This window comes from Hippoglossus stenolepis, chromosome 8 (assembly GCF_022539355.2).
Source record: "Hippoglossus stenolepis isolate QCI-W04-F060 chromosome 8, HSTE1.2, whole genome shotgun sequence".
In the NCBI taxonomy this organism is placed as follows: domain Eukaryota; kingdom Metazoa; phylum Chordata; class Actinopteri; order Pleuronectiformes; family Pleuronectidae; genus Hippoglossus; species Hippoglossus stenolepis.
In genome coordinates, this window is record NC_061490.1 from 27,141,406 (window position 1) to 27,212,453 (window position 71,048).

The 71,048-nt window shown below is 42.3% G+C and overlaps 5 protein-coding genes across 30 annotated transcripts in view; 2 read left to right on the top strand and 3 right to left on the bottom strand.

Moving 5' to 3' along the window:
* Positions 1-2,342: 2,342 nt before the first annotated feature.
* syt11b (synaptotagmin XIb) lies at positions 2,343-8,199 on the top strand. Its single transcript, XM_035163757.2, has 4 exons — positions 2,343-2,705; positions 4,109-5,046; positions 6,494-6,614; positions 7,680-8,199. Exons 1-4 carry the CDS (start codon positions 2,672-2,674, stop codon positions 7,988-7,990), a joined length of 1,404 nt encoding a protein of 467 aa, XP_035019648.1. The 5' UTR covers positions 2,343-2,671; the 3' UTR covers positions 7,991-8,199.
* An 8,411-nt stretch (positions 8,200-16,610) lies between these two features.
* Positions 16,611-22,086, top strand: plin6 (perilipin 6). Its single transcript, XM_035163817.2, has 7 exons — positions 16,611-16,729; positions 17,077-17,275; positions 17,586-17,668; positions 18,300-18,537; positions 18,884-19,065; positions 20,002-20,268; positions 20,630-22,086. The coding sequence occupies exons 1-7, from the start codon at positions 16,637-16,639 to the stop codon at positions 21,023-21,025; spliced, it is 1,458 nt and encodes a 485-aa protein (XP_035019708.2). The 5' UTR covers positions 16,611-16,636; the 3' UTR covers positions 21,026-22,086.
* A 452-nt stretch (positions 22,087-22,538) lies between these two features.
* trim33l (tripartite motif containing 33, like) lies at positions 22,539-41,765 on the bottom strand. 3 transcript variants are annotated; one of them, XM_047340918.1, is made up of 14 exons: positions 41,633-41,765; positions 36,902-38,208; positions 36,035-36,167; positions 35,806-35,932; positions 34,999-35,115; positions 34,811-34,925; positions 34,540-34,686; positions 33,508-33,619; positions 29,048-30,735; positions 28,735-28,925; positions 27,700-27,811; positions 27,518-27,574; positions 23,780-23,911; positions 22,539-23,362 (listed from the first exon to the last, which is right to left on the bottom strand). In XM_047340918.1, the coding sequence occupies exons 1-14, from the start codon at positions 41,652-41,654 to the stop codon at positions 23,132-23,134; spliced, it is 4,491 nt and encodes a 1,496-aa protein (XP_047196874.1). In that variant the 5' UTR covers positions 41,655-41,765; the 3' UTR covers positions 22,539-23,131. The 3 variants fall into 3 exon arrangements, with proteins under 3 accessions (XP_047196874.1, XP_047196875.1, XP_047196876.1); XM_047340919.1 differs by lacking the exon at positions 34,540-34,686; XM_047340920.1 differs by lacking the exons at positions 22,539-23,362; positions 23,780-23,911 and adding an exon at positions 24,444-24,575.
* A 9,698-nt stretch (positions 41,766-51,463) lies between these two features.
* Positions 51,464-63,638, bottom strand: LOC118114181 (semaphorin-4A). Of its 2 annotated transcripts, none has more exons than XM_035164472.2 (14): positions 63,422-63,638; positions 59,898-60,058; positions 59,717-59,779; positions 58,833-58,931; positions 58,655-58,745; positions 56,219-56,341; positions 55,302-55,429; positions 54,622-54,803; positions 54,150-54,288; positions 53,187-53,376; positions 52,986-53,101; positions 52,747-52,910; positions 52,505-52,575; positions 51,464-52,377 (listed from the first exon to the last, which is right to left on the bottom strand). In XM_035164472.2, the coding sequence occupies exons 1-14, from the start codon at positions 63,513-63,515 to the stop codon at positions 51,725-51,727; spliced, it is 2,274 nt and encodes a 757-aa protein (XP_035020363.2). In that variant the 5' UTR covers positions 63,516-63,638; the 3' UTR covers positions 51,464-51,724. The 2 variants fall into 2 exon arrangements, with proteins under 2 accessions (XP_035020363.2, XP_035020362.2); XM_035164471.2 differs by having other exon boundaries at positions 51,464-52,380.
* Positions 63,639-64,699: 1,061 nt separating this feature from the next.
* Positions 64,700-71,048, bottom strand: part of adam15 (ADAM metallopeptidase domain 15) — a 21,068-nt gene continuing 14,719 nt past the window's right edge. For 3 of the 23 annotated variants that reach the window (XM_035164125.1, XM_035164122.1, XM_035164121.1), the window contains 4 exons: positions 70,035-70,103; positions 68,471-68,536; positions 67,304-67,464; positions 66,922-67,138 (listed from right to left, as the gene is read on the bottom strand). In XM_035164125.1, coding sequence (XP_035020016.1) covers positions 67,072-67,138; positions 67,304-67,464; positions 68,471-68,536; positions 70,035-70,103 — 363 coding nt within the window. In that variant the 3' untranslated portion in view covers positions 66,922-67,071. Of the gene's footprint in view, positions 65,482-66,204; positions 67,139-67,303; positions 67,465-68,468; positions 68,537-70,034; positions 70,104-71,048 lie in introns of those variants that run through there. The other 20 variants (XM_035164130.1, XM_035164128.1, XM_035164127.1 and 17 more) reach the window with 11 other exon arrangements.

Genomic DNA, 71,048 nt, shown 5'->3' on the forward strand with positions numbered 1-71,048 from the left:
TGGAATCCATTCCCTTGTTTAAAAAGGGTTTTTTATTGTGAAATACATGTAAGAGCAGAAGATGCACGGCTTCATACTGTGTAGTACTGGTATTTATTTTAGTTTTATTTTAATTTAATTTATTTGTGGCCATATTCAAATCAAAGCCTATATGTAAAACATTGTGCTGCAGTATGTCGTGTTCTTTTATCCCGAGATATGAGAAGAGCCGGTCTCGGTTTGGTTCAACAAGTATTTATTCAGAAGCAATGAAAAGGTACAGCATAGCTATGTGCACATAGCTATGGGCACTCAATACACAGCCTCGGCTTTCTAGTAGCACGGGGTAGTCAAGAGTCGCCCGAACGGACGGCGGGTACAGTACTTATAATAGTAGGTATAACTTCATTGGTCAATAACGAGGGGGAGTCACCATGGTTTAGACCTTGGCTATCCCTTGCTGGTGCGCAGGCGTGGTCCCCAGCGTCTTGGCACTGGAATCTGCGAATGATGAGGAGCTCCCAGGTTTGCCCCTCCTCTGACAGTAGCTGGGAAAATCTTCACATTCTGACAGTGTTTGGTTTTGTGTTTTAATAACAAGCCTTGACATTGGACGGCTGTATGTTCTGTGTGCGTAAGCATGCGCATTTTCCAGACAAAACAACGCCTTTCCTATCTGTCCTTCAGACCCTAGTGGCAGCTGCTTGAATTCTTTCTAAGGGTAGGTCACAGTTTCTTATGAAAACAGTGCATTCATGTATGTGTGATGTTTGTATAAAGCTAATGGAGTTTAGGCTGTAATATAGTAAGTTAGGTATGAGAACAAGTTAAAGTACAGTGTATTGTCTGCCACAGATGTACAGTCTCCACAACAGGCCTTATCAGACAGGTGCGAGACTGAACTGCGATGTGACGCACACACACACACAACAACCAACTTCAAGATTAAAACCAGCCAGCAACGGCTACTAACAGTCACTATGTGAAGGCCACACATTCTCCCACATATTCAGCCCAAACTGCCCCTGCCTAACATACTGCATTTGTTTAGAGTTCAGTTTCATTGCCATCTTCACAGACACACACACAAAGAAAAACATAGATTTTTGTCTTAACAAGTAGCAGCTCCTCTGCAGAACATGTTGTGGAACTGATAAGCTACATATTTTGCATTGTAAATATGAATTGATATTAATTTGAATATTGTGCATTGAAAGTTGCACAACTGCCTCTCTTTGTGTTTATTTATTTATTGTACATTCAGCCTTTAACACAAATTGCAAAAAATAATAAATATGACCCTCCTAAGTGGTTTTTTTGGAAGATATCAGGGTGGTAGATCTCGGCTTACGTTTGGAATTAAAAAGTGATCTTGGGCTCGAAAAGGTTGGTGATCACTGCTCTAGAACCACAAGAGAACCTGTGTTTTGGGAGTGCAGTGATCTATTTGGACAATACAGTGTTTTTAGCTCTTTGATATATGAAGGGTTTGATTGTTAAGGACTTTCTATGTGAGGAGCAGGATCTTGATATTCAGAGTTTTACAGGGAGCCAGTGCAGAGAAGCTAAGAGCAGTAATATGATCTCTCCTAGTTCCTGTCAGCACTCGTGCTGCAGCATCTTGGACCAACTGGAGGCTTTTCACAGACTTACTGGGACGTCCTGATAATAAAGAGTCACACTGATCCAGTCTAGAGGGAACAAATGGACGAGTTTCTCAGCTTCCTTCTGAGACAGGATGTTCCTAATGTTCATAATACTGTGCAGGTGGAAGAAAGCTGTCCTAGAGACTTGTTTTATATGTGGGTCACATGTCCTGGTCCTAACTCAGGTTCCTCACAGTGGAGCTGGGGGCCAAACTAACACCAAGGTTGCACACTAGCACATGGGTTGCCTAAAGGGAGCATAAGGTGAGGAGGAGCCAGAGCTTTCAGATGTCAAGCTCCTCTCCTGTGGAATCATCTCAGTTTCAGTTCTGGAGGTAGACACCCGCTCTACGTTTAAGATTCAAACCTTCCTTTGTGATAAAGTTATAGTTTATAGAGCTGGTCCAGGTTTGTCTTAGATCTTAGTTCTGCTGCTGTAGGTGTAGAATGTCGGGGTCACGTGACACATGGAGCTTCTCTTTCCTCTTTTCCCTCTTTATCACATTAATATCTCATCAACACATGTTACTGACGTGACTTCTTCACCGGAGTCCTGGTGCTTTATCGTTTGTAGATCCAGGCTGTGGCATGATCGTTGCTGGGGAAGTCCAGACCAGTTTATTATATTTAGATAATCATGAGTTTATTATATTTTAATGATGATCAGTTTATCATCTGTTTTTCTGGTCTGTGTTAAACATGATGAATCTGTTTCAGGTCGGAGTGACACATCTCTGTCAGGAAACGATCTTGGTCCAGTCTCATCGCGAGCTGCTCCGCGCAGACTCCCTGCATCATCATCATCATCTTCCTCATCCTCATCATCTTCATCATCCTCCTCACCATCACCAGCACAGCACCGAGCGGCTCCTCTGCGGCTCCTCTGCGGACCTTCGAGCGGACCTATGCGGACTGGAGCTTCGGCAGCAGCGGCCTGTCCTCGGTGATTTCCCCGCTGGATGTGAAGCTCAGAGCCGGGAGACAGCATCTGTCCGTCGGTGTCCCTCCGTCTCCTTCTCCCGCATCCCGCTGCCCTCAGCCTCAAAATGGCGGACATGATGGAGCTGGGACCCGCCTACGGTGAGAAGCAGGCCCGCTGTGCGGACACACAACCCGGGTTAACTACCAGCTGTAGCTCGGTGTATTCCGGTGAATCAGACTGAAATGTCCCGGGTCAGTTAGTGTGGTGGTTTTATTTATTGGTATTTTTACTGATTAGTGATCGGCTGCTTTTGTTGTTATTGATCTGTCTCCCGCCTTTAATAGAATCACTTTAATCAGTTTATTATTTTATTGTTTTATTAATTTCCCACCTCAGATAAAAAATCTGACATTTGATCAATACAGAGGAAAATGGCGGACAGATCATCTGCGTCACTTCCGCTCGTCTGTGATGAGACTAATCGATTATTGTTTATTGGTCAATAATCGAACTGATGAAAACAACAGAACGCGGTAAACTGCGCGTTCTCGTGCTCGCACCCTCTGTCTCGGGCCTTCACGTGCGTGCGCATACCCGTCGGGGTGGGTACCAGGTGACGTCATGTCTGTAGATTTGACAGTTTATTATTTTGTCAGTTCTTATTTTTAATTCGGTTCATCTTATTTTGAAAACCGAATCCAGGTAATGTAACGGAGTATTTTTACTCACATACTCATCTACTTTTACTTGAGTCAAACTTGTCACAACCCTTCAAAGATTCAGAGAAAAGGTGCAAACAACTTTAGCTTGTGCATCACACATCAGTTCAATACATCAGATGTGTGTGCTTGTTGGTGTGTGTGTCTGTGTGCTTGTTGGTGTGTGTGTCTGTGTGTTTGTTGGTGTGTGTGTCTGTGTGCTTGTTGGTTTGTTGGTGTGTGTGTGTGTGTGTGTGTGCTTGTTGGTGTGTGTGTCTGTGTGCTTGTTGGTTTGTTGGTGTGTGTGTCTGTGTGTTTGTTGGTGTGTGTGTCTGTGTGCTTGTTGGTGTGTGTGTCTGTGTGCTTGTTGGTGTGTGTGTGTGTTGCTAGGTAGCGAGCTCAGCTGCTCTCAGCTCTTTCCAAAACATGACCTCATCTGAGTGCAAAATAGGAAGCAGGACTTTTATTTTGAAACAAACTTCATCAGCTCATCAATGATGATGAAACAACAACTTTTTATTTTATTTTATTTTTCACAAATTCTATGTTTAAATATGCAAATGAGAGATTGGTTGGGTGGGGTTAAGTGAGCAAACAAAGGTCCTCACAAGTGTAGAAGAATGTGTTTTTGTTGTAGACAGAGAGCAGTGTGATGTCATCACTGTTTAGTCACACAATGTCATGATGTCATCACTTGTTATAGCATGATGACATCATCAGTGACTCAGCTTGATGTCATTCTTTAATCCTCAGTCCAAACTTCATGTTAGTGATGACTATTAACCAGTGTTGCATTGTGGGAACTGTAGTCTCCCGTGTCAGTTTACGTGTTAGTTTGATCATGGAACTCTTCTCTGTCTCAGCCATGTCTCCGGTGCTGGCGGGCTTCCTGGGAGCTGGTGTTCTAGTGGTGGTCGTAGTGGTTCTGGTTCTTCTCTGGTCGTTCTGTCAGCGCCGTTACCTGCGTGTCACCGGGCGCTACAAGCTGCGTGGAGACCGTTACTGCGATGCTGAGGACCCACCCTACAAGTTCATTCACATGCTGAAGGGCATCAGCATTTACCCAGAATCCCTCAGCAGCAGCAAGAGGATCGTTCGCAGCATCCGCCAGGCTGACCGGTCCGACCGCGATGGAGTGCGAGGCCCCACTGCTGCTTCCACGGCAGGGAGGGGCATGGTGCTGGTGGACGCTGAGAACAACATCCTGGATGTGCCGGGGCAGCTCCAGATGAGTCACCTGGTTCCCCCGGCCAGACAGGGTCCTGGCCATGGACAGGACCAGCTGGAGCGGGCGCTGCCAGTCCGCGCCGACTACTGCTGCCTGGACAGTAGCTCAGCCAGCAGCTCAGCCAGCAGCAAGACGGCGTCCCCCTTCACCCCCGCCTCCTCTGAGCCAGAGCCGGAGCCAAGCCTCGGCTCCATCAGCCTCACCGTCGACTACAACTTCCCCAAGAAGGCCCTGGTGGTGACCATCGTGGGGGCCCGGGGCCTCCCCGCCATGGACGAGCAGGCGGGCAGCTCGGACCCCTATGTGAAGATGACCATCCTGCCGGAGAAGAAGCACCGTGTCAAGACCCGCGTGCTGAGGAAAACCCTGGACCCGCTTTTCGATGAGACCTTCACCTTCTACGGCGTGGCGTACAGCTCGCTGCCCGAGCTCAACCTGCACTTTCTGGTCCTCAGTTTCGACCGGTTCGCCCGTGACGATGTCATCGGGGAGGCGGTGGTGCCGCTGAAGGGCGTGGACCCGAGCACAGGCCGAGTCCACCTGAGCCAGCAGATCAGCAAGAGGAACATGCAGGTGAGGGACGATGTCAGTTAGTCTGTTTTATTGCCCTAACCCTAACCCTTTCTAGAACTTTTCTTTTCTGCCTCCGTATTAGGTTCAAAGTTATTATATATTAATGATTCACATGATTAGTTCATATTTCATGGAGAAAAGAATCCTCAGTCTTCACAGGAACAAACATTATGTATTTTAATGTTAGATTGTTATTGTATATTATGAATAATCTTATTTTAATTATTATCGAACCGATCAGCTGATTGTTAAGTGTTTGTATCAAATCACAGTGTCGCTCTTCGTCTGTGTCCTCCTGCTGCTGATGTTGCAGTCACCATGGCAACAGGCTGATGACCTCCGATGACAGTCTCTCTGTTGTTTCGTCATTTAGTTAACGTTGGATTTTTGGATTAATGTCAACATGTTAGTGACAGAGACATTCTGTTGTCCGGCTGAGGTCTCACTCTGAAGGGTTTGAAATATAAAGAAAAGTCATGATGACTTTATAACGGCTGTATTTCCTCGAGCTATATACTCAACTAAATGCCAGGACACTAGCGAGCCACCGCTGCAAAGTTACTACCACTGCTGCTTCGGGATTGGCACACTGACGCACATTATAGGCATTACCTAGCTGCATGTCACTTTAACAATGAACACAGACACTAATCAGCAGTTATTAGGATCTGAACAGGACTTGAAGTTTACTTTGTGTTTGTTTGATTCGTTCTAGAGTTTATGAGCCACATATTGGGAAAAACGTCCAACATTTTGCATGCACGTATTTTCATAATTTTATGTCGCACCCGCAAGGTGTGACATCCTCTGTCCTTAACCCTCAACAAGCGTAAGATAAAACTACTAATAAAACCATATTGTCCAACAGTGGCAAAAAGAACGTAGACACCTCAGAGAGTCACATGTTAGGATCCCTCTCCTAGGACGAACAGAAGTGCAATAGATGCCACGTGATATTAGGATATTATAGGTTTGTCACTTTAGTAACTGCAAACAATAGCATTGGTATTACACAATAGCATTAGCAAGATCTAAACAATGTTATTACAATGACGTCCCCGGCAAAAAATGTTGTTTCGTCTGTTTACATTGAGGACTACTGATGATGTAACGGCTTCTTAAAGGGCTGTGCCAATTCGTAGGGGAAGATTTCAACCACTACCCTTAGTAGCTTCGTTTCAAGGGGCAAGATGTCCCGCAGTGTCGGCTTGTGTACGATCCACTCGTCTTTGTCCATCGTCGTTGTCCGAGCTAACTGTCAGCTGCGAACTGTTATTACACTCGCTCAGAGTAAGTCATGAACTAAGTATGAGATGTCAACACCCAGCAGAGTGAGATTCAGTAAGAGAAAACAGAGGGAGCCGTTGGGGTCATGTGACGCTACCCTCAGTGACGACGTCTTGTTCGTATCCACTGGAGACTCAGTGTGTCTCTCTGTGTGTTTCAGTGTGAGAGTCGTGGTGAGCTGCTGGCGTCTCTGTCCTACCAACCTGTGTCTCATCGTCTCAGCGTCGTCGTCCTTAAGGCGCGGCACCTCCCCAAGATGGACATCACCGGGCTGTCAGCGAGTGAGTACGATCGGCTGGAATACCTTGAGAGGACTTTTTACTTTCTGTCGATAAACACGATCAGTGACTGTGCTGCACGGTTAATCTCAATCTTTATGTGACCCTGTGCAAATATATAACCACAAAAAGCTGTGGTTTGTTTAATGAGAAATGAGGAGGTGGTTTTTCACTCTGTCTTCAGCTCATCCTGTAAACATGTGTCCGCTCTATACTCAGCATTCACTTCAACAGACGTTCTGTAGAAATATAAACATTTTCAGTGTCTCTGAGCTCAAACATGTTTTTACTTGTCCTGAGTTTATTTCCTCTGTGGCAGCTGAACTTGTGACAGCAGCGTTCAGAGACACAAACACTTTCAAGGCTGATTCACTCTTAAAAAACTCACTATAGACAGACTTAAAAATACTCACTAGCCTAGCAACATAAATATACAACATATAACCTACAATGCAACACTGTAAAATATGGTAATTACACTGGTACTCTCACCAGTCTGTCTTATATTCAAGACATTATGTTATTTACTTTTGTTCAAGTTCAGGAATATATTTTTTAAATGATCAGTAAACTGGATTTTCTTCGATAACCAAGAACTCACACTCAAAATATAGTCCACAATAATGACTATATGACTTTCTGATGGAGATAACGCTGCATCCACAGGGACACGAGTCAGAGACCCTCCCCCCCTGTTTGAGGCGGAGGAGCATCTGTTCCACATCCACGATGTTGAACAACTTTTCCACCAAGTGATCAGGCTCATAAACAGACTGTGCCCCTCCCACTTCCATCTGCAAGCCCCCCCATACACACACACACACCCTGATTCCTCCCATCCCCCGACAAATCATTATAATGTCTGGACTAAAATGCACTTTACATTAAAAGCTCTTTGAAGGGAAAACAGATGAATGTGTATAAGAATGTCAATAAACTCCTTCTTCTAACATTGGTTTTAATACTCTTTTAAACATTATTTATTGCTGTCTTTTTCTATATTTTTGAAGCACTGTTCACTGTAGATAAAGACGTGTGTTGACCACCTCCCTCCTCTTCTCTCCTCAGACCCCTACGTGAAGGTGAACGTTTTCTACGGACGTAAGCGAATCGCCAAGAAGAAGACCCACGTGAAGAAGGGCACGCTGAACCCGGTCTTCAACGAGTCCTTCATCTACGACATTCCGCCCGAGCTGCTGCCAGAGATCTCCATCGAATTCCTGGTGGTCGATTTCGACCGAACCACCAAGAACGAGGTGCTTGGCCGCCTGCTGCTCGGCCTCCACAGCCCCTCCCCCTCTGGCCCGGCCCACTGGAGGGAGGTGTGTGAAAACCCCCGACGTCAAATCTCCAAATGGCACAACCTCAGCCAGTACTGAGGGGCGGAGCTTCACAGTCCAGCTGACAGTGGCCGCCAGCTTGGACTGAACCAGTGAACAGCACTGGATATACAGACTGTCTGTACAGCACACACACATAAAACCACACATATACACACACACGTACATATACACGCATATATACATACACATATACACACACATATATACACACACACATATATATATATATACATATATATGTATATATATATATACATATAAACACACATACACATACACAAACACACATATATACACACATACACATATATACACCCATATACACACACACACACACACTCATATATATATATATATATATATACACACATATATATATATATACACTCATATATATATATATATATATATATATATATATATATATATATACAACACACACATACATACACACACACATATATACACATATACATATATACACATACACACATATATAAGTATACACATACACACACATAAAAATACAAACGTATATACACACACACATATGCACACAGACACACACTGTTGTGATCATTGTTAAACTCTACATTTGCAGTTGTTTATTTGAGTCGATAAGAATCAAGCTGTTTTTAAAATAGAATCATGACGTGAGACTCTTCTCATCTGGATCGTGTGTGTCGATGGGGAACAAATGATCCAATAAGACTTCAAAAAAGAAAAAATCTCCCCTCTTGCTGTTGTCATGCAGTTCATCGCATGTTTGTCCCTAAAGAAAAGACGAGTGGAGCTGCTGACGGACACGTGAAGAACATTTAACTCTGCTTTTAACTCAACGCTGAAATATCCTCGTAGACAAACTCTTCAGACCCGACTCGACCACATGTTCCACGTCGTTCTGATCGGCAGCATGTTTCCCGCCCGCAGCTTGACGCTTCGATTCCCGGTAAAGAAGATGAAACACGGTTTCCAGTCACAAAGTGTGAGACGTGGAGTGAACGTGTGGCTGAAGATGACGGACGTGTAAAATATGTCGGTCTGATGGTGAACTGAGAGCAGCTGTGATGTCATCAGTCGTCATCTCGTCATTATTGATCACATCAAAGAGAAACATCTCAGGGTTCTGATGAGACCTCGAATCAGAACCCTCAGCTTCTCTCTCCTCTTCCTCCTGTCTCCTCCTTCCCTCCTCTCCTTTTCTCCTCCTCCTCTTACTCATCTCCTCCTGTGATTTATTGCTCTGCTTTTCTGAAGGACTTCTTGCTGCAGTGCTTGAATCAGACAGGTGGTGGCGCTGTTTCAGAAACACTTTGATGTTATGAAGTTGATTCAGATTTCATGAGAAGAACCAGTTCCACCTGAAGAGCTAATGGCTGCAGATGTGTACAGATGTGAAGAAGTTTGCTGGTTTCCTTCCTGTCTGATGCCCTCGGAGCTTAAGTGTGTTTGAGCGCCCCCTGTTGTTCACCTGGATGCTAACCTCTGTGTTGGGTTTGTTAACACTCATTGGACGTGCAAATAAAAAACAAAGTCGGCCATGACGGCGTTTTCGTCCGACATCTGCTTCTGTGTCCACTTTGTTAGGTACACCTGTACAGAGCGACACAGCATGTTCAGGTTCAATCACCTAAACTGACGTATTCACCATGACAACCATTATTTGAAATTTTAACAGCTTTTTTATTAATTATGCATTACGTATATGCGTGTATGTGTGTCTCAGTGTGTGAGACTGTGTATCTATAGTTATGAGGCCAATTTTGGTTCAATACCATCATTGTGAGGACATTTTGTCTGGTCCTCACAATTTCAATGAGCTGTTTGAGGGTTAAGACTTGGTTTTAGGGTTAGGTTAGAGTTAGCTTAGGTTAGGGTTAGTAAGGGTTAGACATTTAGTTGTGAGGGTTAGGGGCTAGGGAATGAATTATGTCAATGAGTGTCCTCACAATTATAGAGGGACATGCATATGTGTGTGTGTGTTAGGGTTAGGGGGTTAAAGGAAGGACCAAACTGGAGGCCACACATGACAATTTAAAGTAAAAATCAAATGTATTTAAGTAAATTAATTTAACTAAGAATGTGTACTTCAGTTAATCAGTAATGTTTGTGTCTGGATGTGTGAATATGAGATGTATCTAAATATCTAAATACCTAAACAACCTAAATCCAACCAGCCCAGAGGTGAGAGAGAGAGTGAACTCAGGTGTCCAGATCTAAACAGTCACTCCCAAACACAAAGTAGGTCAGAGGACGAGAGGCCCTCACACCCAGTGGATCAAACAGAATTCATATCATACAATTATCCAATTACATCGACACATTTATTTTATTTCTTTACATCCTGCAAACTTACCACCGACCAATTCCTTTTTTACTTCACCCAGTTTTCATGACCCAACAACCTTGGATCCAAAGAAAGCACTTTTACATAAAATACTGCAAAGAAGAAATGTAAAGACCATCAAGTAAGTTACAGGACATGTTATGACCAAGGTGCACGTGATAATGCATCTGCAACAACAACCGCCTTTAATATGGCGGCTGTCTAAATGATAGGCCTGCAAGAACAAGACCCATTGCATCGAGTCTATTTCAGAAACTGAGTAATGAGTCGACTATAATTCAAGTGTCCTCAGTGTTTTCAAAGAATTAATGTTACACGTCCTCATATAACAAATAAAGGAGACAACACGTGACAGTAACAATCGCATATGAATGAACTGTGTCAGTGACATGTAAAGCGTCCTTGGGTCTCTTGAAAGGCGCTATATAAATTAAACCTTTTTTTGTTATAATTATTAGTGATGAGTTGTAACCTCCGGACGTTCTTCACTGTCACAGTTTCACATTTCACTGTTAAACTTTCTTTCATCTCTTCATATCTGAATCCATGTGCACTCTTCTTCCTCTGCGAAATACAGTGCACGGGTTTGTGCTGCTGAACACGCCCCCTACAGGAGGGTTAGAGTTAGTTCAGTTAACACAAACTCAACAGAGCTTAACCAGCTTTAAACTGTTTAACACAGAGTCGCTGAACCAGGGTTTGTTAACCCGAGTTGAATCAGAGAAGGTTGAACCAGCTTCATAGAACTGAGGCCTGTTCTACGAAGTGAGTTCAACATAACCAATCACAGACATGGACAGTTTGACTGACAGCAGAGCTGAGGATCAAACTGTTGAAAAACAAACGAAGAAAAGAAACAGTTCCAGCTGCTAAATGCAGGAAGAACAGCTGGTAAAACATCTGGGATTGTTTTGATAGTAAAACTGTTCATTAACAAGAGCAGATCTGAATATAATCTCACCTGTGTTTCCATCACATGTCATTTACATGTATTCTCATTGTGTGTCTCACAGTTTTAGTTTTTCAGGTGAAAACATAGGGTCAATCGGCTTGTTGCTCCCTCACTGCGAGCTAAACACTCAACAGCATCACCACTGTTTGCTGTCCTGGCTCCTAAACGGTGGAACCAGCTCCCCGTGGACATCAGGACAGAAAGTCTCCACATCGTCCTCCAGACTAAAGACACATCTCTTCAGACTATAGCTTGAATTTTAAAAAATTTAGTTTAAACAAAAAATTTAGTAGCTGTTGTGCAATAATAGGTAGACTTGATGTTGGCTAATTATTAATAATCATAAAATATGATTATTAAAATAATAAAATTATTTATTAAAATTATTAATTAAAAACAATAAAGTTATCAATTAAGAATAATGAAATAATTAATGAGAAACAATAAAATTATAAATTAAGAATAATACAATTTGTAATTATAATTTATCAAAGACGGGCACCACCCTGGTATTAGGGACCAACAATCAATCTGTAAAGATCAGTCTCATAATCTGGAAAAGTTCAATTAGAAATCTCAATATTTACTATTGATGATTATATAATGAACAGTGAAGGTTTTAAGTTCAAGCACTGGCTATCATAATCCAGCTGTATTCACATACATATGCACAAATAATCACAAAATACCGGTACTTTAAATACAATAGAATTTATTAAAGATAATAACATCAATGTTAATTAATGACTATTATCCTAACAAGAATCCACTATATCAAAGATCACAACACTAGCACTTAACACGATTTATAACACACAGCTGAGGAGCAGCTGTGGTTGTGGATCTGGAAAAAGTCTGGGGAACTCGGCCGGTGAGTGAAAGACTTTGCCGCGGTCGTTTCAAAATAAAGTTCAGGTAAAAAAAAGGAAGTTCACAAAAAGGGGAAGAATGAACTTAAGGTAAAAATCAAAATACAAACGTTTGGATGAGTTGCTCCCTTTGAGCGGCTGGATCATCTGGAGTAACCGGGAGAGGTTGTGGTCAAATCTTCAGCGCCGGGGAATGAGCAATGAATTGAGGGGGTTCTCTGTATTTATTACCTGAGAGGTGTCCGGCCTCCCTCCAGGGGGGGCCGTGGGGTCTGTTGGCTCTCAGCCAATGGAAGGCCCGAGTTTGACCTCGGGCGGCGGTCAAAAAAAACATGGATGCCCCAAAAGGATTGTGGGTGCTCTTCGGCCTCACAGCAGGAAACAACTCGAGGCAGGCTCTGAAAGGCCCATGTAGGCCTCATCATTCCTTTGTCTGGAGCCGATCCCCAACATAGCACTTAAATGGCACTTACATGTTATACTTTGTAGTTTGTCTTTCTTGAAGAAAATTGCACTTTCTTGATTCTTGTTGTTCTGGTTTGTTCCTCATGGTTGATGCACTGATTGTGAGTCGCTTTGGATAAAAGCGTCAGCTCAATGAAATGTAATGTAATTTAATGTAATGTAATGTTCCGGTTCCAAAAGGGGAAGCCTATGCGGAAGTGCTAAAAGTGTAATACCGTTGAGATCCAGCAGGGCTGGCTCATCTGGCTCCAAGCAACTATGGCTCAAAAAACTCCCCTTTCTGCCATGAAATACTCCGTCAAAAAAATGATCCACGGTTGATTATGGTCTCATTCGCTAGATATTCCCTGTCTTATAAGAGATCCGGTGGTCCATCTGAAAACAATATCGTAATTAATTCGATATTGGAGTTTAAAAAGCCGTAGATTTAGGGGCGTGTCTGTTTGACTGACACACAGACTCCGGGATGATTGACGGTTCAGATGAGAATCACCGGAGCTGTGTTTACACGTGTTCACTCACTTCTCTCACATTTACTGTGATTCTGTCGGTATCAGTCGCTGGAGAAGTTTTTAAACCAACACGTTAACTGTTAGTTTGTCTTTATTTGGCCCGAGCACCTGTTGCTTTAGCTTTAGTTGTTAGCTTTGAGTTCACCAGGTTTAAGACTTGTTCTTCAGTAACAGACACGGAGGAGCTGATGTCTCCGGTTGGTTCGGTGAGTAAACTCTTGTTTTATTAACATCTTCACGTGTTCTCTGTGCTCCACAAAAGTTACTGCATGTTTCTATGTGTTCTGATCGGAGAAGAGGAAGCTGCTAGCATGCTAGTTACTGTCCCAGTAAATGAGAATTACGATGCTAACCAAGCTAGCTAGTTAGCCGATAGCTTTGCAACGCTGGGCCTATCAGTTCCCTCAGGGCAGCTAACCTGTGTTAACCAGGTGATAAAGTTCAGCTCGATGAAAAGGTAAATGTAAAAAGTCCACTAGGACGTGATGATAGTTCAGTTTAACATAATGTTTGGTAACTTCTTACATATGGTTCAACAGTAGCATTGACTTTCTGTGTTTTGTTGTGATCACTGCAGTATGTCTAAAGTTAATCAGGTTATGTAGTGAAGCTGTCACATTATACTGACTGTAGGAAAAACACACAGTGAGTTAACTACTTTACACACTTTACATACTCTCCATGAATCTACCAGAGGCTGAAGGACTGAAGCTTAAGTTGATGATGAGGTGAAACAACTGGAGCTCATCCACCGATCAGATGACTGGTGTCAACAGCAGGAAGAGCTCATGTATGGAGCAGAATATTTGGTGGCATTCTTCAGGATGTGGAGGAGAGAGACTGGATAACATCACGAATTATGTCATGAGATGATTTCAATAAACCACGTTCAGTTTCCTCTGAGATGACAGAGTAACAGAACTTTGTGTTTCATTCTCTATCTTCTCAGATTCAGTTTCTTACCTTTGACTTAATTTCTGCTGTTTTTACAGGTGGTAGTAACATTTTTAAAACATAACATGCCAATTATTGACCTAGAATGAGTAAATGGATCCACTTCAGCAGTCACAGCCTTCATAGGTTTATGTCAAGTGTTTACCAATGTGACATGAAGAGTCCTGGTGGAACTGTACAACCTGAAGTTCACCTGGATTAATTGTGACTTGTATAACAAATGTTTCCTGCTGTTAACACTTTAAAAGTATGTATTAGATATATACGCAATGAGGTGTTTACTTAACCTGTGATATTTGACCCTGGACACAACTTTCAACCACTATTGGTCACTCTGGGCCCCATGACCCATGAGGTCACCAGGCCAATATGAGCCCAGTCCCCCCTCTCTTCTGTCTCTTCCTGCTCAGCTTCCCATAGAGGAGAGGTGTAGCTCTCCAGCTCACCCAGCCAGGGAAACGTCCTCCCTACCCAGGCTCTACCAACCTCCAAGCATGCCTGCCTGGAGCAGACTGCTGAAACCTTCCAAAAGGCAGCGACACGAGAGCCTGCCTAAGAACTTCAGAACAAGAGCTGCATCGGACAGCAGAACCACGAAACAGGAGCCACAAACCAGCAAGACGACTTCACTGGACTTCAAACTTCACATCAACCTTTTTCCCCTTTTCATGGACGAGTCACACAACTGGGCTTAATAATTATACTAGTCTAAGCCAAAGCTGTTTATTCTATTCTGTGTGATGTTTATAAATTTGATTTGTGTTGCTGTGATATTTTGGTTATAAGTTATTTGAAAGTTAATGTTAGTTATGTTATGCTCTTCAGTCTTTCTTTGCATGCAACTAGCTACTTTCTCTAACCTCCAACACACACACACACACACACACACACACACACACACACACACACACACACACACACACACAAACATCTCTCTGACCTCAGCCACAGGGGGTCCGTTGTCTTCATAGTGGCCTGCAGCCATTTTGAAAGCACACTCACTCACACAGACACACACACACGCGCATACTCACATACACATCTTTATATAGTAAGTACACCTTTAGTAGTTTGGGTTTTTATACTATTATCTTCATAATAAATGTTTTTCTTTAACAAATGTTGTCTTCATTAATGTTGCATAAGTGTGAATTTTGCCAACCTCTACACTGTCAAGAACTCTATATCCTTCAACTTTGCTAACTATCTGTGTGGTAATTTTGGTTATAGTTATTATTTAATTATTGATCAGAGTTCCAAATTTGTAATTAGTACTTTCATGAGACTTAGTCAATAAATTGGCTTTGTTTTCCCTTTCTTTGAAGGGTGGTGCCCCGAGGTAGCTTTAATCAATTAAAGGGGTTTTACTTGTGTTTTTGTATTACTTGTGTTGTTGTCGTTACTCGTGTTGTGTTGTTGTCATCATTACTTGTTGCGTTACTCATGTCCCACAGATCACCTGATTTCCCACAATGCACCAAGAAGAAGAAAATGGATGGAGCAGAATTTTCACTGTGCATCTCAATGACTTGACAAACGTGTGTGTGTTCGATTCCTAATAAACGATGAATTTCTCGTCTGTTTCTGTTCTTTCCTCAGAAATGACCTCATTCAGCGGCTGGTAATTGATTAGTCCCTGACAGACACACAAACAGCAGACGATTGATAAAATAACTCACTGCTGTAATGTCACATGACCCCACGTCCAATCAGCTCGCATAGATCAGCCTCAAATACAGTTTCCGCTCAGCAGCAGCCCATCAACGTTTCTTCATCATCTCATGTGGTAAGACATTTCACTCTGTCTCATATTTCAAATCCTGCTCATTATTTGATTTTCTGTTGCTGTTTATTCGTTCACTCGCTTATTCATTCGTTCATTACTTCATCCGTTTGTGTCACAGTGAAATAATAATAATAATTATTATTTTAATTATTATTTATTTGTGAAACAAGTTATTGTTTGAATAACAATTTTTTAAAGAAGCTAAATTATGAGATGAAAAGTCAAACTCTTCCCACAAAAATAAAAATCTAAATCTTCTTTAAAATGATTTAAAGTTTTTGTCCCATCAGGCCTTTGGGTGTGGCTCTCACTCCTTAATATCGTTTACAGTGTAGTTGTAGTTGCAGAAACAGATAAACACAGTATTTACATTAATCACCAATCAATGTTTTTACTGTGTATTTTTGATTATAGATTTTTATTTTGGAGATTATTTAATTGATCATTTATTCCAAAAACAACTTATCAAACAGAAAATCATCAAATAATCATGTTTCAGAAATAAAATATTTACACTTACTGCTCAAAATAAATGAAATAAAAATTGTATACAAACAAATTTAAAAGAAAACAATTTATTAGATTAAAGAAAAAAGACCAGGACCAGGACCAGGTTCAGGTTCAGGTTCAGGTTTCTTTTGAAGCTGATTTTTAACTTCTGTCTTGAGATGATTTTCTTCTTCACGGTCTCTGTGCTCGTGAAGAATCGGTTGAATCGTTTTGTGTCGCTCTCATTTTCATGCTGGTTTCAGCAGAACAGTCAAGGTCTTTATGGCGCCGCAGCAGCTGACTGCCTCATGCTGAGGCCTTGTGACGTCACAACCTCTGACCTCTGCTCGTCTCTCCTCAGATTCAGTGACGGAGAAATGTCCGATCTACAAAATCATGAGGTGAGTTCAGACAAACCCCCGACCCCCAGGTTCACCCGATTCAGTGTAAACGTCACGAGATCTCAAATTTTGTGAGAAGAAAAAATGTCTGACTTTAATCTCAGAAATGTAAAAGTCCCTCATACTCTCCGTATGTTAGAGTCATTTGACGAATGTTTGATTCATTTCAGTGTTTAATGCTTGTTCAGTTTGTGACGTCACAATGAGACCAGTAAGTTTATCTGGTGTTGTACTGCTTGCAGCCAGTAGGGCGGCGCCATGTTAGCCGCTAACGTTAAAGGAGACATGATGTTGGCTGCAGAGCTCGCCATGCATCAGCCGGCTCTCTCTCTCTCCCTTGCTCTCAGATCAGCGCCATGCTCAGAGTCTCTCGTCTGCCGCTGGTTCGCTCGGCGCTGCAGTCGGTGACTTCAGTGTACTCGGAGGTTATAGGTCGTTATCCTCTGCTGGGGCTGATGGGAGGAGTGGCCGAGGTCGGAGTTCGCAGCGTCTCCCTCGTGGCCATGAAGCAAGCCACACCCATCCTGCAGAGCCTAGAGCCACAGAGTATGTGGAGATAAATGCTACTGCTGCTAATTATGCTACTGCTGCTAATTATGCTAATAATCCTAATGATGCTAATGATGCTAATAATGCTAATGGTGCTACTGCTGCTAATGATGCTACCACTGCTAATAATGCTACTGCTGCTAATTATGCTAATTATGCTAACAATGCTAATTATGCGAATTATGCTAATGGAGCTATTGCTGCTAATGATGCTACCACTGCTAATGATGCCAATATTGCTAACGACGTGGCATCGATGCGGTTTAATGTTGAATATTAACAGCACATTAATTTGTTTTCTCCTCAGTTGAAGTAGCCAACAATTTCGCTCAGTTCGGTCTCGACCGTCTGGAAAAGAACTTCCCGATTCTGAATCAGTCGACAGACGAGGTACGTTCCTGCTTTAAGAAAACTTTTTTAATCACCAAACTTTTATAACTTTTAAAAACTTTAAACTTTTATATACTTTATACTTTTATATACTTTAAACTTTTATAAACTTTAAACTCTTTTAAACGGAGGAGAACCTCACATACTTTAATACTTTGATCCTTTAAGTAGCTTCATCCTGTGAAATAAATATTTATTTGGGGGACAGATAGTTTCCAGATTTACCTTGTGACAGCCCCCTCTGGGACTCGAACACTCACCACAGTGACTCTCCACTGTTGTGTGGTGCACACTCTCCTTAAAGGGAAGGATAAGGGAAGTTTAAATCAATGTCTGGTTGGTGAAGTGGATCTCAGCCTCCTCTGATTTTTATTATTCAACAGTTTCATCCTCGGCTCTGCTGTCAGTCAAACTGTTCATGTCTGTGATTGGTCATATGCAGGAAACCCCTCCCCTTTCATGTGCACTGTACAGTAGGAAAACCTGAGTTAACTTAACGAGTGGATACCCAGCGTCATGTGACCACTGAGCCTGACGGTGATTGTTAGGATAAGTTCAGCTGGATAAACAGATCCTGGATATGTTGAACTCTCTTTGTCGAACAGACCTCTAATGTCTTGTCTCTCTTCAGGTTGTGGGTCACCTCAAGGACGCCCTCTTCCTGACCCTGGACGACGTGCAGCTGTGGGTGGTGGACGGTTTGGATGGCGCTCTTGATCAGCTGGAACGTCTGGCCGACGCGGCTCGGGTTGCGGTGCGGCAGTTGCAGGACTCTCAGGTGGGTCGAGCGGCCACGTCAGGACTGGACGACGTGCTGAGTCGTCTGGAGGATGCCACCGCCTACTACCTGCCCCTCCCACCCACGCTGCGTGAGTATAGGGGCATTCTGGAAAAGCAGCGCACTGTTCTGTCATGTGATTGGACACCTGCTGTAAACATGGGTGCACGAAGTGGGAGGAGCTAATAATGAGAAACAGTTATTTAATAATAGTAGTTTCAATAATAATAAAATTAAAAGTGTAGTAAAACTAAACAACATAGATACAATAGAATAAGTGAGAACAGTAGCGTAAAACTCTGCGTGACGTTTGGTGTGACACAAGATGCTAATTCATGTTTCTGTGATCCTGCAGCTTCACATTCTTAAAAACTGTGTCTTTGTTTTCTTCTGGTTGTTGTTGTGGTTGTTGTTGTGGTCGTCATGGTTGTGGTCAGGTCGGGAGTGGGAGATGCGGGTGCAGGAGTATGAGGACGAGGACGAGGATGACGAGCCCAGTCTGTGGACGAGGGTTCGGAGTCTCCTGCTCAGCCTCAGTCTGCAATTCTACCACCGAATGATGAAGGTCAGGGAGCAGCTGCTGACAGCCGCCAGGACGCTGGGAGACTCCGCTGAGAAGGTGAAAAAATGTCAAACTGTCCATGTCCTTCCTTTCTAAGTCTAAACCCCTGCAGACCCACTGTCCACTTGTCCCCCGGTCCGGCACCGTCTCTTCACTGTGTGGACGTGAGACAAGTTTCCAGATTACACGACAAAAGTCGGAGTTTGGTGACATGGTGAAGCAGCACGGGATTATGGGAGTTCGCATCATTGACGATCTGTGTTTACACACGAAGTCTCCAACCTTAAGAAGATAAAGATGCTTAAGCACGATTCTAAAACATCTGCCTGCTTCCTGAGTTTGATCTGAGGTTGGCGCCTCAGTAAAGCGGGAACATGACCAGCCAGTGAACCGCTGGACAGAATTGATTGTGCTTGACCTTTTCCTCGTCTCGTCCTCGGCAGTTACATCATCTAACAATGTCCTAAAAACAGATGAGACAAGTCCTTACGTTTTATTTTCAAACCTGCAGAAATCTGTAGTTTTAATCAAAGTAACGATGCGTTTCATTATATCCCTGAAGTCACATTTTATGATACACTTTTTTAGATCTTGGTGGTTTTTAACTAAACATTAGCGGCAGCTCGAGTCTGTTTGAAAGAGCAAAGTGTTGAGAATAATGGGAAATGTTTTTCTTCAGCTTTGACCCTGACACTAAAGCACAGTCGACTGAGGAAATCTGGGAAATGTAGTTCAGGTAAACAGGTGTTTGCTCCTGGACTAATCTGTCATCATTGTCGTGGCGTCCCTCTGTCCTTCGTCATCACATGTCTCTTTCTGCCGCAACTCTGAGGTTTGGTTTGGTTCTCTGAGCCGAACCTTGACCTCTGACCTCCCTTCTTGTTCGTGTAACCCCCACATGACTCTGCTCACTTTTAAGAACAAAGAGACTGAACAGGAAGTAGGTGAAATCCTTTGAAGTCGTATAAAGCATTTCCTGCTGTTTCCATGCAGGTGGGTCTGAGCCGCGTCCTGGAGTTGGTCGGTGAGCTGCTGCATCACCTGCAGAACCTCCTAGTGGCGCTGGTGTACCGAGCAGAGCATCTCAGAGAGCTGACCATGAACGAGATCAAAAGTCAGGCAGCCATGTTGGTGGAGCTGAGTCCAGTGCGTCAGGTCCGAGAGCTGCCGCTGCAGATCCAGCAGCTGCTCAGAGACCTGCAGGAACTGTCCAAGCTCCTCCTGCAGCTGGTGATCAACGCCACGCCGCTCTACAACATGGTGAGTCCAGGGGAGAAACACCTGAGCCACACCTGAAACACTTCTCATCACGCCTGAAAAACGTAACTACGACAACAGGTGTCTGAATGTTGTCAAACTGGTCTCTGCAAAAATCAGTTCAAACCTTATGTTTTACTCAACAGATTTCCAGTCTCCTCACGCTTAGTTTCGTCACTTCCTGTAAAACCTGGTCAAACTTCCTGTTCTCATGGTGTTGCTTCAGTTTTTCCTTTGTATTTTGGAGGGAAATAAAAGCAGTTTTCAAACATGAACTAAACCTTGAACATGTTCCTGAAATGTTCCTCACATGTTCTGGAGGTTCTGCATGTGAAATGTGTTTGTCTATTTTGTTGATCTTCAGCTGCAGCAGCCGACAGATCAGGAAGTCGAGGACTTTCTCAACCAGGAGGACTTTTCCTTTGACAGCTCGTCTCGTCGCAGCTCAGCTAACAGCCTCTTCCTGAAGGCGATGGACGGCCGTCCTCGTCGCCGCCAGAGTCTCTACTCCCGCGCCAGAGGCTCCGGGGGCCCCCAGAGCCCCGACCCTCCTAACGGTCGGCGCTCCAGCCTAAAAGATCCTGCGGCCCTGGAGATGGAAGACCCATACGTCCCTTCCGACGGCAGCGTCGGCCGCCGGCCATCGGTCACCGAGCTGCTCCTCACGCCGCTCAAACAGTTTGTCTCTCAGAGCCAGAAGGCCTTCGAGTACCTGAGTCCCAACTCCCCCAACGACACCGCCATAGCAACAGCCAACTGAGGTGTGACCCCGCCCTCCCCCACCAGCTGTCACTGCTGCCAACCCATGACCAATCACAGCCTCCCGTCCCCGATGATCAGAGCTTCCTCCCCGAGCTGGTGCTGGTTTGTGCGTTCACGTTCTCCGACAGAGCTATTGGCAAATTAGTTTAAATCGCTCAAAAAGAAAAGAAAAAAAACAGTGAGTCTCTGAGTGAAATTAGTCCAAAAAATGAATTCACACTTTTGGTTTCTGCTTCGTATTTATTTGATTTGACCTCACCTCTTTAAATGAGTGATTACATGATGACCTTCATTTTAAAACATGCGACCAAATTGACCTGAGACGGATCTCCGTGCGACAGTAGATGACTCCGACTTTTCTGACACGTCCAGAAGAAGTTTTGGGTTTTTCCAGAACGTTCAGCCACAGCTTGGATTAAGTCCCAAGACATGTGACTAAAAGTTCTTCAAACTGAATAAATCAGTTTTCTGAGATGTTTTGTCCTTTAAGTCATTGGCTCAGTTTCCACTGATGATCTCATCGTCGTTGTTGTTTCAAGTGTCGTAGTTTTGATTGAACCTGGATTCCTGAAGTAAAAAATTTTAATCTGTGACATCATCAGTGGAGAGTTGTGATGACTGTGCGAACGTTTCTTTTCATTATATTATAATACAGTGGAAACTGCTCATAGTGATCACGTTTGTGCCAGGCCAAAGTCATCATTATAGGCGGTTGATTACTATAAATTAATTGCATGATAGTCCCAGAACTGGAGGGTTAGGTAACATTGCGCACTTGCGATGCGCACACACACACACTCTCTCCCAGACACACAATGACACACACGTGATCAGACACGTGTGTAAAGGGTAAAAACACCAGAATCAGTAAACGTAGTGAATATAAGTAGAGGAGATGGTTCAGTGATGAATGATAGACACAGAGGAGCAGTAAATTACCTAAAAAATATTTTACGTCCAAACATGAAAAGACCTAAAGTGATCCCCGTAAACAGATTATTTAAACAGCATTTGTATAGGAACGATTCTGACCGAAGCTTTTTGATCCATATATCCGGTTTCCACTGTAATAAAATATATATTATGTTAATAATAATAATCATTATTATAAACAAATATAACAATATTTTGTTTTTCCTCAGTTTTCAGACAAAAAGTAAAATCTGTAAAAATTGGTTTTGTCCTGTTTCAATGTTATAAATAAAGTTTCCTGGACTCAACTTGAATGTGTTTGATAAAAGTTAGTTTTTATCAGAAATAGACTGAATATATTGATAATTGTCATTACAAGTTAGAATTTGTTGATTCTTTTCCTGATCAATCCATTGTTTTTTTTATCAATAACTTCATCGTAACATGACTTTGATTTAAAAACTCAGCTGATTACTTCAGTTAGTTCCTCTTACTTTCTTACTTTACAGTAACTAAAGTGGAGACGTTCATTCTGAGACCGAGATGTAAAAATGTTTCAGTGTGACGTGAACTGAGGTAAAAGAAAAGTACTTTTCATGTGATGACAGTTCAGTTTATTTGTTCTAATCTGTATCTCAGTGGATCAACTGGTCAAACCTGAATCATCAGAAAATGAAGTTATTGATCTGTTCAGTTTAGATATGATCAGCGGCTCAAAGGGTCTTTGAACAGAGCTTCAAAACATTTTACTTTAACATTCATGAAGATCAACTGACTGAAATATTTATTATTGGTGATTGATTGTTGCATCACAGTGAAAAAACTGCTTGAACAGTCAGCTGATCATTTCTATACAAACACATTCACACATAACAGATTATAATTATAACAGATTACAGGTCATAAAGTGATGCATCTGTTCACTTACAATCTTTGTTAGAGCCAGTCTGAAAACCTTCAGACTGAAGTAACGAACATAATGAAACCATCTCTTAAGATCAAAAGTATCAATAACGTTCAATATGAAATCAATAATCAATAAATGAACTCTTAAAACTGAGAGTCTGCAGCTCCATGGCAGGAAGAAGAAACAGTTTTAACGCAGATGAACTTCAGTTCCCACAATTTCTGAGTTTGTTCCTTTATTTAGGTTCAATATCAGTAACACTTCTAGAGGTCGACTTCTTCTGTGTTAAACATCCATCTTGTCCGTCTTCGTCCTCTTGGGTCCTGGGTGTCCCCTCATGTCTAGTAACTCCCTCAGCCTCTTCCTCGTCTTCTTCAGCAGCGACTCACTGGTGGAGCCACTCTCTGGATGACGTTGGTTTGAATCCAACTTCTTCCTGTTTGTTGGACGAAGCTCTGAATTGAAGGTTTCCATTAATTTGTTCCGAAAACTCTGACGTAGATTCATCAGGTCGTCCTGAAAAACAATGAAGTCTTTATATAGTCACTGATCATCTTTATATACAGTCACTGATCATCTTTATATACAGTCACTGATCATCTTTATATACAGTCACTGATCATCTTTATATACAGTCACTGATCATCTTTATATACAGTCGCTGATCATCTTTATATACAGTCGCTGATGGTCTTTATATACAGTCACTGATCATCTTTATATACAGTCACTGATCATCTTTATATACAGTCGCTGATCATCTTTATATACAGTCGCTGATCATCTTTATATACAGTCGCTGATCGTCTTTATATACAGTCGCTGATGGTCTTTATATACAGTCACTGATGGTCTTTATATACAGTCGCTGATGGTCTTTATATACAGTCACTGATGGTCTTTATATACAGTCCCTGATACAGTCTTTATTACCTGTGAGGACGTCCTCTGTCTGAATAGACTCCAGACGTCACGGACGAATTCTGCAGGTGTTTGATAAGCAGGAGGACGATGGAGAGTGAGACGCTCTGACATCAACATCAGACGAAACCAAACACAACCGACCTGAAAACAAGATAAAACTCATCAGTGGTGAAAATTACTCTCATATGTTCTGTTGGAGCGCCACTTAGTGGATAGACCAGTGCGTACTATGGTGGGCCAACACCATCACTGTCTCGGTAATAGGTAATGTGAAACACTGCCGGATCACGTATTGTGTGATACGCCGAGTCTAGGATCAGTGTTAAGATAATGAAAACGGGCAGTGTGCATTGGACTTCTGGGGTTTCATACTACTGGACTACTTGGATTTAGGCTGAGTATATACTTTAAATAAGCTTCTCTACTAGAATGGGTTAGGGTTAGGTCTTAGGTTAACTAGATTGTTTGTTTGTACTGTTTTGTCTTACCTTGAATTGTATGAGGTAGGATTTTGTTTCACTCAAGTGTTTGAGAGTTAGAGAAAACCAGTTCGAGTTAAAGTGCTTGAATTTATTCCAATTCTGTTAAGTTCTACTTTACTTTCTACCTTTGAGGTAAATAGACTTTGTCCATAATCAGTTTTTGGTAAATTAGGAGATTTTGTGAAACTCACCTCTTCACTGATTAAGTTTCTCTTGTGTTGAACTCTGCTGAGTTTCTATTGCTGGGCCTTTACCACCTGGTGCCTGATTGACTCATGAGCAGGGGGTGTGGTCAGCACAGCTGTAGCCAATCATCGTCGACTCTGGTGTAAAACCAGGAATTGTTTGAAGCGTCAGATGAAGACTCGGAGGACAAAGACAAAGGAGGATGAAGACAAAGGAGTCTTTCGTTGGAGTCTTTCAGGGGAGGAGTTTATAACGCTGATCTGTTTCCTTTTATTTGAATATGTGTTTACTTTCCGTCCCTGTTCACATATCTACTCGTAGACACTATAGGCCTCGCACTCGTTCACACCATTACCGTAACCTTTCCTCTCCTATCTACCCCCCGTTCCACACATACCCAACACCTTGCCACAGGGGGCCTCTGGAACTGCCAGTCAGCTTCCTGCAAGACGGACTTTATCTCTGGCTTTGCTACCCAGCATCGCTTGACTTCCTCGCTCTCACTGAGACTTGGATCACACCAGACAACACATCCCCCCCAGCTGCTCTCACCCACACACCCAGACCCACTGGTAGGCTAACCCTAACCCTCTTGGAAGAATTCAATGTCCTCCTATCTAACATCCCAGAAATGGCCCTCCACTTGTCTTTCTGGGTGACTTCAACATCCAGACAGAGAAGTCATCTGACCTATTACTTTACTTTCTTCCTTTGCTCTCTCACTCAGTCCTTCCAGAAACTTCTCTACCTCTAACCTCACTGTCTCCCACTTCCTGTCTCTGACCACTTCTTTATCTCTGACTCTCTCTACTGACAACCCGACCACATCAACAGACTCTGTACCTGCTCCCTCCTCTCTGACCTCCTCTCTCCCTCTCTCCCTCCTCCTCTGTTTTATCTCCCTTCCACTGACTCCTTCTCACTCATGCATCCTAACTCTGCCACAGACTGTCTCCTTTCTACTCTGTCCTCCTCTCTCCCTCCTCTCTGTCCTCTTACTTCAGGCCGGAGCCCAAGTCCTCCCCAGCTCCGTCTGACTCGAGCCGACCGAGCCACTATGTGAGCATCACAAAGGAAATGGTGAAGATCTAAACACCCTGACGAGCTGCTCACTGATCAGTCTCCTCTCTTTTCTTTCTCTGTCTCCAGTTCTGCAGCCAAAAGCTCTTTTTACCAAACTACAATTCAATCCTCATTTTCAAACCCCAAAAACTCTTCTCCATCTTTTCCAACCTCCTTGACCCCCCAGTCCCTCCTCCCTTCTACCAAGCCACTTTGTCAACTACTTTACAAAAAAGATAGATGACCTACGCTCCTCATTCTCTAATCCTCCTTCTATAACTACACTTCAATCATCTTCATCTTCATCCCCTTTACTTTCCTCTTTCACCCCCCGTCTCCCAATCAAGTTCTTACCTTGGTAACCTCCGCCCCCCCGACCACCTGCCCCCTTGACCCCATCTCACATTCTCCAGTCTATCGCTCCTGACCTTCTTCCTTTTCTCACCCATCTTATCAACACTTCCCTGTCAACTGGCTGTTTCCCTAACTCTCTGAAGGAGGCAAGAGTAAACCCTCTCCTGAAGAAACCCCCCCTCGACCCGTCTGAAGTAAACCACTACAGACCTGTCTCTCTTCTTCCCTTTGTTTCCACAGCTCTGAGCGAGCGATCTTTAATCAACTCTCCTCCCATCTCCACCACAACAACCTTCTGGACCCTCACCAGTCTGGTTTCAAGGCCACTCGACTGAGACGGTCCTCCTTGCTGTCTCTGAGCAGCTTCACACTGCTAGAGCCGCCTCTCTCTCCTCTGTCCTCATCCTTCTAGACCTCTCTGCTGCATTTGACCCAGTGAACCACCAGATCCTTATCCCCCTCAGGACCTGGGAGTCTCAGGCTCTGCTCTCTCCCTGCTCTCATCCTACCTCAACGACCACACTACCAGGTAACTTGGAGAGGATCTGTGTCTGAACCTTGTCCTCTCACTACTGGGGTCCCTCAAGGTTCCGTCCTGGGTCCCCTCCTCTTCTCTCTCGGCTCTGTCATTCACTCACATGGCTTTTCCTACCACAGCTACGCTGATGACACCCAACTAATCCTCTCTTTCCCTCAATCTGAAACACAGGCAGCAGCAGGAATCTCTGTCTGACTGACATCTCTCAGTGGATGTCTGCACACCACCTGAAACTTAACCTTGACAAGACTGAACTACTTTTCCTTCCAGGGAAAGACTCCTCCCACCCACGACCTGACTATTACCTTTGACAACTCTGTGTTAGGCCCCCAAGACTGCTAGGAACCTGGGTGTGACACTCGACAGTCAACTCTCCCTCACACCAAGACTACTGCCCCCCCCTCCTGGCAGGTCTACCTGCTGCTGCCATCCGACCTCTGCAGCTCATCCAGGAAGCAGCAGCTCCACTGGTCTTTAACCTGAGTTCACTCACGCTCCTCTGCTCCCTTCACTGGTTACCAGTGGCTGCCCACATCCATTTCAAGACATTGGTACTTGCGTACCGTGCCGTGAACGGATCGGGTCCAGTCTACATCCAGGACATGGTCAAACCTTACAACCAAGCCCGTCCACTCCGCTCTGCATCAGCCAATCAGCTGCTCCCTCACTGCGAGGGACAGCTGTCACTCAACAACATCACAACTCTTTGCTGTCCTGGCTCCTAAACGGTGGAACGAGCTCCCCAATGACACCAGGACAGAAAGTCTACACATCTTCCTCCGCAGACTAAAGACACATCTCTTCAGACCACACCTTGGATTAAAAAAACAAACAAAAAGAAAATACTATATATATATTTAGTAGCACTTACATATAGCACTTTTTAGTTTGGCCTACTTGAAGCAAATTGTACTTGATTCTTGTTGTTCTGGGATTCTACCCTCATGGTTGATGCACTTATTATAAGTGGAGCTTTGGATAAAAGCGTCAGCTAAATGAAATGTAATAGATCAGTGCGTCTTTGGTTAAAGACTCTTCAGTGGTGAACAGTGCCCTCATATGTATGAACATAAGATTCGCAGTCACCAGACACAGGGTCCACAGTGTCACTGTGGATGAACTGACCTTAGAGAGCCGACTGCAGCCTTCGACCTTCAGGTGCAGCAGCAGACTTTCACACCTCTGAAACAAAACAACAGTTTAAAACACAGCGTCTGCAGCTGATACCAGAAAACTAAATAAATAAAGTATTTGGTGCAACTTCAATAACTGATGGGAATATTAGATTGGTGGGTGCAAACTCTGACCCTCTGGTCCAGTAGATTGAGACAGGGACCCTGAGGACTCTTTGGTCTCTTAGAGCTGTAGGGGTCTGAAGGGTCCGACAGGTCCTGACATAGTGAACAGTTCCACTCTGTCCTGTAAGACAAAGACGAGGGACGAAAAGACACCGTATATTATGATTTGGCGCTATAGAAATAAAATTTAATTGAATTAAAGTGCATAATCCAGCAAAACAACTAACTTCTTTGTTCTGAACAAATACTCTTCATTTATGAGATTTTTAGCTGCACTGAGCAATGCTACAAGATTATGTTGTAAATAAGGTTGATGGTTTCACTGTCATGGTGTAGACAGACAGGCTCGGTGCAGGGGCACCTTCTCTCAACAATATGAAACGCTTCCTTGTGTCCAATTATCTCCTCAGATGACTCCTCATGTCACGTGGATGACACCCAACTATTCCTGCCAGAAGACCCAAGGTCTCAACACAATCTGTGACATATATACAAAAATGAAGGAATGGCACCTTCAACTAAACCTCTCCAAAGACTGAACTCTTCATCATCTTGGCCAATGAATGACATCATCCTCATCAGAATCACCTCTTCTTCTCTCACCTCAGCCAAATCATGAGAAATGAGTCATGTTTGATGAGCAGGTCTCCAGCTCCTAGTTCAGACCATAGTTCTCTTGTCTGACTCCTCCCTTCATGCTCAGTGATACTCTGACAGGTGATCCAGCAACTCCATTGATGACCCCTGACCTCCAGAATCAAACTTACTCACTATTGTTAACTCTGTCTACAGAGAGCAAGACAATCTCTCTGTCTTTAATTAACTCCTGAAGCTCCTCTCCTTTCACCTCTAACATCCTTACATGACCTGACTGTGACTTCTTCACCTGATCTTCTACTCTTTGTCTCATTGGATGGATACAGCTCTCCTACTGAAATGAATGTAAGTCACTTTGGAAAGAAGCATTTTCCAAATGAAATTGTAAATGTAAATATGTAAATACTGTAGAAATCACCAAACCTTATGAGCTTCACTGATTCTTACCACATGTCAGGTCCAACAGGGGGAATATGACAGTCTCTGTGGTATCCTCGACCACAGGATGAGCAGATTATTGAACTGTTATCAGATCCACATGCTGAGCAGTAAACTATCTCTAGCGTCACAGGAGACTCCGGAGACGAAAGAGGTTCTGTGAAATCCCCAAAGTCATCCGAGATGTCACTGACGTGGGACTGAAACACAAGAGAGCAACGGTAGTCTCACCTAAGTGGTTTAAGGTTAGCTGGTTAATGTGTTAATGCTGCCTGGTCCAGTTTATTGGCTCAAACATCATGACTGACACGTGACTTCCTACCTGACAGTCCTCATCCAGCTCTTCCACGTAAATCTCATCGTCAGCATCTCTGGCGACAACACCAGGGAGCGAACGTTGAGTTGGTAGCAGGGACAATGGTAGTCTGCTCAGAGACACTCTGGGCTGACTGAGGTCCCGCTGTCCAGTCTCAAAGCTCAGTTCTTCAGTATCTGTTGCTTCAGGTGGAGACAATTTCCCTGCAGGTTCAGTTTCTTCACATTTGGCAGACATGTGTTTGTTTTCTGCAGGGAGACTGGAACTTAGCATTGGATATGCAATTCGGAGCAGGGACAATGGCAGTCTGAATAGTGACACTCTGGGCTGACATTTGCTCAGACAGAAGTCATGCAGTCCAATCACAGAGCTCAGATCTTCAGCAGTTCTGTCTGTTGTTTGAGGCCGTTTCCCTGTAGATTCTGTTCTTTCAGAATCAATGAATGTTGGTTTGTTAAAGTTTGGTTTGTTCTTTGCAGGTTCCGTTTCCTCAGATACGATGAAGGTTGGTCTGTTGAAGGTCGATTTCTTCTCCTCGAGTTCAGTTTCCTCAGATACGGTGGATGTTGGGTTGTTTTCTGCAGCTTCAGTTTCTTCACACAGGGTGGAGGTTGGTTTGCTCTCGGCAGGTTCGGTTTCTTCCGACACGGTAGAGGTTGGTTTGTTTTCAGGAGGCTCTTCCTGCCTTGTTGACATCTGTTGCACTGTGTGATCACAGGCAGAGTCTGCCACTGCCTTCACCACCGGAATCTGCCGGTGTTTCACAGAGGAGGAAAAAGGTATCTCATACCTTTTACCGTATGTGTCACACATGAGAGTTAGTTGGGCCGGAGGTGCAGAGCTTCTATCTGTCAGATTGTGGTGCTTTGGCAGCACTTTGTGTCCCTGTCCAACAGATCGAGAGTTTCCTGCAGAGGACACAGGACGTATCCACTGACTGAGTGAGGCCTGACGGCTCTCTGCTGGGACCGACTTTCTGCCCAGAAGCAATGCAGAGTTTCTCTCAAGGCCCAAGTGATTCTGTTGTTTTGGCAAATCCTTTCCTATCAATGTGTTTGTTGGTAAGGTCTCTGCAGGTAAGGTGTTGGCCTTAGTCTGACTGAGCATCAAGGGAAACTGAGGCATGACTGCGGAGACACTGTGGGGCCAGCAGGGCACCTGCTGCACAATCTGAAGTTTGGTAAGCAGTGCGGTGGAAGGCTGGTTCTGATCAGAAACACTTGTTTGTTTCAGAACCAGAGATGGTTTGAGGACTGTGCCGCACGAAGATTGATCTGTCGACTGGAAAAAATTGGATGTGATAGGCTTCAGACTGACTAAAGAAGAAACTGGCAGGACGTGATTCAACAGCATCATTAGGTTTGGGTTTCTCTGCGAAGGAGACCCTGACTCCAGAGTTGAGGAGGACAGAGGTGGGACATGCTTGGGGTAGGTAACTGCAAAGCTTGTTGTCACAGGAGGGATGGGCTGGTTGAGGTTTGGGCCGGAGGAGGGAAGAAGACTCAACTGAGTGGACGACAACTGTAACAATGCAGAAGAACCGCTGACTGAAATGGGGGGAACAGTGACACTGGTGGTAGTGGTTTGGGGATATGGGGGCATGCTGGAGGGTGTAGGACAGGTTGAGGTGGGAGGAGGATTCCGATTGGAGGTTTGTGAGATGGAGAAGGGAATCTTCTCGACTTCAAGTTTACCTGGAAAATAAAACAATAACGTGTCAGCAGCTGATATAACCAATCCACTGGTTGATATTGGAATGTGCTTAAATTAACATCTCATTGTTTCTGAAATTAATAAATGGAACAATCAAACAACTGGAGATTTAAAAAAATCTTTATGAATAACTTGAATAGAAATTTCTGATTCCAGCAGTTGAACTGATCCTGAGTCTGGTGCAGACATTTTATTTACAATATATATTATAATAATAAATGTATACATATTTATTCATTATTATTATATTTATATATAATATATAAATAGGGTTAGGGTTACCCTAACCCTAAGTTCACATCACATCAGTTCTGTGATGTTCAAGGCTAAACACACGTTACAACATTTGAGTTTTAAAACTCATCATTGTTGCGATGGTTACTCCTAGCCTCTAAATCAGAGACTTGCCTTAACGCTGCTGGTCTCGTTTTATTTTGAAAATCAATCAATCAAATTATATTTTCAATATTCACAAATCAAAATTTGTCTCATAGGGCTTGAAGGGATAGTTCATAGAAAATGGAAATTCCGTACTACTCACCACTATGCCGATGAAGGGGGGGGGGGGTTTGAGTCCACAAAACGCCTTTGGAGTTTCAGGGGTAAACTGTGTTGCAGCCAAATACAATACAACTGAAATCAATCGTGACCGATTCTTCAAACGTAAAAAAAATAAGAGAAACTTAAAACGGCTAAAAACTTGGTGTAAATGACCTCGTTTGGAGTTGAATATGAATGTTGGGGCTTGTGGACACTTGATGATATCACAGGAGCAGAATGGAGACATGGTCAAACCTTACAGCCCGTCCACTCCGCTCTGCATCAGCCAATCGGCTGCTCCCTCACTGCGAGGGACAGCTGCCACTCAACAACATCACAACTCTGCTATGCTGTGTCCTAAATGGTGGAACGAGCTCCACAATGACATCAGGACAGAAAGTCCACACATCTTCCTCTGCAGACTAAAGACACTTCTCTTCAGACTACACCTTGTATAAGAAAATTATAATATATATATTTAGTTGCACTTACATATAGCACTTTGTAGTTTGGCTTTCTTGAAGCAAATTGTACTTTCTTGATTCTTGCTGTTCTGGGTTTCTGGGTTTTTTCCCTCATGGTTGATGCACTTATTGTGAGTTGCTTTGGATAAAAGCGTCAGCTCAATGAACTTTAAAGTAATTTAAAGTTGGTTTTTTTCTGTTGTTTTATTACGTCTGAAGAATCAGTCACCAGTTACTTCAATTGTGTTGGATTCTGCTGCAGCGCTGTCCCTGAAACTCCAGAAGTGTTTTGTGGACTCAAACACTTCAACCCCCCCTCCATCATAGTGGTGAGTAGATAAGTGAATTTTCATTTCTCTGTGAACTATCCCTTTAACTGTGGGGTTGTGTTTTAGTCTGGACGAACAGAAACTGAGATTTTTAAAACGATGATGCTGACGCCCACGTTCTCTTCCTGATTTGTACTTATCAGTCACATGACTCGACGACCAGCGGTGAACACAAAGCATCGCTAACACTTCCTGTCAGTAACAGCTCCACCTCGTCGTCGCTCAGACAAAAGAAAGACAGAGAGAAGAGAAGTGCTCAGTGCATGATGGGAGTTCTCCAGCAGTCTAGACCTACAGCAGCATAACTAAGGGATGTTTCAGGACCTGATCCAGAACTATGGGCTTTATCAAAGAGGAACGTTTTAACTTTAACCTTAAATATAGAGATGGTGTCTGACTCTAGAACCCATAGTGAGAGCTGGTTCCACAGGAGAGGAGCCTGGTAGCTGATAGTTCTACTCTTACAGGCTCTAGAACCACAAGAGAACCTGTGTTTTGGGAGTGCAGTGTTCTATTTGGACAATACAGTGTTTTGAGCTCTTTGATATATATATCAATCAATCAATCAAATTTTATTTGTATAGCCCATATTCACAAATCACAATTTGTCTCATAGGGCTTTAACATGGTGTGACACCCTCTGTCCTTAACCCTCAACAAGAGTCAGGAAAAACTACTAAAAAACCCTTTTAACAGGATAAAAAGAACGTAGAAACCTCAGAGACACATGTGAGGATCCGTCTCCCAGGACAGACAGAAGTGCAATAGATGTCAAGTGTAAAGGAGAACATCATCATATGAAGGGCTTGATTGTTAAGGACTTTATATGTGAGGAGCAGGATCTTGATATTCAGAGTTTTACAAGGAGCCAATGCAGAGAAGCTAAGAGCAGTAATATGATCTCTCCTAGTTCCTGTCAGCACTCGTTCATTTTTAATGTTCATAATACTGTGCAGGTGGAAGAAGGCTGTCCTAGAGACTTGTTTTATATGTGGGTCACATGTCCTGGTCCAAACTCAAGGTTCCTCACAGTGGAGCTGGGGGCCAAACTAACACCAAGGGGACTATCTGGTCACACTGTGTTTCTCTCAGATGTTTAGGGACAATTACAATGAGCTCAGTCTGAATTTAGAAGTAAGAAGTTCTGGGTCCTCCACACCTTGATGTTCTTCAGACGTTCCTGAAGTTGGACTAAGTGATTAGATTCATCAGGCTTCATAGATATGAACAGCTGGGTGTCGTTTTCACCATCACTGTTTCTCCTTCAGATAATTTTCTGTAACTAAGCAACCAACTACTTCCTGTTTACACCACATGACCAGTGTACATAAATGTTCATGAGACATGTTTTCAGAATGCTTTGGCCACCACTGGTACTGATTATTTCCACATATAAAATTATCAGATGAACACAGCTCACCAAAGTTTAAAAGCGTTTCAAGAGACTGGCGTTCGACGATGACCTGCAGCAGCTGCATGGTCTCAGGAGGAGACCGGTCCTGATCCTGAAGATCCTTCAGCTGACACTTCACCTGCAGAAAGAAAACAATAACAAGTGGTTGCTTACCTCTGTTTTGTTTACAACATTTTTTTTATTTCTACTAAATCATTTCTAATCAGAACAGAAACAAAAATAGAATCACAGACTAGTGGTTGTTCACTTCTACCAACTAATTTACTTTCAGTTTAAATCCTGACTCATGTCATAGTGAAGACTGAGGGAATTTAATAAAAGGGTTTAAAGTCTATTTTGTCAAGATGAGTCAATAAATTCTTCAGTTATGATTAAAAAATGTGCACTGTGCTTTTCTTCCAGATGTTTCTGAGATCATGTTGATGATCGCCGGAGCAGATACGTTAACGAGCTCAGGGAGAAAAGAGCACAGTTAGGCTCCGCCCACACTCTTGCAGCATTTCCAGCCTTGATGCTAAAACTAATTGTCAGTAACAGTTTCAAAAATGAATCATCGCTGTTCCCCATTCGTAGTATTTTCTGTAACTAAGCAACCAACTGCAGAGGAGACAATCTACTTGGGAGGCGGCTGTGGCTGGGGGGGTGGAGCCTAACCAGAAGGTCGGCGGTTCAATCACAGTCTTCCGTGCACAGTCTGCATGCCGATGTGTCCTTGGGCAAGATACTGAACCCTGAATTGCCCCAATAGAAAAAGTGCTGCCCATAGATGCACCGTATGAATGTGTGTGTGAATGAGTAATTGGCAATAAACTGTTAAGAGCTTTGAGTCATGAAGACTAGAAAATATCTTTATATAAATACAGAACATTTACTTCCTGTTTGCATCACATGACCAGTGTGCGTGAATGGTCATGTGTTCTCAGGTGTGTTAGTGTGGACGGAGGTTATTTCTGATCCGGAGCTCAAGCACTCATCTGGACGGTGGTTTTCATTTTAAAATGAAAACGTAGATGCGTGAATGAAGGGCCAGGGTCTCACCTGTGTGCAGCATCTGAACAGGCTCTGCAGGTCCTGGACGTTCTGAGCTCTATCTGCGCTCTCAGTCACCAAAATCTGTTTCTTCTGCAGCTGGTTCAGTTTCTCCATCTGCTTCTGAATCGAGTCACTCTCACTCTTCAACTCCCTCTGCTCACACACCGACACAAACTCAATCTTTCATTACAAAAACTTCATTGATCATAGTTGCCAGTTAATTTTCTATCCATCAGCTGGTCATGGGATCAGCAGTCTGCAGGTCATGTGACGTTACCTTGACCTCCTCCATCAGGTTGTCCATCCTCCTCTTTAGGAGCTGAGCACAGATGTCGAACGACTTCTTCAGCTCCGCTTCCAGCTGAGATTCACCTTCCTTGATGTGCTGCAGCCTGAAATACAACATACTTATATTTACAGCTGCTTGTTTCCATGGAGACGGCAGACAGAAAGTCAGGACCGTACCTGGTCTGCATGTCCTTCAGACTCCGACTCGCTGTGTCTCTCTGCGCTCTGATTGGCTGAGTCCAGGTCACCAGCTGCTTCTTGGTATGGTTCAGAGCGTCACTGACGAACAGATACCTGAGAGGACGAGACGCAATCAGCTGATCTGAGAGTCATCGTGTTCTTGTTACCTCAGAATGAGCCTTTACATCTGCAGAGTCCACCATGTTGGGGAAGTTTAAATCAATGTCTGGTTGGTGAAGTGGATCTCAGCCTCTAACTCACCCAGTACATCTCAATCTCTCTGTTTGCAGAGACTCCGACTCCTCAGAGTCAGAGTGTGTCCTCAGAGTCAGAGTGTGTCCTCAGAGTCAGAGTGTGTCCTCAGAGTCAGAGTGTGTCCTCAGAGTCAGTGTGTGTCCTCAGAGTCAGTGTGTGTCCTCAGAGTCAGTGTGTGTCCTCAGAGACAGAGTGTGTCCTCAGAGTCAGTGTGTGTCCTCAGAGACAGAGTGTCCTCAGAGTCAGTGTGTGTCCTCAGAGACAGAGTGTCCTCAGAGTCAGTGTGTGTCCTCAGTCAGTGTGTGTCCTCAGAGACAGAGTGTGTCCTCAGAGTCAGTGTGTGTCCTCAGAGACAGAGTGTCCTCAGAGTCAGTGTGTCCTCAGAGTCAGAGTGTGTCAGAGGCCACATCATGGGATTCAAACAGAGGCGTCTTCACTTCCACGTCTTAAAGAATAGTAAATGGTCTGTATTTATATAAATGGACAGACAATAGAAACACTGCTGAAGGAGCCGTGTGTTTTATTAAAGCGGCCGTGGGGGGCGTGTACCTGTGGTTCATGTGACCAATCAGCTGACAGTCTCGACAGGTGTACTGGAAACATGTGCGGCAGAAGAGTTTGAGCGGCTCAGACGGGTGGAGTCTGCAGAACTTGGTCGGAAGAGTCGAGACGTTTCCTGAGGAGACAAACGAAGACGCTGAGCAGGTGAGAGAGAGAACGCCCCCGATCCTCAGATACAGGAAGTGACATCAGCAGCTTGTGGGGGGGGGGGGCTGACCTGGCGGCTGGTTGAGGATCCGGTGTGATCTGGTTACTGTGACTCTACGATGAGCCGACACACAGTCGTCACACAGAGCCTCACCACAGTCCACACACCAACATCTGGAAGAGGAGGTGTCACAGCTGCAGCACTGAGGAGGTGGAAGAGGAAGAGGTGGAAGAAGAGGAGGTGGAAGAGAAGGAGGAAAAGGAGGAGGAGGTGGAAGAGGAAGAAGAGGAGGAGGTGTAAGAGGAAGAGGTGGAGGTGGAGGAAGAGGAGGAGGTGGAAGAGGAAGAAGAGGAGGAGGTGGAAGAGGAAGAGGTGGACAAGAAAGAAGAGGAGGAAGAAGAGGAGGTGGAAGAAGAGGTGGAAAAGAAAGAAGAAGAGGAGGAGGAGGAGGAGGTGGAAAAGAAAGAAGAAGAGGAGGAAGAGGAGGAGGTGGAAGAAGAGGAGGTGGAAGAGAAGGAGGAAAAGGAAGAGGAGGAGGAAGAGGAAGAGGAGTTGGAAGAAGAGGAGGAGGTGTAAGAGGAACAGGTGGAGATGGACAAGAAAGAAGAGGAGGAGGTGGAAGAGAAGGAGGAAAAGGAGGAGGAGGAGGTGGAAAAGGAACAAGAGGAGTAGAAAGTGGAAGAGGAAGAAGAGAGAGAAGAGGAACAGGAGGAGGAGGGGGAACGATGAGACAGAGGTCAGACGTGACTAATGTTTAACTGGAGACACAGGAAGTAAAATGTGGATTTTCTGCATAAGGTTCCGGGTAACAATAATATTTGATCAGTTATATACAGCACATGAAGTTTATACTATACATACAGTATATACTGTACTACATACACCACCCTGTCTTTTAGTTTGAGTTAAACCAACTGTGGATGTGACTCTGGTTACCTGCTGATTGAGGCTGTCTTCTGTTGTCTCCATGTTGGGGACAGAACTGTCTCTTGATGGCTCCATGTTGGGGACAGAACTGTCCTCTGTTGTCTCCATGTTGGGGACAGAACTGTCTCTTGTTGTATCCATGTTGGGGACAGAACTGTCTCTTGTTGTATCCATGTTGAGGACAGAACTGTCTCTTGTTGTATCCATGTTGGGGACAGAACTGTCTCTTGTTGTATCCATGTTGGGGACAGAACTGTCCTCTGTTGTCTCCATGTTGGGGACAGAACTGTCTCTTGTTGTCTCCATGTTGGGGACAGAACTGTCCTCTGTTGTCTCCATGTTGGGGACAGAACTAACTCTTGTTGTCTCCAAGTTGGGGACAGAACTGTCCTCTGTTGTCTCCATATTGGGGACAGAACTGTCTCTTGATGGCTCCATGTTGGGGACAGAACTGTCCTCTGTTGTCTCCATGTTGGGGACAGAACTGTCCTCTGTTGTATCCATGTTGGGGACAGAACTGTCGCCTGTTGTCTCCATGTTGGGGACAGAACTGTCTCTTGTTGTCTCCATGTTGGGGACAGAACTGTCCTCTGTTGTCTCCATGTTGGGGACAGAAATGTCTCTTGTTGTCTCCATGTTGGGGACAGAACTGTCTCTTGAGGGCTCCATGTTGGGGACAGAACTGTCTCTTGATGGCTCCATGTTGGGGACAGAACTGTCTCTTGATGGCTCCATGTTGGGGACAGAACTGTCTCTTGATGGCTCCATGTTGGGGACAGAACTGTCTCTTGATGGCTCCATGTTGGGGACAGAACTGTCTCTTGATGGCTCCATGTTGGGGACAGAACTGTCTCTTGAGGGCTCCATGTTGGGGACAGAACTGTCTCTTGATGGCTCCATGTTGGGGACAGAACTGTCTCTTGATGGCTCCATGTTGGGGACAGAACTGTCTCTTGATGGCTCCATGTTGGGGACAGAATTGTCTCTTGAGGGCTCCATGTTGGGGACAGAACTGTCTCTTGAGGGCTCCATGTTGGGGACAGAACTGTCTCTTGATGGCTCCATGTTGGGGACAGAACTGTCTCTTGATGGCTCCATGTTGGGGACAGAATTGTCTCTTGATGGCTCCATGTTGGGGACAGAACTGTCTCTTGAGGGCTCCATGTTGGGGACAGAACTGTCTCTTGATGGCTCCATGTTGGGGACAGAACTGTCTCTTGATGGCTCCATGTTGGGGACAGAACTGTCTCTTGATGGCTCCATGTTGGGGACAGAACTGTCTCTTGAGGGCTCCATGTTGGGGACAGAACTGTCTCCTGAAAGACAAAGATACTATTCAGTTGAAATGTAAATGTCTCATGACTGGTTGATATGTGTAACAGTCAAACTAAAGTCAACACTGAACTGTCTGAGACAGAAACAAGGGTGAAGCTGAACAGAGACACAAAGGGACAGAGAGACAAACACATCTCTTGGGAAAATAATTTTTAGGGCTTAAGGTATTTTTCCGCTGCAATACCACGAGTGACCACTTGTGTGCAAGGATGAGCAGCGTGTGTGTGTGAAGTTTATTCATCTGCAATGTTCACGTGGTAAAATGTTTCTTTATTTTGTCCTTCACTGTATTTAATGTCCAGCTGTAAATAAATGTTAATCTTGTTGTTTAATAACTGATGTTTTTAATTATATTAACTGATGTTGTATAAATGATGTTGTGATTTGAAGTGAAGACGTTCGGTGTAACTAAACTTCTTTCTTTATTTAAATGTAAAACTCAACAAATCCAGAGGCGGAAACAGAGACAGCTCCCCTTCAGAGTAAAAGTTTCTGGTTGTGAGGCTGCATCGGTGGATTGAAGGAGCTGAACTAAATCAAAAAAACATGTCGCCTAAATAATGATGATAATAATAACTGGTTATAGAGTTCTACAGATCATTGAGGAATTTTTGACCATCCTCACACATTACAGTATATGTCACTATATATTATGTATAGTGTATATTCTATCTGTACAGGAGAATAGAGCCTGTCTGGTTCCACAGATCCTCCTTCTCTCTCTAAGCAGAACCAGGATCAGGTTATAGATAAAGGACCAACAAACAGGACATTGTAGTGTCTTCACTCAGGGACGTTCAGATCTAACTCCGATGCTCCAGACAGAGAGGCACCAACTTCAACTCTTTAGTGTATTTCACCAGTGGCTAGACGTAGGACCTCAATGGGCCTCATTTACGATCCCCTATGCACGGTTCAAGCACAGATTTGGGCGTACGCACTGTTAATGAGTGAGGCCCATTGTGATTTAGGAATCCCTTTAGGGGATAGACTTTAGGCTCAACTATCCAATAGGATGCGAACACCTACATGTAACATATAGAGTGACAGCAGGTATAGCCATTCATGGATGTGCTGTTGGAATGGGTGACGCAAGTAGAGGGAGATGTACTGGGAGGCTGTGGGAGACAGTTGCTCATGTTACTCTGTTAATATACGTTTGTATATTGATCCACCTTCTGGTCTCCTTGATGCATCAAGTCTACATTAAAACCTTCTGCATAAGACATCAGCTGCTGCCTGAGTTCTCCTTTCACCAGCTTCCAGAAAACTTCCAGAACACTGATCTACAGTTTTATTTGTGACAACTGAAATAGCTGTTCTTATACTGTGCTGCGCTAAACACCCTCTAGTCAGAGAACTGGTGAGATCTGGTTCTCAGTCACCTATGTACACACGTCTTTTCAAACACTAGATACCCTCACTCACGAAGGACCCCCTTCCCTATGCTGCTGTAGCTGAGAGATATCGTTTTTTTTAATGGGTCTTAAGTAGAACTGTGAGGGATTTTATCATTTAAGACTTTTACTCTTGGACACCTTTCTAACAACATTAAAAACCGGTAAATAATAATAAAAATTAGTAAACAACAATAGAAATGAATAAATGACCAACAAAAGCGATTATGATAAAATGATAAATGAGTGTGAAAAATATTTTTAAAAACCTGATAAATGATTAAGTGATTAAATGTAATACAAATTGATTACAAATGATTAAATGATTGATTTATAAATGAGCTAATACTTCATCTAGATAAGCAATAAACACAAATCCTTCTCCTTTCACATTCTTTCACTGTGATTACAACACATACTTGTTATAAGCTGATACCACTGGTGTCTTAACTTAAGGATGAAAACCTTCATCAACAAACACATGAATATGCACTCTAGTATTATCTTAACAAGTTCAGTAAAGTTGGAAAGATATTCACAGATTCGGACTTCCCGGATCAATAAGTCATAAGCGAAACGTTGTTGAAGAACCATCGCTGCATAATTCCCACCGTAGTAAGGTGGACAACGGGCTACAGGCCAGTTTTCATCAGTATGATTCGTCCTCCGTGATGGACACAGGACATTGGTGTCTCTGTACAGGCTGTGAGACGAGTGCGCAGGGACCGTCTACAAAGTGCAACACCGAAAAGAGATATTACACAAATATTCAATAACTTCACTGTAATACTGTATATTCTCACCAAAATCACGTCACAGGTCCAGGGAGTCCTGCTGGATATGCTACAGTACTTAGTTGGACAACACCTGTCAAAAGTGATTCTATATGATCTCGCTTATTGGTCATAAAAACAAAGGGAGGTTCACAACTAATTATTTCGATAAAATGTTTTGATTGTGGGACTGTAATGAAACAATAAACTGTTCAGCGTGAAACCCACTTTTCAACTACTGACCCCTGGGAAGGGCTCCTACACCAAACGTTCAGCCTTCCCAGAAGAAGTAGTTTAGATGGATAAGATGGATTATGTGTCTGAGTCATTTTTGCACGTCTATTCATGAAAATATGAAATAACATTAGGTTCTGGTTTGTGGAAAACAAATATGGCACATTCTTACATGGCTCCAATGTTGAAGAGATTCTGATTAAAATTCAACAAAATTGAGAAATACATTTTCCGTTTGTATTGCATAACCATCAAGGGTCTCCTTGTGTTTGATGTGTAGTTGGTGTCAATACACTTTCTTAAACAACTTTAAGACCATTAAAACGAAAGAAATTTTCCAAACTAAGTACTGTAGCATAGCCAGCAGGAGACCCTGGACCTGTGACGTGATTTTGGTGAGAATATACAGTATTACAGTGAAGTTATTGAATATTTGTGTAATATCTCTTTTCGGTGTTGCACTTTGTAGACGGTCCCTGCGCACTCGTCTCACAGCCTGTACAGAGACACCAATGTCCTGTGTCCATCACGGAGGACGAATCATACTGATGAAAACTGGCCTGTAGCCCGTTGTCCACCTTACTACGGTGGGAATTATGCAGCGATGGTTCTTCAACAACGTTTCGCTTATGACTTATTGATCCGGGAAGTCCGAATCTGTGAATATCTTTCCAACTTTTCTGAACTATCTTAACACAAGATAAAAATAAATGAAAACACACTTTCAGTCTTGTTTGTCTCATTCCAACCTTCTTTGGTCAGACCAGTTCTTGTCGGTGCTGCTTTGGAGATCTTCCTCCTTTAGTTTGAGGGTTAACCCTTTGTTTTTTATTCATAACCGTCTTTCATACGACAAATAGGAAAGGTCCTGAGACCAACCCACACTATTTAATAAAAGTAAAGTGACAAAGCAAATGAAATAGTTTAATTTAATCCTATCCTTCCGACAACATCGATACAACACTCGCGGTATTTCCTGTCAATCCGCTTCTCGGACTCACCTTCACTTCCGTGTTTTTTCATCAAAGTGGAACAAGATAAAAGTCAAAGATGAAATTTTGTAGAAAGTAAAGAAACGTGATGTTTTCATTTCCGCTATTTCTTCTTCTGTCTCTGTCCTCCTTCTCTTCTTCTTTGGCTTTTATAAAGAAGTGCGATATAATCTTTGAGGAGCGTACCGCCTCCTGCCGGAGCGGAGTATGTACTTCTCCTCTTTTCTTTATCTGTTTATTTTCTTAAAGTCTTTTTTCCTTTTTCTTCTTCTTCATACATGTTTTTTTTTTGTAATCTACTTCCTAAATTAATCTCTGCTGTGTTCGTCACATCTGAAGGTTTTAGTTTGAAAAGGTCGGAACACAAATAAGATTTGAATATAAAATTTTGTCGGACTGTGATTTGTTTGGAACTTTCCCTCATTTCGATAATTTTACAATTAACTAACAACATTAGTCAAATTACCTGCTCGAGTCCCTGAGGTGAAGTTATAGAAAAACTCACCTCATCTGTGTTAAATCAAATAACATTAAAAGTTACATCAATGAATAAAAACAAAACAAACAGAAGAATAAAGATCTTAATTATTTCATGTTTTTATTAAAAGTTTTCAAGGAGAAAATCAGAGAATAAAAACTAACATAAAAAAGGAAGAGGAAATCAGCAGAAGGTTCCTGAGACTTGATACCACACCTTTATCACCCTCATAAAATGTATACCCTATATATATAACATCTATAGCTATATATAATATTTATAAGATAAATAAACTATATATAACATCATAACCTATATATAACATCTGCAAGCTATATATAGCAACTTTATGCTATATTTAACATTTATAAGCTATATATATAATCCATGAGCTTTATATATAGCTTTATGCTAAACATAACATCTATAAGCTATATAACATATAACATATGTAACATAAACCAGTTCATCTAGTTATCATATATCGTCCACCTGCCTATTACTCATAAGATAATAACTTATAGATATAAGAACATGTCTGATGGAGATGAAGGAGCAGATGAACTGAGGAGTTCCTGTCGGTGATGGTAGAAGATGTGAGGAGACATGTTGTGTATCAAGAAGTCTGGTTGTAACTACAACCTGTACGTTACATATGTAACATCTGTACCCTACATATATATATCTAAATATATAACATCTATAATCTAGGTATAACATTTATAACATGTTTGACCTCTATTAAGGATAGCTATATAACCTGCATAACACCTACAGCCTATAAATAAGCTCTGTAACATATCCAAACTTTATAATATCTATAACCTCTGTAACATCTATAACAACATATAATCTATTTAACACCTATCTTTAACCCAGATATAATGTATATATAACCTGTTTGTGACCTGTATATAACTTAAAAATCATAAATATACAATCGGTTTATAACCTGTTTGAAATTAATATATAGCCAGTATATCACCTGTGTATATCTGTATATGATGAATATATAACCTGTATAAAATCTGTATATCACCTGATCTTTTGTTTTACATCTGGACTCAGTTTCTTTATTTGACTGAAACATTTTCTCTTTGAATTCACAGATGATCATTTTACACAAATTGACTGTAATTATGCACTGCTCTGCTGCCGAGGAGGAGGAGGAGGAGGAGGAGGAGGAGGAGGAGGACATTTATAAAAGAGCCACACTTTACTGATAAACAGTTGATGGATTCTGACTGAGGTGAGTTTCACATGAATTGAATTGATTTCATCATCAGTTACTCAGATAACAAACATGTCTGATGTGTATTATTATTATTATTATTATTATTATTATTATTATTATTATTATTATTATTATTATTATTATTATTATTATTATTAATATCAGATACACGATAACTAACCTGCACTTGTTAGTTGGTTCATTGTTTGTTCTTTTATCTGATCTAACATGTGTGGCTGGTCAGAGCTGAATGTTCAAAATTTACAACAATAAATGTTATATACACATACACACACACATATATATATATACAGTATATATATATGTATATATATATACATATATATATACATACATATATATATATATACACACACGTTTATTTTCATAGCATAATACGCTAACATCCGCTGGTGGTCACTAACAAACGATTACATCAACTGGCGGTAAGCATTAATTAGTGCGGCAGAACGTACATTACGTATTCTCCATCTTGTCCTATGTTCAAAAAGGGAAAGTGTTTAGTTTAAAAAGGCAAAGAGGTAACGATGTCCGATGTACTGAGCGGCCACATGGCTTTCATAGTTCTGCCATACAAGCCAGTAGCCAGTCGGCCTGTATCATTGATTAAAGCCCAAAACACTTGATAGCGCTAATGTGCACAGTTATGTCCCTAACATCCGCTGGTGGCCACTAACACCTACTAACATCTTCTGGTAGTTGTTAACCTAAATTGTGCAGAAGACCCAAGGGATTTCATCCTCTCGTCCTATTCTCTCAATAAACACACACACATATATTTTCGTAGCATAATACGCAGCTCAACGTTCTTTGTAATAGAAGGAAACAGAAATAAAGATTCTTGAAGAGAAAATATTATTTGAATGAACACTAACCCTATGTGAAAATAAAATATCACTGGGAGATAAAGAGATGATACAGGTGAAAACACATGAAGATAAAAAATCAAGACAAGTTTAAAAGAGATAAAAAAAGCATAAAAGTTTATTGAAGATTTTATACGAGGTTGACGTTGTACAACATCTATAACCTGTACATCTATAACCTGTACATCTATAACCTCTGCTGTCATACTTGTCACACTGAGAAGGATCAGTGAGGTCACGGTAAATCAGTGGAACACATCAGATCCCAAAATGTGCTTTAAAGATAAATAAATATATATATATATATATATATATATATATATAAAACTGAGTGTCGTCGACATAAAGAAAATATCTGCACCATGATTCAAATCCTTTAGTCAAAACAGACGCATAAAGAGAGAGAAGAGTAGTGGACCAAGAATCAAACCTGTGGGACCCCACGCTCATCTGAAACATGTTCAACAAAGAGAAAGAAAGTAACTTTGACTTCCTGCAGAGAGACAGACGGTCAGAAGGACAGACACTTCCACTCATCTGATGTCTTCTGTCTTTCAGCTCAGAGTCATGACAAGACGATGTGTGATCTTCCTGCTGATCTCAGGTTCGTGATCTCATCTAATTCCACTCACTTTTATGTCCCAAATCTGTTCTCTCAGATGTCTCAGATGTCTCAGATGAGTCCATATGGTCCACAGATACAACACAGGTTGTCTTCAATGTCCAAGTTTTTTTTTAGATGTCAACCATAACAAAACTCAGTGTTGTTGTTTACATCTCACCCTCACCGGCGTCGGCCCTCATCACCAAAAGCTCTGGAATCTCCTCGTGTTTCCAAGTTGACGTCTTCGTCTTCTACGTGTACGGCTCCTCTTCTTCATCCTGAGATATTTGTGTTCTTCCAGTTTCACGTCCGTCACGTGTTAGAAACCTCATCAACACGTCCACTCGCTCACTGGGAAGCTTCAGGACATTGTCCTGCTGTTTCCTCACATGGACTCACTCTGACATGTTACAGGCATTTTACTAGGAGGCTGCAGGAGAAGATCCAGAAAATGTCCAGAGACACTGACTCAGACATTTGTTCTCACAGACAGAACCTGCAGAACATTTCTCATTGTCTTCATTAGTTGAGTCTGTCCTCACTGTCTCCTGTGTCGTCTCTCAGGTTGGTGTCATGTTCACACCGACTATATCATCAGGCGTTTTCATGCCATTGATCAGAAGGAGACCTGGGCCAAAGCTCAGAGTTACTGCAGAGACACGTTCAATGACCTCGCCACCATCCTGGACCAGACTAACAATGCCGACGCCCAGCAGGTGGCTGGAAACGGGAAGTTCTGGATCGGACTCTACCACACCTCCTGGAAATGGTCCCAGGATGACAAGGATGCTCAGCTTGACAACAGCTTCACTGGCTGGGCCTCGAATGAGCCGGGAGATGGGAAGTGTGTGACCATATCTGCTCTCGGAATCTGGTCCGTCAGCGACTGTGGAGCTCAAAGCTTCTTCACATGCTACAGTGGTGAGTTTAAATAGAGTTTAGCTCAACTCCAGGGGACATGACTGCCCCCTCTCTGCGTGAGCTGAAGCCTCAGATGTTTGATTGATTATTGATTAACAGAGGAAAATAATTCATTGATAATTTTAAGAAAAGGTGACTTAAATTTAAAAACAGTCCTGAGCAAAGACAACCAGAACCACAGCGGTCCAATCAGAATGCTTTTATATATCAATGATATCAATCAGCTGATGTTTCATCAGGTAAACAGCTGATTTATGTAATCAGCTGCAGGTGAACATCACATCCTGGAGAAGCAGTTGATGACCTGGTCGGATGCTCGGACGTTCTGTCGCTCCACGTACTCGGACCTGAGCAGCATCAAGACTCAGCAGGAGAACCAGGACGTTTCCAGACTCCTGCAGAACGTCACAGGAGGAGCACATGAGAAAGAGAGCGATGAGGGGAGCGGGGGAGGTGTCTCTGTCCCAATGGCCTGGATCGGTTTGTACAGAGACTTCTGGAAGTGGTCTGATCAGAGCAGCGCCCCCTACAGTCAGTGGGCGATTAAGCAGCCTGATGAGAGTAAAGACTGTGTGGTGATGGATGTAAAGTCATCATCAGCTGATTGGTTCAGTCGATCCTGCAGCGAGAAACATGACTTCCTGTGTCACTCAGGTGAGTCTTCATCACAGGGTCAGCTGATTCAGGTCCCGCCTCCTTCAGAGACGAGGTATGTGTTTATTCATATGATTATGAATATGTGTTGTATTTGTACAGACATCAGAGCCTCGGTGCTGAGGTCGGTGACGGTTCGTCTGAGCTCAGGATCCACAGACGTGAACGACCCAACGCTACAAGACGCCATCCTGCGGCAGGTCAGAGGTCACATGACTTCATCGGAGAGACGTTGTGTCTGTCACAGTTGCTTTCATGATGAAGTTACAGTAATTTGAATGTAATCACATTACACTCAGTCTGATCATGTAATGATAATGTATGTTTCAGCTGAAGGAGAAGCTGGAGGAAGGAGGGATCAGTGAGGAGGTGAAGCTCAGATGGAGGGACAATGTCTTCCACAGAGAGGAGAGTGCACCTCCTGGTGACTGTGAGGAGAAATGTGTTTAGACTCAGTTTATTGATTTGCTTCTTTGTGTGTTGATTTTCTTGATAAAATCCACTTTAATTGAAGTTTGTGTTCAATGTTTAATCTGTTTGTTCAAAATTTAAAACAATTCCAAATGATCAATTTGACAGGATATAACTTATAAACATATATACAATATTTATTCAAAATTCAAAACTACTAAAGGAGCTGTGATTTTAAAAAAAACATTATTATTTAATTTGAAAAGGAGTATTTCACTTTGAAAGTAACATAATTGAACACATGACTAGGAAATCCTGTCACACTGATGATTTCTATTGATTCACTTTAATAAACATTTTGAGATGACCAATGGAATGATCTAAATAAAAAATATTATTCATGTTTATTTTGACCACAATATTGTCTTTCGACTTTTTTCACATATTTTAGTTTCTATTCACGTGTAAAATACTGTGATAAATTTAAATTGTTGTTTTTAATAAAATTAGAGTTTCATTTGTTCCCAAGTTTGATTTTTAACAGCCCCATTAAAAAATATGAACTTTATATGCCTCCGGCTATTGATGTCGCGATTAACCGATTTTACGATATCAGCGGTTTCATAACGTCACGATTTCATAACCATAAAAATTGTAAATAAAACTACGATATGTAACTATGGTGTCCTGCCTCTTGCCAGCCACTGAAACGTTGAGTAGAGGGAACTGACGTAACAGCCTTATTTCCACCAACGCTGAAAAACTCTGTCCGAGGAGTTCACAGCTAACCCTAACCCCTAACCCCTAACCCTAACCCCTAACCCTAACCCCTAACCCCTAACCCCTAACCCTAACCCTAACCCTAACAACAATCAATGTACAGAAAGCACATATTGTACATCTTTCTTCTTTTATTTTGTAAATCTTTGAAGCTTTTGGCTATAATCTTGCATGGAGCTATTGGATAGGATAAACAGCACCATCTGGTGCGGAGAACATATACCTGCAGTGAGAAGTGAGATGGGTTACATGAGCCAAATTCCACTATACGATCACTACATCACCATGTGTATTTAGTTTCATTCCATTATTATTGAACTCAGAGATATGGAGGAGTGCCATGAGTGAGCATACCACTGCCTGTAATATGATCCTCCTGCTCTTGTTTTTCATAAAAAAATACTTGAACTGCTGAGACTTCTGAAATAAAGAGATTTGACAATAACAGTCTTTTAAGTATACTTTATTCATTGCAAGGAAGGTCAGACAATCATATAGCATGCAAAGAGCATAGAGCATTCAGGGAAGGGCAACTAAACTGTTGCAGGTGTGTGCTTTTTATGCAGATGCAGTGAAGAGATGTGTGTGTGTGTGTGTGTGAACAATGTGTGTGAACTGAGTGAATAGTAAAATCCCAGGAGATAAGACACAGGGTGAAGGGCTCTTTGAGGTCTTGATGGGGGAGACGAGCACAGTCTCCGATTGGTGGCCCTGATGTCATCTTGGCAGTTTACTCAAGCTGAAATAGTATACATAAGCAGAGATAATATATAGTATGGTATAATGGTAAAATGTTCCATTACACTATACACAGCCAATAAACACCTGTTGCCCACAACACTGACCAGTCTCCAGGAAATCTTTGTGGGAGAACACCGGCCACAGAGGTCAAACTGGCTGCTTATTGAAATGTTTCATGTCAATTACTTTTTTTACTGTTGAATAAAACCACTTGAATCCTAATGGTGGAGTGTTATTTCCTCTTTGGAGCATTATTCACTGCATCCCAGCTGTTGGTGTACTTTCAACGCAGCACCATCCACACCGCCTTCATCCCACTTTGCTACGGCAACTGCACGCACCAACGAACACCAATCACTGCAGAGGGTGGGGGAAAATGGACCAAGACATCACCAAGAGCACACTCCCAGCAGCCTCCCAGCCACAACCAAGAGGGCTGCCACCAGCTTCTTCCCCTCAGCTGTCAGACTGCTGGCTGACAAACAACTCTGTGCTGTCTCACACTGACTAGCCCACACTGTCACAATTCATTCCTGTTATCATGAAAAAGCAGGTCATAACTTCTCTTACAGTTATTGCCTGTACATATGGACAGTGTGTGTATATACACCTCTATGTGTCCTTTTCCACACCCTAACCCTGCTGCGCTCCACTTCAAGTTTATATTTAAACACTGACTCTGACAACTAAAACACTTTAACATTAATTTATTAATGCCTGTGTGTGTATATGTGTATATATTTCATAGTTTATTTGATTTTAGATGTCTTATAGCTACAGGCCTGAAATCTCGCAAGCTGCTCCCGCGGTGTCCCCCGATGACCCACGCGTGTTTTGAAAGCTCTGCGAGGTACGGGTCCTGAGATATAGACAATTCTGTTTTTGGGCCTTCTGGTTCCACACTGCACCTCCCTCAGTTCAGGCCCCTAAGCACACAGGGGCCCCACATTTACAGCAGAGGCTCACCTGGGGGTGGCCCTACCTATTTCACATAACGTTTTACACCTCTAAGGGTGTAAAAAAACTTCTCCAAGTAAAATTACATGCACCACCACTATGGACTGTCACTTTAACATTCTCAACTGTGTAATATTCACTATATTCATTTGTAAAAAATTCTGTGCAATTTAAACAGTTATGTGCAATCCATTCACTGTACATATTACGACACATAATATATTTATTTTCACTTCATATACCGATTTAATAACATTTATATTTATTCTATATATTGTTGTATATTTCTATTTCTTTATATTCCTTCACCCAAGTACTGCATGCTACTTATGTGTTGCCTTCTGCTGCTGTAACATTGCAAATTTCCCCATTGCAGGACTAATAAAGGACTAACCCTAACCCTAATAAATGGTTATCTCATCTTAAAACACAGTCTGAGGCACTTTAAAATTAAACCCTAATTTTTTCCTACATCGTCTGCAGACAAGGCTTGAATATGTTTATCTGCAATATATGGAGCAGCTCATTCTATTAATGCGTTAAAAAGATTAACGCTTTAATTCCACAAAGTAATCATCCCGCTGTTGGGCCATGGTTTTGTGTGAAACCACACTTCGGCCTACATGTGCCATCAAAGCCTGAAGCAGCATGTCCCTCCAGGACTCCGTCTCCCAGGGGCCATTAAAAACCAGAGCAAGGAACTCAATGTCCCAGAGGGCATCAACTTCACACAGAGGGGTGGAAACCCCCCCCAGGGACACAGGTTTCAACTCCCATTGGTCACTCTGGACCCCATGACCTGTGAGGTCACCGGGCCAATATAAGCTAGGTTCTCCAGCTTCTTCTGTCTCTTTCTACAGTCCCTCCAAGGAGAGAAGGCTGTCGAGCCTCGTCCTGCCTCTTCCTACAATCCTTCTACAGGAGGGAAGGCTGTCGAGCCTCTTCTCCAGCTCACATCTTCTCTTCCCATCCAACTCTTCGAGAGGAGCACAAAGGTGCAGCTTCCAGCTCATCTTACCAAGGAGACCTCCTCGCCCTCCAAGCTCTACCAACGTCCTAGCAGCGACTCGATGTCCTGCTTGCAAACTTCAGCCAGCAACTGAACTGAACTCAACAGAAACCAGCAAGACGACACAAAACTGAGAACTGCACAGCAACTTCCTTTTTCCCCTTTCCACGGACTGGTAACACAACTGGGCTTAATCATTATACTAGGCTAAGCAAGACTGTTTATTCGATTCTGTGTGAGGTTTATAAGTTTGATTTGTGGTGTTGTAATATTTTGGGGTACAAGTTATTGAGAAAGTAATGTTAGTCTGTTATGCTCTTCACAGTCTTTCGTTGCATCCAATCTAGTAACTTCCTCTAATTTGGCACACACACACAGACACACACACACACACACACACAGACACACACACACACACAGACACACGCATAACTCTTCACCTCATTATCTCTACAGGTCGTAAACATTCCAATAGGTGGGGGAGGGTGTTATCTCTTTGGCCAGCCACCATCTTGAAAGCACGCTGACTCACACAGACACACACACATGTATACACACATACCTATCTTTGTTTAACAATTAGACCGTTAGTAATTTGTGTTTTTATACTTTATTATATTCATAATAAATGTTTTTCTTTCACAAATGTTTTTTCATTAATGTTGCATAAGTGAATTTCGCCAACCTCTACACTGTCAAGAACCCCATATCTTTCAACTTAGCTAACTATCTATATGGTAATTTTGGTTATAGTTATTAATTTAATTGTTAATCAGAGTTCCAAATTTGTAGTTAGAACCTTTATGAGACTTAATCAATAAATTGGCTATCTTTTCCCTTCCTTTGAAGGGTGGTGCCCCCGAGGTAACTTTAATCAATTAAAGTTATTATTTAATATTAATAATAAAATATTAATATTTAATATTTTTATCTTGATAACCAAATTTATTGAATGCCGAAAGGCACACCATTTTATGGTATCACGTTTGATGCATTATGGCACAACACCGCGTTAACGCGTTTATTTTGACAGCCCTAATATATATATATATTAGGGCTGTCAAAATAAACTCTCATATATATATGTTCATGAAATTCCAACTTCACTGTTTTTATACGTTTGTGTTTTAATTAAGGTTTGAAGCCATGAAACGTCAACAAAAGTAAATGAATCAAAAAACAAACTTTTATCTTCATTTCAAACAATAACAAAATATTATTCACATTATGAAAAATCTACGGCATCGCTGCTCGTCCGAACGACATGAAAATAAAATAATTTTGCGTCAAGTAACAAGACAAAACATCAAGATAAAATCGATCGTGAAAACAATCTGACAAGGCTGAATTTATTTTTAAACCTGAGATTTTGAAATCGTCTGAGTCGTGGATCTTTTACTTCTGTCTTCCGTCTGCTGTTAAACTTTATGTCTCCACCACCTCTGGCTCAGAACCAGCGTCTGCACAGTGATACTTTTTGCCGTCGGCTTTCCTCTGGCGCCACAGGTGAACACCCCCGAGTGCCAGGATGAAGATGCAGATCACGAGCAGCAGTGAAACGACCACCAGCTCACTGTAGTAACTTGTCTCTGGGACGTTGACTGTCTCCTTCGAGGACTGGCTGTCCTTCCTGAAGGTCAAGGTGAAGTTCAAACCATCATCCTGAGAGTTGGACGTGACATCGTCTTTAAGGTTGGTTGTGAATTCATCGCCTTTATCCTCTGCGTCTCCTGACGGTCGTATCGTCTGTTGTTCCTCAGGAACAATCACCTCATACGAATCGTCTTCGCTGTCGGACCCGGGGTCCTTTGGATCATTTGGGATGATAGAGCGTGGAGAAACCATTGGTTGGACAGTATAGCTCACGACTACTTCCTTGTACCCGCCCTCCTCTGCCTCACAGCGGTACGTCCCAAAGGTGGCGTCGGCAGCATGGAAGATGAGGCTGCCATCAGCTGATTGGATGAAGAGTTTCTCTGACAGGTTTTTGAACTCAGGGGACGTCCAGGTCAGAGCGGCCATGTTGGATGGTTTGACACACTGGAGTCTGACCACTTCATTCAGACCAACAATGACCTCTGCTGGACAGAAATCATAACGAGTAAAATACATGAGAGAGAAAGAGATTACTGAACGTCTTTATATACAGTCACTTATCTTTATATACAGTTGCTGATCGTCTTTATAAATAGCTAAAACATTTACCTACGTCCTCACTGTTCCTGATTTGTTGTAAACATTCTTTTTCTACGTTTCCGTTTTCCACGTCCTGAACACTGAGGAGGAAGATGACAGCCTGTCAGTCACTGCACAAGGCAAAATATTCTTAAATAAACTGAAACCTGTTGTAGATCTCTGGACATGTTTATGATAATTCTATCGATTCTATATAACAGTTTTGTTCAAGCTGTTTTCATTTGTCAGACGATGATGAATCCTTCACCAACATGTGATCACGATCGTTGTTTAGACTCGTGCACTCCCTCCTGGTCGGACTCCACCCACACAAGGGATCTCTGGCCAGAACACACTGACCGCAGCTTCTGTAAACAGAGCAGTTCGCCACAGGGACTGAGGTGACACCCTCAGATGTTCCCACGTATACCGCCCCCTACAAGAGAGGAAAATACTGTGACATGTATTCTGTAGTCTGAGTGAATGTTCCATTTTCAGGTGTCAGGTTTACCTTGGTGGATGAGAGTACGATGCTTTTCACCAGCTGCGGCTGTGCGAAGACCTGAATCTCCTCAATGAACCGGGCACCCCGATCTAGATAAACCATCTTGTGCAGGAATCCAGACTCTGTACGTAAGAGGAATAATGACTTTTTAATTCAGAACAAAATGTTCTCATCATCGGGTTCGTTCATGCTGTTTAATGTCCTCACCTGTGAGCAGGAAGAGGATGGTGTACTGCTTGCCATTAGCTGCCGTCGTCCTCATCGCCGCCACACGACTGTACTGATGCTCCGAGGAAACAACCACTGGGCCGTCTGTCACAGGTTTGACTCCACCGCTGGTCAGAAAACACCTCTTCACCTCGTCTAGCTCAGAATCGGTGGCTTTGTCCAGTCCGCACTGTCGGGCAGCATCGTAACATGACGGCAGCATTTTAAACCGAACAATCTCAGAGTGAAAATGAGTGCGAACAAAGCCGGGCCCACAATCGAACCCTGAGGTACTCTGTTCCTGATAAGTCGTTAAAGAAGAGGCTGTGGTCATGTACATGTTTGTGAGGAAAGGACATGTGTCACCTCCGTGTTAGCGAACATGGAACTGTTCTATTAAAGATATTTATATTTATGTGGTTTAGATGTAAAACCTCCTGAAGCTGGCTGTGTCCACCAAAGGGCAGTAACACTGCAATCAATCAGTTTTTAAAGATAGCTTGAACTTGATTCAAAGGTTCGCTGTGTAGAATTTAGTGACATCTAGTGGTGAAGTGTCATGTTGCAGCTGAACACCCCTCACCTCACCCTCCGCTTCCAAACATAAAAGAGAACCTGTGGTAGCTTCAGTTGTCATAAAAACTCAAAAGGTTTAGTTTGTCCAGTCTGAGCTACTGTAAAAAACATGGCTGCCTCCGTAGAGAGGACCCGCTCCTGATGTAAATATAAAGTATTTCAATATAAAGGGCCTATCATAGGGTAAAGAAAACAACAATTCGTACAATTTAGATGAAAAACACTAGAGAAAACATTACTAGGATTATTTAATATTCAATTACTGCCAGTAGATCCCTTCTATACACACTTGACCTTTAACCTAATTTAATTTGATTTAAACCTGACTTAACTTGACGTTACTGTGGTGGTGCGACTCTTGGGATATCTTTGGTGATTTGTCCTCACCTGTCCCAGGTACGAGTGTTTTCCCAGCAGTAAACTCCACTGGTGCGTCTCCATGTCGAAGGTCCTGTAGCTCCCAGCGAACACCATCCTGACATCCTGCAGCTTAAAGACACAGACAGCAGACTGAGGACCTGAGGACCTGAAGGAGACCAGAGGACAAACTGTGTTATTATCAGAGTGATATTAATATTCATTACATTCTTCACAGAGTTCACAGGAATGTTTTCCTCTTCTGATCAAACCTTGGTCAAGTCAGAAGAAGTAGAGACTTCCTGTCAACATTTGGACAAAGCTGTTGGAACAAACTGAACTTCATTAACTCTCGACTCGTTTGGTTTATAAAAACTTTGATGAAGAGTTTAGATTGGTTCTGAAAACCAGATGCAGCTGCCCTGATTGGCTGCTGACACTCTTCAGAGATGAAGGATTGTCTTCAGATGCTCATAAACGGCATGTTTTCATGTTTTCTTACCACTGAGAGGTGAAGACGCCGTAGAACAGGGTGTCAGAGGCATTGCCGCCCTCTGGTGGCTGCAGGGTGAACATGTCCTGGAGAATGTTGAAGGGAAGCTGTTTGTGAGATTGACAGAGAAGAGAAGCTTTGGCGAAGGACGTCCACTTCTTCTGCAGTGTCCTCTGTCCACCGCTGTCATCCTGGAAACCATCAGAAAAGACACGACTTCAGAGAAGCTGCATCTGAGCAAAGTTAATAAATATGTATATATAATACATATAATAATATATATAAAGTTGACCAGTGACTGTATATAAAGATGTTTAGTTCCTGTATATAAAGATGTTTAGTGACTGTATATAAAGATGATCAGCGACTGTATATAAAGATGATCAGCGACTGTATATAAAGATGTTTAGTGACTGTATATAAAGATGATCAGCGACTGTATATAAAGATGATTAGTGACTGTATATAAAGATGATCAGTGACTGTATATAAAGATGATCAGCGACTGTATATAAAGATGATCAGTGACTGTATATAAAGATGTTTAGTGACTGTATATAAAGATGATCAGTGACTGTATATAAAGATGATCAGCGACTGTATATAAAGATGATCAGCGACTGTATATAAAGATGTTTAGTGACTGTATATAAAGATTCATGGTCACATGATGTTCTCTCGGTGTTTACCCTACAGACTTGTGCAACTCGTGGAATCTGCAGCTTGTCAACGAAGCTGAACTCTTTCCCGACTTCACTGAAAAAGAAGTAGAGCTTCCTCTCCGCCGGGTCCGACGACGAGCCGACGAACGTTGGCTCTAAAATACAGGAAGTGATGACAGAGGTGGAAGGTCATGGTGATGAGCACAGAAAGAGAAACATTCAAATCTGATCGGTTCTTAGGTTTTAAAAATGTCCACCAGACATTTGTGCCGTAATGGAAATCAAAGTTCTGAGTGAAGATATGTTCATGTGGCAATTACACGTGTAAAAAACATGTATGTATGTATGTATGACCTTTGGCAGGAGATAAAGAGAAAATGAGTTAGTGAGGAAATTCAGTTTGTAGCGTTTTGAAACATCACTGCAGTGTGAGGTGAAACAACAATATATGATAATCATGTTTTTATGAGTTTTAAAAAACAGCGTTATCTCTCCTGTCTCTTTAAGACCCCCCTTTCGATAAAGCCCAGCGAGCTCTGATTGGTTAGCTGGCTCGCTCTGTTTTTGATTGATCAACCACTTCCAGCGCTTGTGGGAAAGGTTAACCCTAACCCGGCCTATGCTTTTCCTTTACCTGGCTTTGGTTCAGGGGTGAAAACATAACCTCCATCGTAAAAAAGTTTTTATAAAATGTAACTTTTTGCCCCCTTTGAAAATAAAGAGGGTTAGGGTTAGACTAGCCAATGGGCACGCCTAGTGGCTAATCTGACACAGTGTAAGTATCGTGCGAACACTTAGGCGAGCCTTGCACAATACACGCTGAGCGGCTCGTCTACACAACTGTTCATGGTCTCATCACATCGTCATGTGACATCATGTCAACATTATTTATTCGGGAACTGAACATTATAACCTCCGTGGAGACAAGATGTGGTTCCACTCACCGTCCAGTAAACTGACGGATGTGTCCTGGCTGACGTTAGGACGACTGTCTTTGCTGAAGTGTCGAGAAATCTGCGGTTCGACTCCTCTGAAGTCGCTGGTTGTAGCGGTGAACAGCTCGCCGTCTGCACACGGACAAACATAACAGCTGAGGAAACACGTGACTGTGGGTTCAGTAAAACAACAAGACTCAAAAAGCAGTTTATTACAAGCACTTATAGACCTGTTTCTTGTACAGTCAGTCAATCACAAGAGCAGATTCAGATTCAGAGACCTTCTACTAAAAAATTCAAAGCATCCAGTAGAGTCGCCCTCTGCTGGTCATTACACAGAATAAAGGTTCTAGACACTTCTGCAATGGCTTCACTTTCTGAGTCCACACATTTATAAACAGGCATCTTAAGGCCAGTATCCAACCTCCAATTCATTAGAAAGACACTTGAAAAACTTGTGTTGGTGCAAATAAACTTCCTAAAAGAGAACAACATCCTGGAGGAGTTTCAGGCTTTAGAGCTCGTCACTGAAACGGGACTGAAATAATCACATCAGACTAAGGTCTGATGAAAACAAGGTACGTTAAAAACGTACGTTAAAGGGAGGAAGTTCTAAGTCAGCGTTGGAGAACACGTGTCTGACAAACAGCTGTTTTGAGGTTCCACAGGGCAGCTGCCTTGGACCTTTGTTATTCTCACTGAACATGCTGCCACTGGGTGACATCAGCAGAGCGCACATTGTTTCTGTAGTTACGCAGATGAAACACAACTGTTCATCGCTACTGAGCCAAATGATGTCAAATCTCTGTGCTCCATCACTAAAGGTCTTTCAGAAATAAATACACGGAGGAGAAATAATTTCCTGAAGCTCAATGTGCATAAAACAGAAATCCTTTAGTTGGCCCAAAATCAAAAAGAGAAACACTGTAAAATAATCAGGGTTAGGGTTAGCTGGGTTCTAGCTGCGCTGCACTGGTTGTTCCACACAGGATTGACTTTAAGGTTCTCCTCCTCACATACAAGGTTATGAAGTTACCCAGTTACTCGGCTGCCTCTCTAGTGAAATATGTTCCCTCTAGAACACTGAGAACATCTTAGAGGTTGTAGCCCAAAGAAAATCTGAGACAGGCTGCCGCTAGATATTACATTACATTACATTTCATTTAGCTGATGCTTTTATCCAAAGCGACTTACAATCAGTGCATCAACCATGAGGGAACAAACCCAGAACAACAACAATCAAGAAAGTACTATTTCTTCAAGAAATTCAAGATATTAGAGAAGCTAGTTCAGTGAACATCTTTAAAAGATTTCATTTTACTTCAGCCTTTAACTAGATCTTATCCCTAACGCTAACCCTGTTTGAAAGTATTTATGGAATTTATGGAATTATTTCACCTGTTTCATTATAAATCCTTAGAATAAGATGAGAGGACTGGGCTTGGTGAGCTTGTTGGGCTAGTAGCTGGCTGACCTTATCACCTGAATCGTAAACATTGATTCAAGCTTTTGAAAGCAAGTATGCAGCTTTGTCAGTTGAGAGCAAATTGTATTCTGTCTGTAGCTGTAGTCTTTCTTTAAAGAGTGTTGGAGAAGGTACAGATGAGTAGAGAGTATCAATCTCTGCAATAGATCGTGAGATGTCATTAAGTTTGGATTCTCTTGCCTTTTTTGCCCCGGAGGAGTACTCTATTATTTTCCCACGAAGATAAGCCGTAAAGGTCTCCCATAGGGTAGAGTGGGAAATTTCTGGTGAGGCATTGGTTTCAAGAAAGAAATTAATTTGAGAAGAAGCGTGGTCTACACATTTTTTGTCAGCTAGGAGGAGGGGCCTAAGTCTCCAATTGCATGAGGGTCTATGGCAGTTGGGTAATGCTACATGTAACTAATTGGCACTATGATGATATTGTGATGTTGTGATAAGAGCAAGAGCTAACATTTCCCAGTAATCTCTTATCTAAAAGAAGATAATCAATGCGTGTGTATGAATGATTTGTATTGGAGAAGAAAGAAAAGGCTTTTTTATTACTAAATTTAAATCTCCAAATATCAGAAACACCATTCTGAGCCATGACATCATTGACAACTTTGGCAGATTTGGTGAGAGATTGGTCCTTGTTTGATGATCTGTCTAAAACAGTGTTGAGAACACAGTTAAAGTCGCCTCCTATTATCAAATTGTAATTGTTATCATTGGGTATGATAGAGAATAGCTCGGTAAAGAAATTCCTTTTCTTTTAAATATGATTTTAACATGTTCTTATGTTTCTTAAAAATCTGTTCTCTTATTTCTATCTATATTATATATAGTGCACATTAGGCTGCATTTCTTGTATGAAAGATGCTATACAAATAAAGTTTATTATTATCATTATCAACAGTCTGTGGTTTTCATGTTTGAGAGTTTGTTCTCTTTAAACAGCTGTGATGATGTCACTGACTCACCGATGGCGATGGCTGAATTCCTCTGGAAGGGGCTGAACGGACAGCGACCTTTAGCACTGTCGTGTTGGACCACAGAGAAACTCGCAGTGTCCTGTGGAAATGAAAGAAAATCTAAACTGAACTGGAGAGAAAACTAATTTCAATGTTTGAATAAGTGAAACTATGTGTTTGGACTCACGATGAAGGCGTCACGAGGGCTGAAGGCGAAGCTGCCACAGGTGTAAAGGTGGGTGGAGTTTATCTGCTGCAGCACACGGACGAAGTTCGGACAATCGACCTGCAGACAGAGAGAGACAGACAGTGAGACAGACGGACGGACAGACAGAGAGACAGACGGACAGACAGACAGACAGACAGACAGACAGAGAGACAGTGAGACAGACAGATGGACAGACAGACAGTGAGACAGACAGATGGACAGACAGACAGAGAGACAGAGAGATGGACAGACATAGAGACAGACGGACAGATGGACAGACAGACAGATGGACAGAGAGACAGACAGACAGTGAGACAGACAGACAGACAGACAGACAGACATAGAGACAGACAGATGGACAGACAGACAGACAGACAGACAGACAGACAGACAGAGGGACAGACAGTGAGACAGACAGACAGTGAGACAGACAGATCGACAGTCAGACAGACAGAAAGACAGAGAGATGGACAGACAGAGAGAGATGGACAGACATAGAGACAGACAGACAGACATAGAGACAGACAGATGGACAGACAGATGGACAATGAGACAGACAGAGAGATGGACAGACAGATGGACAATGAGACAGACAGAGAGACAGACAGGTGGACAGTGAGACAGACAGACAGACAGATGGACAGTGAGACAGACAGACAGACAGACAGAGTCAGTGAGACAGAGATAGAGACAGACAGACAGACAGACAGACAGACAGACAGAGAGAGTCAGTGAGACAGATAGAGAGACAGACAGATGGACATCGGTGTAAGCTATGTTGAGGCCACTTAGCTTAGCTTAGCTTAGCTTAGCAGAGCAGACACAACAGACAGAGGATGGAGCTGCTGTATGTTGATAATTACCTCTGGATTCTTCCCTTTAACTTGACACTCCCTGATGTCACCCTCAGACGGACGCCATGACACCTGGACAGACAGTTTCAGTCCAAAGTTTAAAAGTTCGATCTTTCGAACATTGATTTCAAAAACTGAATCTGAGCCTTGTTTATTCTGAACTTCATCGCGACTGGAGCAGGTTAATCACCTTCCTCCTCAGGCTGATGACATCACTCTGACTAATGTCCAATGAGAGGACAGCATCTCGCGCCCCGACATACAGGGTGGAGCCATCGTCGCTTAACAACAGTGTGGTGGTGTTGTGGACATCATGGAGGCTGAAGTGGACGAGAGGTCGTTCTGTGGAGTCTGAGCGAAAACAGAAGACTTTAAATTGAGCCTGAATCACAGACTGTAAATAAAGATGGATGACATCACAGTTCATAAAGGTGAAGCCAAAGTGTCTCTCTCGCCCCCTGGGCGAGCTGCAGGATAACAATTATTATTATTATTATTACTATTATTACTATTATTTTTAACAATAATACTTTGTATTACTTAATTACTACATGAACTGTTGCTGCTATCACTAATAACAACAGCATATTTACACTGTTAATGTTTTCATTATAATTACTCAGAGCTGATACCTGATGCTGCACAAGTGTTCCTGGTCTCCCTCTCCTCGCTCTCCCCCCTCCCCCCTATCTCTCTCTCTCCTCTACTCCCCATTTTTCCCTGCTCACCCCAACCGGTCGAGGCAGACCCCCCCCCCCACATTGAGTCTGGTTCTAGAGGTTTCTTCCAGTTAATGAGGGAGTTTTTCCTCCACAGTCACAAATGTGCTGCTCATTGTGGGAACTGCGGTTTCTCTATAAAATAAATTGAAGGTCTTGACCTTCAATGTAAAGTGCCTTGAGATGATGATTTGGCACTATACAAACACAATTTAATTGAATTGGTGTCTGGCTGCAGTATAGGTCATAAACCCTCCATGTAAGCAGATGGGACAGGGAACAAACTAAAAAAACTCAAAGTAGACGTTAAATAAATGTTTCTGTCATTTTAGGTCGTTTTTATCTCACTGAGGTTTGTTCAAGTGTTTCTGATCAGTTTGGTTTGAATCAGTTATTTGATGATGTAAAAACAGGCTGAGACGTCATGGTTGAGAGCTGAGACTGACTCAGGATTGGTCGAGAGTGTGTATGACCGGGGCCTTGATGCCACGGCTCCACTCCACGATCACTACTGCACCGACAGTCATTGATCTGAATTCAGATTCAGCTGATCACACAGTTAATGATCTGGAACATTTGACTCCACATTTAGAAACATGTTAAAGCAGCAGCACAGAGTTTCTCTGTAAACGTAAAAAGGACATTCATAAATAACCAAAAGACGTTCTGTTCAGGCACGATTTCTGTCCAACAGAAATGAGCCGACAGCTAAACAACCTTCTCTTTTTTACTGGTGGCTGGCAAACTACATGTTGGTACATGTACACGGGCGGCTGTGGCTGAGGGGTAGAGTGGTCGTCCTCCAACCTGAAGGTCGATCCCCAGTCTTCCCCATCTGCATGCCGAAGTGTCCTTGGGCAAGATGCTGAACCCTGAATTGCCCCTCATAGAACAAGAACGTGCATCTAATAGATGCACTGTATGAATGTGTGTGTGAATGGGTGAATGTAAAACTGTACTGTAAAGAGCTTTGAGTGGTCATCAAGACTAGAAGACTAGAAAAGCGCTATATAAATACAAAACCATACAAAACCATTTACATTGTGGGTAAAGACTGTGAACAGTGTGAAAAGGAACTGGTTCTGAAATGATTTCACATTGACTACATCCTGGTGGAAAAGAGGAAACTGTTTCTTCAGTTTCTGTTCTGTGTTTTCACCGTTTCCTTCAAAGAATCAACTTCATCGCTGTTGTTCTTTTTAAACTCACCTGACGAGTTCAATTGTTTTTCTCTGAATTCAGTTCAGAGTTTTCATCCATCACACCTTCACCAACATCTCTCAGACGTCAAAACCTCTTTCAGACCTGAACCTTGTCCTCTGGAGGAGTAAATACCACAAAGTAAAAATACTGTCCAAGTAAAATTCCTGCATTTCATCTAAAATCCTACTTCAATGGGAAAACACACAGCAAAGAGGCACCCGCATCAATAAAAGTAAAATGTCCCAAAATATCTCTACCCAAAAAAATCCTATTTTACTAAAATAAAGTATTATCATTATTAGTATTGTTGTTCTTGTTAATATTATTATATTTCTCGAAAATGAATTTTGAAAAAACATTGACGCTTAAGCAGTATTTTACTGCTTTACTTGACCGTGGGTCACCTGATGAAGGCGACATCACATTAATCATCAGAGTAGTGTAGTAGTTAATGTAGACTTCTTTACTTTCCACCACTGTGTTGTTATACAGCAGGTCCAGTTTCTTTGTCTGTGGTGTCAAGAGCCTTCCAATCATGCACATGTTCTCAGCATGTGGTAACCCGGAGATCGATGAGGCTCTAACAGGAAGTGAGAGAGCAGAACAAACCACCGCGGCACAGACAGAACCTCTTCCTGTTTCCGAGGATGTGGCTCAGAGCTTCAAACGGTTTGTGTCTCATCTGAGGTTTAAATAAGAAGCTGTGAAAAACACGTTCGATTTTGTCTGAGAGATTTTCAACAAACTGATGAAGAGAAATAAAAAATATTAACAAAGATTAAAAACCCATTGTTATTTACAGAAGAGGAAGATACGGACACGTTTGAGTTTTCAAACTAACACAACCTCCTTCCATACAAACGTTTTAGTAATAATATCATAAATAATCTACTTCCACACTAACACACCTGAAAACACGTCACATGATCATTCACGTACACTGGTCATGTGATGTAAACAGGAAGTAGATTGTCTCTGCAGTTGGTTGCTTAGTAACAGAAACTCCTCTGAAGGAGGAACAGTGAAGGTGAAGAGTCAGAGCAGGAATTTATTTTCTCTGAGCGACGACGAGGTGGAACTGTTACTGACAGGAAGTGTTAGTGACACTTTGTGTTCACCGCTGGTAGTCGAGTCATGTGACTGATGAGAACCAATCAGGAAGAGAACGTCTGCACCATCGTTTACTAAAGTCTCAGCTTCTGTTTGTCCAGACTAAAGACTAGCAGCATTTCGTAAAGAGAAAACTATTGATACTTAACCATTTTTACCAGAGTAGAACATATTGATTATTTCAGATTGAGGTTATCGAGTCTGTAGTTTTATTTTAATATCACTAATGAAACCAATAAATGAAACCTGTTTGTTTCTGAGTCACATTAAAATGTATCAGAATCTCTTTCTTGTGTTTTTATCTGATGAGTTTTAACATGAAATTAGTATTTGATTTGTTAAATATCAGGTTATGATCAGTATCAGTAACAGAGAAAATGTTTAATATTAAACATATTTTACATTTTTCATGTGTCGTCTATTCACATGTGAAGCATTGATACATTTTTTAACTGCGTTCGTATATTTAGTCACATAAGAAAATGATTCTCACTTTGCTTTTATGTTTTTGACACAAAACTGATGTTAACAGTTGAATATTTTACACCAGGAAATAAGACGTCATTCCGTCATTCCACAATAAGATCGCAGCTGTGACACAAACTTCATTATATCACACAACCAGAACCAGACTGATGATCAGAACTGATTGATTATTGATAAGAAATGTTTTTGGACTCACTGAAGAGGAAGGTGATCCGAGGAGGAGGCAGAGAGCCAGCGGAGGTCAGCACGCCGAGAAGGAGGAGGAAGAGGAGGGTGGCTGATGGAGCCATGATGGAGGAGGTGAAGATGGAGGGATGATAATGATAAAGTTGAAATATGTTCGTCCTTGTCTTGAGTCGACGGCAGGCAACTGACTCTGATACTGAGAAGAGACTCAGGAAGAGGTTAACCACAACTTCCTGTTACTGCAGAGATCGGGGGGGGGGAAGATTCTCTGAAACATCATCATCGTCTGATGAGTCAGTGTTCAAGTAACCTCGTACAGACAACTAAGTATATTAAATAGTTATACAATATATATATATATTATATTAAAGTGTAATTCTCCTCTTCAGGTTGATCATTTGAATCAGTGTTATGACTGTAAAAGGTTTTTAATGTTAAGAAAACACCTCACTCAGACTGTCCATTGCTGCAGCTCCTCTTTTAGCCTCTGTCTCAAACACTTGGTTTTAGCTCGTGTATCTTTAAGACCCCCCTCTGAATGAAGCCCACACTGCTCTGATTGGTCAGCTGGTCTTCTCTGTTGCGATTGGTCAACAGCTTCCAGCGCTGTAAGAAATTTCGGCCTCTCACTCTACCTCGCTTTGTTAGGGGGCGTGTCAGACTAACATACACACTAACACTCTTATTAGTCACTTTATTCTTTTGTTTGTGTGTCTCTTTCTGTCACTGTCCTATATTGACTTTGTGGAAATGGCCACGTGTTGTTTTGCAACTTTTTTCCTAATTGTTCTGCTACCTTCCACACTCTTTGTTACAGCGAGCCATGCAGAGGAGCGAGAGCATTGTTTACTCCCCCGACCAGCTGACTGCGTTGAGTAAACCTGTTCTACTGCCCGGCGCGAGACCTGAAATCACAAAGGAGCTGCAGAGGATATATTAGATTCATATTTTAGTCATATTCCTACCACCATTTGTCACTTGTTCGTCATCTCTTGTATTAAGTCTCATGTTTATAGGCTTATTCTTGGTTCCATTATATTTTAGTACTGTGTATTCTTGTACTTTATTGTGTATCATTTACTTAGGGAGTATGTATAGTTTGTAGTACTTTTTATGTTTATTGCATTCTATTTTGAGCTATTTAAATTCTTTGTATCTGTTTTATTGCTTCTTCGCTCTATTTGCAATGCCCTTGACATGCTGCTGTAACACAATCATTTCCCAATTTGGGATCAATAAAGTACATCTATACATCAGTTACCTGAAAAAAACAAGAAAGCAGCAGAGATGATGTAGAAACTGTTTTTATTGAGCAAGAACACCAGCTGATAAATCAATCGATCAATCTGAATGATTTAAGGATCGTTGGGTGAAAACATTCGGTCCTGCAGCGGTTTGATAAATTCTACAATGTACATGTTGCTGTGTGTCTGTGTGTTAACTCAAGCTTAACTCAAGTTAAACTTAACTGAAGTCAAACTGAAGTTAAACTGAAGTTGAACAGAAATAAATTGAAATTAAACTTAAGTTTATCGATCATTCTGCAGCTTTTTGATTTTATAACATGTCGATGTTCGAATTTCTTCTTTTAATTTCAAACGGTTTGTGTATAAAACTAAATAAAGTGTAAATAAAAATATATAATATATATTTACATAACATTAGGACGTAATGTTTGACATGTAGAGAGTGAAACTGGAACATGAGCATGAAGACAAACTGATGAGTCATCGATTCTGACGGAAGCTACACTGAAAACATTGTTTTATAGAACAAAATCAGTTTGTGTTGGTTTCAAGTCACAAACAGTTTGAAGGAAGTAAAATTCCACACATCCTTTTTCAAAATAATAGTTTTACATCCACACTTTACTCATCTAGCTCATCTTTGGCATGACGTCACGAACAGCTGATGCAGCGTACGTTCTCTTGCAGGATAGAAAAATAAAAACATGATCCAGCTCAGCCAATCAGAGCAAGGGAACCCAGGTAGAACCGGTGACTTCGGTTAAGGCTTCAGTTCATTTTGAGCCAGATCACGTCCAGAAAACATTGTTGGTCAGATGATTCTCTGTCAGATCGGCGAAGGCAGTAAAAGTTGATTCCAGCCGTCAGTGGGTGAGAAGGCAGAGCACAAAAAAGATATTAAAGGTCGAAAGACTTTCGCTGCGACGGAGCATCATGGCCAAGAGTTTAAAGGGGACATAGCATGCCCATTTGACCACAAGTTGATATGGTTCCTTGGGGTCTTAATGAAATGTCTGTAACATACTTTGGTCAAAATACCACAAGGATCATTTCAAACAGCTCCTTTTTACCCTGTATAAAACAGCCCTCCACAGAGTGACCTGTTTTGAGTGCCTGTTCCTTTAAATGCTAATGAGCCAGCTCCCCCCTCCCCCCTCTCCCCCCATGATTTTAAATGATATAAATTACATATTTTATATGATATAAATTATCAAATATGCATCCCATACTTTGTATTCCCCTTCTGTTGTCCTGGAGTTTTAATTTTCCCAATCACATAATTAAATGTCCCCCTCTGCCCCCCCACTACAAGCACACAAGCAGACAGACAGAGAGAAAGAGAGGTGGGGGGGGGGGCTATGAAGACCATCATTTACCCCCGAACCCCGACATTCAACGGGTACAACAACAAGCGGAGACCCTAACCCAAGGCCATGTAGGGAGACTTCCAGTGTATTGTTACGACACAAAACCCAGGAAGCTCAATCGAGTCGCTCAAGCATGACGTTTCTGACTTAGAGGAACTATAACCAAACGCATACCCACATTAACGTGTAGAAGCACTAACAAAGTGGAATTTGCATGCTATGTCCCCTTTAAAAAAAGTCTAAATATAATTGAAATATAAAACAAGAGAAATATTTTATCAAAAAGTTAAAACATTTCAAAAAGACAGTTTTGACATATTGTCAGGTTGTTAGATTCTATCAATAAAGTCTAAAATTGTACTAGTTACTGAAAACTTTTTACTCAAATATTCGTTTGTTCCTTGTCCTTTATTCTGAAAATATTTCAACTTAACTGACAAATAATTTGAACTTTTTTCTCGGAATTTTTCGTTTCTCAAATAATGAAAATTTAAAGATTTTTCTCAGTCTCAGCTTTTTAGTTTTAATTCATCCCCCAATGTTTAAACATCAGTTTGATGAAGGTTTAGTAGAAGAAGACGAACAATGTCGTGTTTGTTGCACTAACAAATAAAATCCTCTACTTTTTGTTATTTAACTAAAAACGTTTTTTGTTTAAAAAAAATATCTGTCATTTTCACAGGAACCTCCTTGGGGTCCTGCAGAGGGCGCTGCACCACAGTTTGGGAACTACTCTGTAAATCAGTCTTTACTCACAGGTTTGATTCCTGGGTCCTCAAGCAAGGCAATCAACCCCCTGAGCCTCCAGGGGACGCTGTTTTCTGACACCAGGACACTTTTGACACACCCACTGTGGGTCAAAGGTCGCAAGATTGATTCCTGAGTGTCCACTGCTGAGGTGGTGTTGAGCAAGGCACTAACATGTACAGACAGTTTCTGTGAGTTCATGAAGGATTTAAATGAGAAATCCAATGATGATGATGGAAAAGTCTTCATCATCATTGTCTTTGTCATCCTCAGGTCCGGAGGAGACGCAACCATCGAGCTCAAAGCGGCGACGAGGACTCGACTTTCTGAGGGATGGTGGGTCGGCTGGGAGGAGCAGGAGGTCGTCTGCACAGAAACAAACATGAATGTCTCAGTTTTACGCTTCACCTTAATTTTTTTTCTTTGTTCTATTGTAATTTGTAAATTTTTCTGTTAGAACCGACATCACCTAACCCGACATCACCCCAACCCTACATCTCACAAATAAAATTAAATATCAAAGAGTCGAACCTTTTGGAAAACCCTGTAGGTGCGACGGTGCTGTGCGGTCGGAGTTTGGTGTTGGAGGTGCAGGCAGCGGGTTGAGGTGGGAGAGGGGGAAGGTGGGGATGGGATGGTGGCGCCAGAGGGCGGGGCTTCTTTGGCACGATAGGTTTGAGTGGAAGAGGAACCTGAAGAGAGAAAATTGACATCATCAGGAAAGAGAAAATGATTTTGATCTTTTTGTAACTTCAACGTTAAAATGTGAAACTACCGAGCTTATTTATTGATCGTTTATTTCACCGACGTCATGAACAGCTAATGCATCGTACGTTCTCTGGCGCCTTCGAAAAATAAAAACATGATCCAGCTCAGCCAATCACAGCAAGGGAACCCAGGTAGAACCGGTGACTTCGGTTAAGGCTTCTTTTCATTTTTAGCCAGATCATGTCCAGAAAAAATTGTTGGTCAGATGATTCTCTGTCAGATCGGCGAAGGCAGTAAAAGTTTATTCCAGCAGTCAGTGGGTGAGAAGGCGGAGCACAAAAAAGATTTTAAAGGTCGAAAGACTTTCGCTGCGACAGAATAAAGTCAGAAAATTTCATGAATGAAGTTACTGAAAACTTTTTTCTCAAATATGGGATTGTTCCTCGTCCTTTATTCTCAAAATATTTTCACTTTATTCTGAAAATCTTTCGACCTTAATGACAAATAATTGAAATATAAATTTAGTTTTCTCAAATATTGAAAATTTTCATTTTTTGGGTAATTCATCCCCCAACGTTTAAACGTGAGAATCAAAGTTCTTCTAGACTCGCACTTCCTCCAACTATTTCAAAATCTTTCAAATTAAAACCCTCATGAACTTTTAATGTGAAACATTTGAAGGAAGGGTGTAGTTTACCCCAGACTCTACGATTAATTATTTTCCTTATCGTTTATTTTCATCACTGATTATTGCTTTCAGTCTGAGGTGAAAACTTAAAACATCTAGTTTTGATATAAAAAAGATCTCCGACGTTTCAGAAATATTCCTGATGTTCCCGAACGCCTCACGTCTCAAACCACATCTCGCCACCAGGTCCCAGTAATCACAGTGATTACTTCAGTCAGAGCTACACGTTAACATGATCTTTCTACACACTACACACATGGCAGCTACACGCTAAGAGCCAGCAGGTGGGATGGGGGGTCTACCTGTCCAGGTGTGACGGGGTCAGGGGGGAGTGGCTTGTTGGGTGGAGCTGGTCGACCCACCAGCTGCTGCAGGTTAGTGAGAAGGAGGAAAGAGAAAAGTGAAGCGACAGAAAGACGACGAGTTGAATAATGTTCAAAGGTCAGAGGGGAAAACGATGAATGAAACAAAACGTCTGAATCACAGGATTTAATGAAGCAGTAGAATAAAGGAGAAAAAACCCAAACACACAAACATGAAAAACTTCACGTCGTTTCCGTCTGCAGCATTTCAAACAAGCAAACGGGACAAGCCGCTGACAAGCAAACGGGACAAGCCCCAAATGAAAGCACGTGTCGGTGAAGGCCTCCACTTTCTAATATCAAGGCTGTTTTTTTTCATAAACCTTAGTTTTTCACCTGTGTTGAACGTTTAGTGAGAACGTCGGGTTTCAAAACGAGGCGTCATATTAGACACATGACACACTAGGGCTGCATGATATTAGGAAAACATGCGATAACGTTGAATGTTGTGATGACGATATGATTTGCGATGAATAAACAAATGTATAAAAGTATTCAAAGTATAAAGTGTTAAAGTCTTTCTGCTTCGGTTTCACTGCTATAGACCTCATACAGTCAGTGGTCTATACAGACACTGAAATAAATGAAAATCATTATTTCCATTCCAACAACATGGTTTAATTGAAAAAATTCCACCTGGTTACAGACACCATGGACAGCTCCACAGCCAGAGGGAGAGGACACAGCCCGGCCACAGGCCACCAAGTCTGGGGCAGACACCAGGGAACCGTACACAACTCCACCAGGTCCACTGACTGTGATCAGTCCTTACATACAACTTTGTACCATGAAAAGTTATATTTTACAGTATTTAGCGGCTCTGTCAGTAATTTACTGCTCCTCTCTGTCTCTATCTTTAACACCATCTCTTCTAGTTCTACATTCATTTACTAAGTTTACAGATGTAACTGTAGCTGAGTCTGAGAGAGAGAGCAGCAGTCAGTGTGTGTGTGCGTTACTTTCCCCTCAGTTTCAAGGACTATAATAAAGAAGCTACTCATTCTTTTATACAATCAACTGTGTAAAGGGTAAATTTGCAGGTTGCTGTTTAAACAGTCGAAGAAGAAGAGTTGTCTCGACCTCCGACCAACACGAGTGGAGCGCCGGATCATTTTAACTCCTGTCGACCAACAAGCTGCCGTTCGTTCGCCTCGAACCAGAGAATCGCACCAATCAGACACATTACAGTTTGTCTCCATCATGAACAGTTCAGACAGTTGAACGCATTTGCGTCGTATCAAGTAAATTATTCTATGGTTTTCGTTTATTAATGATGATAATTGATTGTGATGAATTGATTAATATCCTCTAATCTTTCCTGTGTTTTTACTTGACTGAAACGTCCTAAAAATATTTTTCTTTCTGTAAAACACGTTGTTCACACTGTTCCTGATTCAGATGACGACAACAACACAAACTGCTCACACACTCTGACCCGTTAGCAAGAGCAACATGCTAACACGCTGACGTTAACACACATGCAGGGGAGTTCAGGTGAGGTTACCTGCGGCAGGGAGTTTAGGGTGGGGTCAGGGGGGAGTGGCTTAGTGGGAGGAGCAGGTCTGTCATGAACCTGATTGGAGAGAAAACAGGAAGCAGAGTGACACGTGACGCATGAAACATGCAGAGCAGATATCAAAGGTCAAACAAGCAGGTGTGTTATTATAAGCAGGAAGAAAAAAACATCTCCACTTCTTGAGTCCACAAAACACTTCTGGAGTTTCAGGGGTAAACAGCATTGCAGCCAAATCCAACACAACTGAAGTAACTGGTGACGGATTCTTCAAATGTAAAAAAACTACAGAAAAAAAACACAACATGCCTCCATTCTGCTCCTGTGGTGTCATCAAGTGTCCGGAAGCCCCGACATTCATATTCAACTAGAAACGGCGTCATTTACCCCAAGTTTTCAGCCTTAATGTCTGTGTAATCCTCCTCAGAGCCATGTTCACGTTTGCACGCACACCAGCTGTCACACAAGGGTACGCACGGGGTGCGCGGTAGCATCGCTAGTTCCGGTAGCATAGCTGCAGTTACAGCTGTGTATCGCTGATGTCATCACGTGACCCTTGGGCGAGAGCAAAGAGGTGCGAGCTTGTGCAGTGTGTGCGCGCACAAACATGAACTACAGGCAGGAGGATAACAGCGGACTTTTAGGCTAAAAACTTGGTGTAACTGATCTCGTTTCTAGTTGAATATAAATGTCGGGGCTTCCAGACACTTGATGACACCACAGGAGCAGAATGGAGGCATGTTATGTTTTTTTACATTTGAAGAATCCGTCACCAGTTACTTCAGTTGTGTTGGATTTGGCTGCAATGCTGTTTACCCCTGAAACTCCAGAAGTGTTTTGTGGACACACACACACACACACACACACACACACACACACACACACACACACACACACACACACACACACACACACACACACACACACACACACACACACACACACACACACACACACACACACACACACACACACAATGTGTTCTTCCTTCATCCAGGGACTGGG

Excerpts from the sequence above, each read along its gene's own strand:
- LOC118114181 (XM_035164471.2), bottom strand. The coding sequence starts at position 63,515 with ATGGCTCCATCAGCCACCCTCCTCTTCCTCCTCCTTCTCGGCGTGCTG. Across the intron at positions 59,780-59,897 it reads TCATCAGCCTGAGGAGGAAG|GTGTCATGGCGTCCGTCTGA; the intron begins GTGATTAACCTG and ends CTGTCTGTCCAG. Across the intron at positions 56,342-58,654 it reads GAATTCAGCCATCGCCATCG|ACGGCGAGCTGTTCACCGCT; the intron begins GTGAGTCAGTGA and ends GTCCGTGTGCAG.
- trim33l (XM_047340918.1), bottom strand. The coding sequence starts at position 41,654 with ATGAAAAAACACGGAAGTGAAG. Across the intron at positions 35,933-36,034 it reads GATCCTCAACCAGCCGCCAG|GAAACGTCTCGACTCTTCCG; the intron begins GTCAGCCCCCCC and ends TTGTCTCCTCAG. Across the intron at positions 23,363-23,779 it reads GACAGAGGACGTCCTCACAG|GACGACCTGATGAATCTACG; the intron begins GTAATAAAGACT and ends ATTGTTTTTCAG.
- syt11b (XM_035163757.2), top strand. The coding sequence starts at position 2,672 with ATGGCGGACATGATGGAGCTGGGACCCGCCTACG. Across the intron at positions 2,706-4,108 it reads GGAGCTGGGACCCGCCTACG|CCATGTCTCCGGTGCTGGCG; the intron begins GTGAGAAGCAGG and ends TCTCTGTCTCAG. Across the intron at positions 6,615-7,679 it reads CATCACCGGGCTGTCAGCGA|ACCCCTACGTGAAGGTGAAC; the intron begins GTGAGTACGATC and ends TTCTCTCCTCAG.
- plin6 (XM_035163817.2), top strand. The coding sequence starts at position 16,637 with ATGCTGAGGCCTTGTGACGTCACAACCTCTGACCTCTGCTCGTCTCTC. Across the intron at positions 19,066-20,001 it reads TGGGAGACTCCGCTGAGAAG|GTGGGTCTGAGCCGCGTCCT; the intron begins GTGAAAAAATGT and ends GTTTCCATGCAG. Across the intron at positions 20,269-20,629 it reads CCACGCCGCTCTACAACATG|CTGCAGCAGCCGACAGATCA; the intron begins GTGAGTCCAGGG and ends GTTGATCTTCAG.